Source organism: Muntiacus reevesi, chromosome 2, assembly GCF_963930625.1.
Source record: "Muntiacus reevesi chromosome 2, mMunRee1.1, whole genome shotgun sequence".
NCBI lineage: Eukaryota > Metazoa > Chordata > Mammalia > Artiodactyla > Cervidae > Muntiacus > Muntiacus reevesi.
This window is the reverse complement of record NC_089250.1, coordinates 238,233,705-238,296,835: the sequence shown is the minus strand read 5'-3', so window position 1 is coordinate 238,296,835 and position 63,131 is coordinate 238,233,705. Positions and strand designations below refer to the sequence as shown.

Here is a 63,131-nt window from a genome sequence, read left to right as displayed (position 1 = left end):
CAAGTGCTTAGCTTACATCTGAAAAGATATACAAATTAATTATCACGTGAGCTGCCCCTAAGGAAGGAACTGGGATAGTGGATGGGGGCAGCTGTTTAGAGGAGGAAAGCTTTGCTTTCCACCAAATACCCTTTTGAGTGATTTGAAGTGTTTTTCCATATGCATGATTGACCTACTCAGAAAGAAAAAATTTAAATTCATGCAGCAAAAAAAAAAAAAAAAAGGGTAGGCTGAAAAGCAATTTTCTCACCTCTGACTTCCCCTCCACATTTCATTTCCCTTTCTCAGAAGCAAACAAGCTTGATGGTTTCTTATTTGTCCTTCAAAAACAGTCTATGTAAGCACATATACAAAGGCATTTCTTTGAAAGAAATGGGAGAAAGGCCTAAATAAGGAAGGGAGGAAGGGTGGTAAGGAGGGCAGCATACATGTGCGTTAAGTCACTTCAGTCATGTCTGTCTCTTTGTGACCCTGTGGACTGTAGCCCTCCAGGCTCCTCTGTCCCTGGGATTCTCCAGGCAAGAATACTGGAGTGGGTTGCCATGCCCTCCTCCAGGGAATCTACCAGACCAAGGGATCGAACTTACGTATTTTACGTCTCCTGCATTGGCAGGCAGCTTATTTACCACTAATACTGTTTTGTTCCTTGCTTCTCTCACCTGAAATGCATCTTGGAAAAGTCCCTATCAGTAGTCTAGATCAGCCTAGTTCTTTCCAGTGGCCATCTGGTTTTTTGCTGTATGGATCTACCAAAATTAATATAGCTGGTCTGCTTATTGATGGACGTTTTGGGGTTTTCCAGTCTTTTGCATTTACATGCTGTTTGCTGTTCATGAAGGGGAACGCATCTGGTGGATAAATTCCTAGAAGTACTGTCTGGACTTTTGCTTCCACTGAGAGGCAAAGAGAAAGTCCCTGCCCTGAAGAGCTGCTGCCCCAGAGCTTCCTCTTTTCAGCAAAGCCAGAGGGGCCCTGGAGAGGGCTCCTTGTGGGGTTCTGAGGACCACTCCAGGCTTCTGATTTCTGAGTGACAGGGATCCCCACCCTGAAGTTTTCTGGGGGAACAGCCTGTCATCCCTTTACATGGCAGGGAGGATATAAGCACCCCCAGATTGTCCCACAAATAGAAGGAAGGATGTGCACGTTTATCTGAGGGCCTGGGGCAGCAGGTGGACAAGCCTGGGCCTTTGTGAGCAGAGAGGATTGGTCAAGAGCCTGGCCAAGAAGTGGCTGAGTCCAGAACTCCACCTCCGTCAGACAAGCGAACTGAGAAGCAAGAGGGAAATGGAAAAGGAGGGTTGAGGAAGAAGAAGTAAAAGATTTGGGGATTAATTGGCACAGTGGCAACCTACAGTAATAAGAGGAAGAAGGAGGAGGAGGAAGAAGAAGGAAAAGGAGAAAAAAAGATGAAGACAGCCCATTGGTACTCACTGAGGGCCAGATGCACTGTGCCTTGTGTTTTATACCAACTGTCTCATCATCCCCCCCTGAGAAGGGGCCGCCATCCTTATCCCCAGTTCTCAGACAAGGAACCTGAGACTCAGAGTCCACAGCCAGTGAGTGGTGAGGCCTGAATTTACACTCAGGTGTGATGCCAGAGTCTAGGTGCATTCTAATCACTCATCTCTGTAGCCAGACTAGGACCAAAGGCACAGTGAGTAACGAGCCCCATTAGAAGGGCTCAGATGGACTGAGAGTCCATCTCAGACCAGTGCAGCCAGGGTTACCGTAAGTACCCTAAGATGAGGAACCAGGCTTAAAGAGCGGAAGCCTGCTGCTGGGGCTACACGGAGTCTGGATTTGATCCTTTCTGTTTTCGTTGTTGTTCAGTCTCCAAGTTATGTCCGACTCATAGCGACCCCATGGACTGCAGCACACCAGGCTTCCCTGTCCCTCACCATCTCCCGGAGTTTGCCAAGTTTGTGTCCGTTGAAGCGGTGATGCCATCCAACCATCTTGTCCTCTGTCACCCTAGGTTTTTTATTTTGTCTTTTGAGATATAATTTATGTACTATGAAATTCACCCTTTTAAAGAGTATAAAGGGAATATATAATTCAGTGGCTTTTAAACATATTCACAAGGTATGTATCCATTTCCACGAATTCCAAAACATTTTCATCACCTCAAAAAGAAACATAGTACCCATTTGCAGTCACTCTCGATTTTGCCCTCTCCCCAGACCCTGACAACCTCTGGTCTACTTTCTGTCTCTCTGAGTTTGCCTTTTATGGACATTTCATATAATGAACTCATGCAATAGGTGGCATTTCGTGTGTTTCATTTTAAGTTTTCAAGTTGCATCCGTGTTGTGGCATTATCAGCACTTTATTCTTTTTATGACTGAATAATATTTCCTAATATATCATATTCTGTTTATCGATTTGAATCCTTTCTACTTTTTGGCTGTTATGAATAATGCTGCTATAAACATATGTGTATGTAAGTAGGAAAAGAATTTCTGGCTCACATGGTAATTTTATGTTTAACTTTTTGAGGACCTGCCAGAGGGGCCTGGTGGGCTACTGTCCATGAGGTCGAGAAAGAGTCAGACACGACTTAGTGACTACACAGCAGTGACAGCAGACTGTTTCCAAGGGGGATCTAACATTTTACACTCCTGCCAACAATGGGTGAGGGTTCCAATTTTTCAGTTTTCTTGGGAACTCTTGTTATCATCTTCCCATTTGGTTACAGCCATCCTGGTGGGTGTGAAGTGGTATAACATGCACATTTTTCCTAATGACTAATGATGCTGAGTATCTGATCATGTGAATATTGGCTATTTGTATATCTTCTTTGGAAAAATGTTTATTCATATCCTTTGCCCAGTTTTAAATTGGGTTGCTTATGTTTTTGTTGAGTTGTAACAGTTTTTATGTATCCTAATATTTGATCTTTATTTTCTTCCATTCTTTGGCTTGTCTTTTCACTTTATTGACAGTGTCCTTTGGAGTACAAAAATTTTAAATTTTGATGATACTAATTTATTTTTTATTTGGTTGCTTATAACAAAGAAAGAGTCATATCTAAGAAACCATTGCTTAATCCAAGGGCATGAAGACTTGGCCTTATGTTTTCTTCTTGGTACTTTTAGCTTTTACATTTCCATCTTTGTTTCATTTGGAGGTAATCTTTGTATGTGATGTGAGGTAGGGGTCCAACTACATTCATTGGCATGTGGCTATCCAGTCCCAGCATTCCTTGCTGAAAAGAATCTTCTTTCTCCATTGCCTTATCTTGGCACTCTTGTCAAAAATCAGTTGCCCCAAAATGTATGCTATCATTTCTGGACACTCAGTTCTAGTCCATTGATCTGTATGCCCATCCTTGTGCCAATACTACTCTGCTATGACTATCATATTTTCTAATAATATCCTCAGGTTTTTTTTTTTTTTTAATTTTCAGATGAAACATTTCAAACATAGATAAAATTAAAATAAATTTGGGAATCTACAACCTAGATTTAATAGCAGTTGATATTTTGCTGTGTTTTGGTCCACTTTTTTTTGTTTGTTTGTTTTTTCATTAAGAAGTAAAATAGTTTAGGGCTTCCCTGGTGGCTCAATGACAAGAATCACCTGCCAATGCAGGAGACATGGGTTCAATCCCTGGTCCAGGAAGATCCCACATGCCATGGAGCAACAAATCCTATGTGCCTTAACTATTGAGCCTGTGCTCTGGAGCCCAGAACTGCAACTACTGAGCCCTCAACCTACAACTGCTGAAGTCCACGCACTCTGCAATAAGCCACCCCTTCTAAGGGTAACCCCAGCTCACCACAACTAGAGAAAAGCAAGCACAGCAATGACGACCCAGCAGAGCCTATAAATAAATAAGTAAATAAAACTATTCTTTAAAAAAAGAAGTAAAATAAAGTTATCTTACTCCTACTCCCAGGCATTTCCCCTCCCTCTGTCTCCACAGGTAACCACAAACCACCACTCTGGAGTTGCTGGGGTTCCCTTCTGAGGATGCCATTATCTTTTTATAGCCTTTTATTATGGTATTATTTTGGGGTCTTAATATTTTACATAAGTAGCATCCTACCAAATGCAACCTTTTACAACTGGCTTATTTCACTCAAGTTTATGTTTGTAAGCTTTTTTTCCATGTTGATCCATGTGGATCTAGTACATTCATTTTCATTGTTGTATATAGCAAATTCAAAATAGAACTAATCTATTGTTTGTTTAATCCATTCCCTTGGCAGTGGACATTTAGGTTTTTTCCAGATGTTGATTATTACTGAGAGTTCTGTAATGAGTGGACATCCTTGCCGGTGTCTTCCTGTTCTCTTCATCTTTTGCTCACTTTTTGCTCTAAGCTGGGTTCTCCCCTGAGGACTCTGCTTCCCCTATAGCCTTCTTAGCAAGTCACGGTTCTCTCCGTGAGGACTGCATACCACATGACTGGCATGGGATAGGATCCTCTTCACTCTTCATAGCTACTTCCAAGCCAGCCATTTTCCCCACCTTCTCCATAAAACTGCCAGATTCTTTGACACGCATGTCAGCAGACTCTCCGTCCATTACCCACCCTTTGTTGCAGCCTTGTAAACCCCTAGTCACTCCCCCTCCCACAGATAATATCAGCTACCAGCTCATCGTCATTCCCTCTAGCATGATCCTCTCATAGTCATGATGATTTCAATAACCAGCCTCTCAGTTCCATGACCTTCTCTGCTCCAGTAAGCTTATCTTCCACCTACTTCAGCCCCTTACTCCTAAGATCACATGTTGACCATATCATTACCAGTAACTGCAGTTGCATAATTTCAGTTTCACATAGCCCACTCTCCAACTACCATCACCTCTCAGCCCAGCTCGTCAGCTTGAATATACAATTCCAACAATCCTTCCACCACACTCAAACCAATCCTATCCCTTTCCCCTGTCCCTTGCTCTCCGCTCAGTTCTTTGCTTCTTTCCTTATTCAACTCAACTTCCTTGGTCTTTCATTTACAAACATCATTGACCTCAACTCTCTTTCCCAAATAACTTCAACTCTCTGCTACCCATTCTTGCTACATCCTAGAAAATCCCTGACTGGATGGAAACACAACTCTTCACTCATTACACTTGCACCAGTGTAGCTGAACGAGGCTGGAGAGAAGCATCCAGTCATGCTAACCAAAAATTCAAGATCACTAATCTCCCACGGTCCTTCCATTCTGCCCCCAAGTCTTGCTGTATATTCCTGACTTGTTTGTTTTTTCCTCCTCCTAGACTATTTCATCCTTTCTTCCCTTCACTCAAACCTTTAATCCCTCCTCCCTGATCCTCACTCTCAACTAATGACCCTATTTCCTATTTTTCTGAGAAAAGAGAAGTTATCAGAAGAGCACACCCACTTGCAACTAGGCATCTACCCATGGATTTCTATCTTCCTTGCTTCTGACTAATCCCCTCTCCTACTTAAGGACATCAGCCCTCAGTTCTCCCACTCTTGCCTGCATCCTCAGTTTCCCCCTCTCTACTGTATCTTGCTCATCTGAATGCAACGTACTGTTACTACTGTCATCTTAAGAAAACATTGCCTTGACCCCACATCTACCTCAAAATACTGTACATTTATAGCAAAACTCAAAAGAAGAGTCAATCCTTGTAGTTTCCAAGTCCCCTTGCCCTTGCCTCTCTATTCCCATGCTGATTCCAAAGATTCCTTCAGCATTTCCTGTGATGGCAGATTCGTGAGAGATGATCCACTTCAGAGAGGGGAGGAAGAGAAGAACCTCTGGAGCACATTGTATTTCATTGGTATTGACAGAGGTAAAAGAAGATATTTTTGGTCTATGTAGGATGTAGAAATTGTTAAACACATGAAGGATATAAAATGTCTTTCGTGGTTTAAAAAAACTGTTGGAATTAGGTAAACTAACATATTAGATAATGGAATACTAAATGTGGTAACAAACAACCCCCAAATTATATAATGGCTCAGATATGATTAAAAGTTGACTTCCCACCACGTGAAGTCCAAAATAGGTGTTCCTGATTAATGGGCAGCTCTTCTCTAAGTGGGGGCAGCTGGCTTAGCGGCAAAGAATCTGCCTGCCAATGCAGGAGACACAGGTTCTATCCCTGGGTCAGGAAGATGTGCCAGAAAAGGAAATGGCAACCCACTTCAGTATTCTTGCCTGGAGAATCCCATGGACAGAGGAGCCTAGCAGGCTATAGTCCACATGGTCCCAAAGAGTCCGACGAGACTAAATAACAACTTCTCCAAGTGATGATTCAGGACTCAGGCTCCTTCCATCTGTGGTTCTACTGTCGTTAATGGAGTGCTCACCTGCAGGAAGCCAAAGAAGGGGGGAAAAAGCACAGGAGGCTTTTATGTCCAGACCTGGAAGTGGGGGGCATCTGCTCTGCTCACATTCCATTGACCAGAATTCAAACACATGGCCTTACTTAACCACAAGGAAGGCTGTGAAACTATCTAGCTGACTGCCCAAGAAGAGAAGAAAACAGGCTTGATGAACAGCCAGTCAGTCTTTGCAAATAATGGAAGTCCTCCAAGGACTTCCAATGAGCAGGCAAGAAGAAGATGATTCATCCTCTAGCATCTTATCCTGAATGAACAGCTTGCTCTGGCCTGGATTCAGAGAGCAAGTCCCATTGTAAAACCACATTTGTTTTTTTCTGGGAAGAAATCCCTTAGAAAAGCAAACAATTCTAACATTCCATTTACCTCTCCTGCCATTTGAAATGTTTTATGGGTTTCCAAATATGGTTTTTCAGTGTTGCATCAAAACAAGAGGTAAAGCCTGTAGGGTGTGACTAGTGTGGCTGTACCCTAAGACTAAGACTGTGGCATAGCTCCACTTCCAACTGTCAGCAAGAACTTGGCTAACAAGCTTCACACTCCTGGGACTCAGGCTCCAATTCTGTGAAATGTGTAACCCTTGCCACGGCCATGTTGTTGGGGAATCAAAGACTTGCTCGTTCTCTGCTCCCAGTGATCCTTACAAGAGCCCTTTGGAACTGAAAGAGCATGAATGGTTACTGCTTATTTCACAGTTGGGGGAAGTCTGAGCTGGAGAGGTGACATGCCTGGCTCAGGGAAATCCCACTTCACAGTCCGCAGGCAAGAGGTGGTGACTTAAGTTATGAGAGGAGGTGACATCAGAAGAGGGAAGCAGAAAAGCATGAGGAATGGTGTGGAAGGAGGAATGAGGAAAACCCATGAAAGTACATCGCCAAGCTCAGGGTTCTTTCCACACTGCCCCTTAACCCGCACTTTCTTGTGATTTGTTTTCTGTGATGCCTGGCGATCTATTCAAAGAGGCAGGACTATAGAGAAGTAGAGTGGGAACCCAGGGCATCTGGAATCCCCAGAAGCCTTCAGATAGGAAAGGATGTAGATCAATATTGCTCCCATGGTCAGAAGCTGCCTGTTTGAGGAAAGGATCCTAAAGGAGGAACCATGAAGTAAAGGAAACCTCCTTTTGCATCCTTTTATCCTGAGCTCCAGGGAGTTGCTACCCAGGGATGCTGTATCTTCTGCCTAAGCCTGTACCTCTTATCTGAAAAGGGAAGATGATTAAAAAATAATAATAATAAGTGACAAAACATTAACCATGAATCAAGGTGATGGGAACATAGGAATTCTTCATACTACTTTTGCAAGATTGCTATAAGTTTAAAATCACTTCTAAAACAAAATCAGAGGATTATAAGCACCTAGAAGCCCCCTTATGACCTCTTCCAATCAGTAGTCCCTCAAGGGATGCCCCCATTCTGACTCCTAATATCTAGACCAGTTTTTCTATTTGAATCATGTAGAAATCATAATTTTATGTCTGACTTCTTTCTTTCAAAACTGTGTTGATGGGGGACTTCCCAGGTGGTCCAGAGGTTGAGACTCCCCGGAGGGTGATGTGTACAGATTCGATCCCTGATCAGGGAAGCTCCCCATGCCACATGTAGAGGGGAAAAAAAAAAAAATGTGTGAATGAGATTCAGCTATGCTGTTTGCTTTCTTTCAATTCCCTCTTTCTCATTTCTCTCTAGCATTCCATTGTAAGAATTCATCATATAGGGGTGAGATTTCCAGAATGACTGAGAATCTCTGAAAACCCTCACTCCAAAATATCAATGGTAAAGCTATGCAAAATAGCCAAAAGCAATCATTTGAAAACTGGAAATTTATCAAAGTCATCCATGGTAGGCAGAATAATGACCTCACAAAGATGTTCATGTCCTAATCCCGGGAAACTCTGAATACACGGCAAAGGAGAATTAAGATTGCAAATAGAATTATGTTTGTTAATTAACTGACCATAAGATAAAGCCCTTCCTTCATTGGAAGGACTGATGCTGAAGCTGAAGCTCCAATACTTTGGCCACCTGATGGGCAGAACTGACTCATTAAAAAAGACCCTGATGCTGGGAAAGATTGAAGGCAGGAGGAGAAGGGGATGACAGAGGATGAGATGGTTGGATGGAATCACCGACTCAGTGGGCATAAGTTTGAGCAAGCTCCAGGAGTTGGTGATTGACAGGGAAGCCTGGCGTGCTGCAGTCCATGGGGTCACAAAGAGTCGGACACAACTGAGTGACTGAACTTAATTGAACTGACTGATAAGATAAATGCGGGCAGCCTCTAGGAGCTGGAAAAGGTAAAGAAATGCATTCTCCCCTAGGGTCTCCAGAAGAAGGTAGCCCTGTTGATACCTTGATTTTCTTTTTTTCCCAAAAATATTTATTTATTAATTTGGCTGCATTGGGTCTTAGTTGCAGCACTCAAGATCTTTGTTGCATCACGAGGAATGTTTTGTTGTGGAGCTCAAATTCTTTAGTTGTAGCTCAAGGGTTTAGTTACTTCGCAGCAATGGGGATCTTAGTTCCCCAGTCAGGGATTGAACCCATGTCCCCTGCATTGGAAGGCGGATTCTTAACCACTGAACCACCAGAGAAGTCCCCATTTTGATTTTAAAGAGACCTATTCTATATTTCTGACCCGTAGAACTATAAGGTAATATATTTTTATAATTTTAAGTCACAAAGTTTATGATAATTTGATATAGAAGCAACAGAAAACTAATACAGCATACAAGAAATTGAGAAACATTTACTCAAGAAAATCAACTAAACTTCAGTTAGGAGGGTATACATCTGTGGGGTTCAACCTGAGGCTATGTCCATACTTCTCCTCCCTCAGGTTCATGATATATTAATAGAAGGTCTGTCAAAGTGGTGGTAAAGAGGTGACTGTGTTGGAGCAGAGTGCAGAAAATTCCCTGCCCAGAGGCATTATCAAAAACAATAGTGACCTCAGTGTCATGCAATCAGAGAGGCAAATATCAAAGTTAGTCTAAAGTCTCTGTACTGGTTAGGAAAAGCAATAGACCAACAGATCAGCCAGAAGTTTTAACAGGGATATCTGGAGAACGAGACAGCCAAAGTTCTCAGTAAGATTTTACTGGCAGGCAATGTGCATGCGAAAGACTGCACAAATCTCAGGAGATATTGGAAAAGGTTAGAGTGAGCTACTCAGCATGAGCCTTGAAAACACAGGAATTAAAATCTGGAATAAACTTGTAAACTAGCTGTACCCTGACTATATACCTCAAAACACAAATAGATCATTCAGCAAATGGTAGAAGTCTTATTGGCTCATGAGATTTAAGCACAACTTATGGCCAATCATTGGCTAACCATCAAAGAATGCTGACCCAGAGGCAACCCCTAGTACTAGGTTTAAAAATAAAAACAAGAATAAAAAATAACTGATCAGAGACATCAGCAGCCACATGCTTGTAGGAAACAAAATCCATAAAAATTAGTCCAGAGGTCACCAAAAAAAAAAAAGAAAAGAAACTAACAAAAAAACAGACAACACTAAACAGCCCCAGTGATGGGGAAGAGGTAACAGAAACCAGAGTTGTTGTAATATATGACCTAAAACACCCAGCTGTCAACAAAAAGAATTACAAGAGGGGCAAAGGAAAAAATGTGACCCATACATAAAAAACAAAACAGTCAACAGAAACTGTCTTTGGGGGGATCCAAATGTTAGAAGACAAAGTCCTCCAAGGAGCTATTATAAGCATACTCAAAGAACTAAAAGATCATGCTTAAATAAAGGAAAGTATGCTGACAAAGATTTATGAAGTAGGAAATAGTAATGATGACAAAGAAATTATTTATTTATTTTATTTTTGGTTGTGCTGGGTCTTCGTTGCTGCTGTGAGCAGGGCCTACTCTTTGCTGCAGAAGGTAGGTTTCTCATTGCGGTGGTTTCTCCAATTAAAAGCAGAGTTTGAAGAGTGGATTTTTTTTCCATTTATTTTTATTAGTTGGAGGCTAATTACTTTACAATATTGTAGTGGTTTTTGCCATACATTGACATGAATCAGCCATGGATTTACATGCATTCCCCATCCCGATCCCCCCTCCCTCTCCACCCGATCCCTCTGGGTCTTCCCAGTGCACCAGCCCTGAGCACTTGTCTCATGCATCCAATCTGGGCTGGTGATCTGTTTCATCCTTGATAATATACATGTTTCGATGCTGTTCTCTCAAAACATCCCACCCTCGCCTTCTCCCACAGAGTCCAAAAGTCTGTACTGTACATCTGTGTCTCTTTTTCTGTTTTGCATATAGGGTTACCGTTACCATCTTTCTAAATTCCATTTATATGCGTTAGTATACTGTATTGGTCTTTATCTTTCTGGCTTACTTCACTCTGTATAATGGGCTCCAGTTTCATCCATCTCATTAGAACTGATTCAAATGAATTCTTTTTAATGGCTGAGTAATATTCCATCATGTATATGTACCACAGATTTTTAAAAGCATGATCCCACTATATTATGTCTATAAGAGATACACTTTCAAGTCAAAAATACAGATATTTTGAAAGTAAAAGGATGAAAAAGATATAAAATGCAAAAGATATAAATGTTAAAGAGAGCTAGGGTATCTATATAATATCAAGTAAAGTAGACTTTGAGGCAGAATTTGTTACTAAAGTCAAATAAGAGTATTTTATAGTGATAAAAGGGTCAATCAGGAGGACAATCATTATAAACATATTCACATAACAATACTTCAAAATACACAGATAAAAAATTGACAGAATCCAAGGGATAATTCAACAATAATAGAGACTTCAATGCCCCATTTTCAATAATTAATATAAACAGGTAGAAGATCAATAAGAATATAGAAGACCTGAACAACACTATAAAATAACTGAAACTTACAGACATCTATAGAACATTCTACCCAACAAGAGGAGAATAAACATTCTTCTCAAGTGTACATAGAACATTCTTCAGGATACCATATGTTAAGCCATAAAGACAAGCCTCAACAAATTTTAAAAGACTGAAATGATCCAAAGTATATTTTCCAACCACCATTAAGTATAATAACAGAAGGAATTTTTGGAAATTCAGAAACATAAAATTTAAACCACAAATTCCTAAATAACCAGTGAGTAAAAAAGAAATCACAAGAGGAAATTAGAAATACTTTGAGTTGAATGAAAACAAAAACACAAAACATCAAAACTTAGGAGAACTTCCCTGGCGGTCCAGTGATTAAGAATTCACCTGCCAGTGCAGGGGACAGGGGTTCGGTCTCTGGTCTGGGAAGATTTCACATTCCTCAGGGCAACTAAACCCATGTACCACAGCTCCCCAAGCCCCGGCTCCACAAGGCAACGAGAAGGTTATGCACCATAACTAGAGAGTAGCCCTCACTGGTCACAACTAGAGAAAGACTGAAGACCCACCACAGCCAAAAGGAAATAAATAAATCCTAAAATGTTTAAAAAGAAACAGAGAATACTGCTAAAACAGTGCATGGAGGGAAATTTAAAGCTGTAAATGCCTATTTTTAAAATGGAGAATGATCTCGTCAATAACCTAAACTTACATCATGAGAAACTAACTTAAAAAAAGAGAAAACTAAATCCAAAGCAAGCTACAGGGATGAAATAACATAGATTGAAGTGGAAATAAATAGAAAAACAACAGAGAAAATCAATGAAACCAAAGGTTGGTTCTTTGAAAATATTAACAAAAGTGACAAACCTTTAGCCAGACTGACCAAGGAGAAAAGAGAAGACATAAATTAACAAAATCAGGAATGAAACAGGAGATATTCCTACCTAGAAAATACAGTCAGCAATTGTCCGACAATAAATTAAATAACCTAGATGAAATGGACAAATTCCTAGAAAGACATAAACTACCAAAACTGACTAAGAAAGAAATAGAAAGTCTGAATAGATAAATAACAACAAGCCAAAAGACTGGATGAGTAATCAAAAAGTTTCCCACAAAGAAGAGGCCTGGCCCAGGTAGTTTCACTGGTGAATTCTGACAAATGCTTAAGGAAGATTGAACACCAATCGTCATGTTTTCCAAAAATAGAAGGGAATACTTCCCAACTTATTCTACTGAGATAGTCTGGGACTTGGGACCTGGCATCCGGGGCCCTCCCCTTGAGTGCCTGCACCCGGACAAACGGCTCCTGGAGCAACAGAATACCAGGAAGCAATAAGGGGCTGAAAGTAACTGCCTGCATGTGCAAGTGGGGCAAATTATGTATAAGATACAAGAAAGCCAAAAACCAACTGCCATTTCTGAGGTGCCAGGAGCACAAGCAGGGTACTGCACATGATCCCTGCGCACAGCACCCCCAGGAGAGTGGGCAGCACACCTAAGCCATGCCTCTGAGGACCACCAATCGCCCCACTACCCTCACCCCGTTTAAGGAATCAGCCCGCCCTCCTCAGACAGCAGGCAAGGACCCCTGTCTAGTTTTCACTCCACGTGCTGCAGCCCAAGCCCCATAAAACCTTGCCTGAATTTCTCGTCTGGCCTCTTACCAGTTTCCACTGATTGAAGAGTTCAAGTACCCAGGTTAGTAACACAGTGAAGCCAATATTGTGCTTGTGTGTGCTCAGCTGTGTCTGACTCATTGTGAGCCCATGAAATGTAGCCCGCCGGGCTGCTCTGTCCACGGGATTACGCAGGCAAGAATATTGGAGTGGGCTGCCATTTCCTCCTCCAGGGGATGCTCCCAACCCAGGGATTGGACTCACATCTCCTCAGTCTCCGACTTTCCGGGTGTATTCTTTACCACCAAGTTACCTGGGAAGCCAGAAGCCAATATTACTCTGATACTAAAACCAGAAAAACAGAGCACACACACAAAAATTAAGGAAAAAACAAAACTAAGAAAACCAACATCCCTTATGGTTCTAAATGCAAAAAAATCCTAAAATTAAAAAAAAATTAGCCAACCAAATGCAGCAAAATACAAAAAGAGTTAACTATGATCAAGTGGAATTTACGTCAGGGATATGTGGTTAGTTTAACATACAAACGCAATCAATGCAATATACCATATTGACAGAATAAAGAACAAAAACCACATGATCATCTCAATAGATCCAGAAAAGGAATGTGCCAACATTCCACACCCTTTAATAATAAAAAATTACTCAACAAACTAAAAACTGAAGGGAACTTCCTCAATCTGATAAAGGGCAACCATGGAAAACCCACAGCCAGCACACACTTAATGGTGAAAGATCAAATGCTTTCCCCCTGAGATTTGGAACAAGATAAGGATATTTCTTGTAAAGAAATTAAGCAACAAAGAGAAATAAGAGGCACTCATACTGGAAGGGAAGAAGTAAACATAATCATAAGTACACAAAATTCTAAGGGGATTACAAAAACACCAAAAACAAATAAAACTACAAAACTGTAGCAGAAACAGTAGTAATCCTGTTGACTGCAACATAGAAGATCAATATGCGAAAATCACCTGCATTTCCATATGCTTATGAACAACCCACCAATTAACAATTCCATTCACAACAGTATCAAAAGAATAAAATACATCAGAATAAATTTAACAAATACAGTGCAAGATTCCAAAAGTGAAAATTATATCTTTGCCAAGAGGGGTAGAAATCTAAATAGAGAGATATTTTATGTCTATGGATTGGAAGGCTCATTATTTATGGGAAATTCTCTTCTATTTGATCAATAGATCTAACTCAATCCCTATCAAAATTCAAACAAGTCTGTTTCCTTTCCACACAGAATGACTATAGCTGCTTCTAAAGTTTATATTAAAAGGCAAAGGGCCTAGAATAACAAAAACAATCTTGAAAAAGAAAAACAAAGTTAGAGGACATAACCTTCCAATTTCAAAACTTGCTACAGCAATAGAGTGTGGAACTGAATAAGGATAGACATACAGATCAATGACACACAAGTGAGAGCCCAGAAATAAACTCTTATATTTACAATCAGTTGGTTTACAACCAAGGAGCCAAGAGGCAACATAAAAAAGAATGAAGCTGGACCCCCTACATCACACCATTCACAAAATTTAACTCAAAATGAATGAGACCAAGACGTAGAATTAGAACTATAAAACCCTTAGGACAAAATCTTGGTGACCTTGGGTTAGGCAAACGTTTTTGTCACCAGCAAAATCCACTAGGGTCCCAGGGAAAAACAAGAGAATTTAGGTGATAAGGCCTCATTTCTTTTGGGCTTAATTTAGTTGCCACTTGCCTGTAAATGGTCTTGCAATTCACACAAGGGACTAGAGTTTCCACCACAGAATGGCTGTGCCCAACACTCCCAGCTTGGCAGGGCTGTATGAAAGCATGTGCAGGGCACTTCAATTCAAGATGGTAAGGGGGGGGGGGGGGCGTGTGCATAGACCCTGCACCTGGCACCGCAATCTGGGGCGTGAGCAACACGCCTGTGCCAGACCCATGAGAACCGCCCCTTCCCACCTGACAAGAACCCCGTGAAACAGCCCCTCCCACCGCCTTTCAGTGGGAGAGGGAGCTGTGTACTCTAGTCAGGGCTTACACCTGCCCCTTCTTTGATTTGATCAAAGAATAAAGCATCCCTTTGCTTCTACTGGCACAAGAAACATGGGGAAGGAGAATCCTTGTTGGGGCTCTCCTCGGAAGGGTTGGTAACAGTTTCTTAGATACAACAGCAAAAGCACACTCCACAAAATTAAAAATTAATTGAATTTCATCAGAATGTAAAACTGTATGAGTCACCATGAAGAAAATCTAATCACTGGAAGAAAAATATTGGCAAATTATGCCTCTGCTTGAAGATGTGTATCCAAAATATAAAGAACACTTTATAGAATACCACTCAAGAACACAATAAGTAATCCAATTTAAAGAATTGGCAAAGCAACCAAACAGATATTTCATTTAAAAAGCTATATGAGCATCCAGCAAGCATGTATTAAGATGTTCAATGGGACTTTCCCAGCGGCTCATTGGTAGAGAATCCGCCTGCTAAGGTAGGTGACTTGGGTTGGATTCCTGAGTCGGGAAGATCCCCTAGAGATGGAAATGGCAGCTCACTCCAGTATTCTTGCCTGGGAAATCCCATGGACAGAGGAGCATGGCAGGCTACAGTCCATGGAGTAGCCATGGGCTAAAAGAGTCAGACACAGTTTAGTGACTAAACAACAACAAGGTGTTCAATATCATCAGTCATTAGAGAAAAATAAGCCACAATGAGATACTACTTCATACTACAAGAATGATGAAAATTAAAAAAAAAAGACAGATAATAACAAGTGACAGCAAGGATGGAACTAGAGTCCTCAATAATTTGGAGGAAATGTAAAATGGTACATTCAGTTTAAAAAATAATTTGGCAGTTTCTTAAGAAGTTAAATATATGTATTTTTCTATATGACCCAACAATTCATTCCTCGGAACATTTACCCAAGAGAAAGGAAAATATATGTCCACACAAAACTTAAATATGAATATTCAGAGCAGAATTATTCATGATAGCCAGAAACTGAAAACAACCCAAATGTCCACTCATGGATGTATGAACAAAGTGTATTTTACAGACACAATAGTATACATTCAGCCATAAAAAGGAATGAAGTACTAATATTTGTTAAAAGCTGGATGAACCTCAGAAGCACTGTGTTAAGTGAAAGCAGCCAGACATGAAGGGCCTTTGGATGGTTCCCAGTATGTGGGATGTCCAGAAAAGACCTATGTATAAAGATAGCAATTAGATTTAGTAGTTGACTGGGGCTGGGGATGGGGAAAGGGGAGGGACTGCAAATACGCATGAGGGATCTTTCTGAAGTAATGGAATGTGCTAAAAGTTAATTCTGATGACAGTTGCACAACTTTGTGGTTTTACTAAAAATTATTGAATTCTATACTTATAAGTGAAATAGAAAGACCCTGCAGAAACAACAAAAAAGAATATGTAATTTCTTTATTCATTCTACTATTAATAAACATTTGGGTAGTTTCCAGTTTGGAGATATTATAAATACTGCAGGTATGGGCATCCTTGAACATCATTTGATGGATTTAAGTAAACATTTCTCTTTAGTGCATGTTTAAGAGTAGGATTTCTGGATCGTAGAGTATGCATATGTTGTGCTTTGGTAAATTCTACCACAGAATTTTCCCAGACCTTCTATAGATTTACATCTCCATCGGCAGTGATGAAATTTCTGGTTGCTTTACATCCTAGCTGACACTTGGCCCTGTCTGTCATTTTCTTTTTAGCCATTCTTATGAGTACATAGTAGCGACCATATCGGCTTCAGTTCGCATACCTCTGATGATTAATGAAGTTGAACCCCATTTCAAGTTTGTTTGTTTTGTCTCTTTGACCATTTGGAAATCCTCTTTGTGAAATGCTGATTCACATAATTTTGCCCCCCTTCCCCTCTAAGTAGTCTGTAATTTTCTTACTGATTTTTGTGGGAGTTCCTTACATTGAGTTGGCCCGAAAATTAGTTCGGGTTTTTCCATAAGATGTTAAGAAAACCCCAGATGAACCCTGGGGCCAACCCAATATATTCTGGATAAGAGTTTTTTTAATACTACTCTCTGACATGATTTTTCACTTCCTTAACAGTGTCTTTTGATGAACACAAATTTTTGCTTTAAGGTGGTCTAATTTAATAATTTTTTTCTTATGGTTAGTGGTGTTTGATATCCCCAATTAAGAGATATTCTCCTTACTCATAAAGCTATATTCCTGTTTTTTCTAAAGTAGTTACTGTTTTACCTCTCTAATTTAGATCAACAACCAATCTGAAATTGATTTTATATATATAATTTGAGATATGGGGTCAATATCCCTTTTTTTTTTCCATTTGGATAATTGACATATACAGCACGTTTGGGGGGTTGTTTGTTTTGTATTTTAAGCACAGTAGTTTTAGTTTTGAATCGGATGGGTGAGTCATTCAGTTTTGCTTTCTTTTTTCAAGGCTGCTTCTGCTATTGTCAAGTCTTCCGCCTCTCCAAAGAAGTTTTAGAATCTGCATGTAAAAAAAACTATCCTGGGAACAAACGATCCTAAAATTTGTATGGGATTACAAAAAACCTCAAACGGCCAAAGCAAACTTGAGAAAGAAAAGCAAAACTTGAGGCATTATGATCCTTGTTTTCAAATCACCTTATAGAGACTTCCCTGGAAGTCCAGTGGTTAACACTCTGAGCTTCCACTGCAGGGTCACGGGTTCAATCCCTGGCCCCCTGGTTGGGGAACTAAGACTCTGACATGCCGCGTGGCCAAAAACAAAAACAAAGAAGCAAAACATAAGAAGAATGGAATCTTGCCATTTGCAGAAACATGAATGCCCCTCCATCCCCACTGCCCAAGGAGGATTGAACCCATGTCTCCTGCGTTGGCAGGAGGATCCTTAACCACTGAGCCACCTAGGAAGCCCCCACATTAGATACATAGATGTTTGTTACACATTTTATTAAAGAAATTTTAGGCAGTGTGTTCTTTCAGTGAGAGGAAGATATACTCAGTGATGATACTACATTCTTAAATATTTCAAACGTATTTTTCCTTCGAGAATAAAGACATTCTATATATAGGCAAAAAAAAAAAATCTGGGATATTTGACTGGAATTGCCTTAAACCTAACAATCAGTTTGAAGAAATGAGAAACAGATTCTATAATCCTGAGTGAAATAAATGAAGTAAGTCGGACAGAGAAAAACAAATACTGTTTAATGTCACATGTTGAATTAAAAATAAAAAACAAGTTTATGAATACAAAGAACATGTTGGTGGTTGCCTGATTGCCAGACATGGGAAGTGGGGGTGGGCAAAATGGGAGTGTGTGTGCCCCCGACTCTCTGTGACCCTATAGAGCATAGCCCACCAAGCTCCTCTGTCCGTGGGATCCTCCAGGCAAGGATACTGGAGTGGGTCGCCTGTGCCCTCCTCTAGATCTTCCCAACCCAAGGATCAAACCCAGGTCGACCGCACTGCAGACGGCTTCTTTACTGCTGAGCCACAGGGGAAGCCTGGGCAAAATGGACAAAGGGAGTCAAACCAGTTATAAAATAAAGGAGTCACGGGGATGCAATGTACAGCACGATGACTATAGTTAATAACACTGTACTGTATATCTGAAAGTTGCTAAGAGAGTCACCTTAAGAGTTCTCTACACTCACCAAAAATTATAACTATAACATGGTGACAGATGTTAACTAGATTCATTATGGCGCTCATTTCACAAGTATATACAAATATCAAATCATTAAGTTCTCCACCTGAAATATAATGGTGTATGTCAGTTATACTTCAATATATTTTCAATTAAAAGAATTTATTATTAAATATTTAGAGAAGAAAATATTTCAAATGATTATGAAAAAACATTTTTATAGTAATATAAAAAAACAAAAAATAATACTTTGCAAGTGAATTGTAGACATCATGACATTCTGTTCTTTTTTATATATATATTCAGTAAATCATGTATGTAGTGACTTGTGTAACAAGCCTCTTCAGTTCAGTTCAGTTCAGTTCAGTCATTCAGTCATGTCCGGCTCTTTGCGACCCCATGGACTGCAGCAAGCCTGTAGCACTATTGTTTCCAAGGTTACCATGAAGCTGTGAAAAGCCTCACTTTCAAACGGGAAAAGGAGGTATTCCCTGTGTCCTTGTAAAGACTTTTCCCACATTAAATGTATAGAGAATGTTCCTCACAAACTTGCTGTTGTTCGGTGGCTCGGTCGTGTCTGACTGCGGCCCCTGGAACTGCAGCACGCCAGTCTTCCCTGTCCTTCACCATCTCCCGGAGTTTGCTTAGACTCATGTGCATTGAGTCGGTGACGCTACCCAACCATCTCATGCTCTGCTGCCCCCTTCTCCTCCTGCCTTCAATCTTTCCCCGCATCAGGGTCTTTCCTAAAGCATCAGCTGTTCGCATCAGGTGACCAAAGTATTGGAATTTCAGCTTCAGCTTCAGTCCTTCCAATGAATATTCAGCGCTGATTTCTTTTAGGATTGTTTGGTTTGATCTCCTTGTTATCCAAGGGGGGCTCTCAACAGTCTTCTCCAACACCACAATCCAAAAGCATCAACGTGGAGGAAATTTTAGGAACAGTGTTCTTTCAGTGAAAGGAAGTTATAGTCATTGAGTTAAGCATGCAGTGAATTGTGTAACAGACCTGTAGCACCAGTGTTTTTTTTAATTTATTTTTTAATTGGAGGAGATCATTTCTTTAAAATGTGCTGCTTTCTGCCATACAATGAGAATCAGCTATAATTATATATGTGTGTGTGTGTGTGTGTACCCCTCCCTCTTGAGAGCACTGGTGATCTAAAAGCTACCTTGAAGGTGGAAAAAGCCTGGCTTTCAAATAGGGACAGGATGTATCTATCCTCTTTTATGGCCACAGGCAATGACATGTTCCCACATTAGATTTATAGAGATGTTTCTTACAAACTACATGAAAGAAATTTTAGGAACAGGGTTCTTTCAGTGAAAGCAAGTTACACTCACTTAGTGACACGTGTAATGAACTGTGTAACAGACCTGTAGGACTGTGTTTCTAAGGCTGTATTAAAGCTGGGAAAACCTAACTTTCAAACAGAAAAAAAAAGTATCTTCCTTTCCATCTACATGTAAAGACTTCTTCCTGCATTAGATACATATGTGCATGCTCAGTTGCTCAGTTGTGTCCCACTCTTTGAGACCCCATGGACTGCAGCCTGCTAGGCTCCCCTGTCCCTGGGATTTCCCAGGAAAGAATACTGGAGTGGGTTGCCATTTCTTTGTTCAGGGGATCTTCCCAACCCAAGGATTGAACCCAACTCTTTTGTGTCTCTTGCCTTGGTAGGTGGATTCTTTACCACCGAGCCACCAGGGAAGTTGGCCTTAGTGATAGGTTACTAGTTTTTTGCATATCTTTCCAGAAAGATTCAAAGATTCTAAGCATATATATACTTGAAAGTCCCAGTTCCCTTTTTCCTACAAATTGTATACTGGACACATGATTTCGGTCACCACTTTAACATTGTACTAGTGTGGTAGCCAGTGCAATGAGTCAAGAAATAAAAGCCATAAGAATTAGGGGGGGGGGGAGAATTAGAAAGAAATAATAATTATTCATATGACACGATTGAGTATAGAGAACTTTCCGAAAGAATCTATAGACTAGCTATTGGATTGATAAGTGAATTTAGCATGGTCACTGCACCCAAGGTCAATATTCAAAAGTTAATTATATTTCTACAAACAAGCAACATACAAATAGATACTTGAAGATGAAACAATCATGAAAATTTAACATGTTATACAGTACTATAAATAATTTAAAACCTCGAAATAAATCTAATGAAAGTTGCACAAAGCTTCAGCATTGAAAACTGCAAAATCCCATGGACGGAGGAGCCTGGCTCAGCCTGAACGACTGAGCACATCACTAAGGTAGCAAATGTTGAAACTAGGGGTTACATTTAGAACCAGTGGTGACTTCCCCAGACCCACCCCAGGCACGCTCTGGAATGCAGGAATAGCCTGTCCCATTAGATTTTAAAACCCACAGGGTAGAATCACAGCCAAATTCTTACACCAAGAGAGAGGTCCAAATGGGAGGCAGAAAAGGGGGTGTTTACTATTGTCTAGAAGGGAACATGAAAGTGAAAGTCGATCAGTTGTGTCCTACTATTTGAGACCCCATGGACTATACAGTCCATGAAATTCTCCAGGGCAGAATACTGGAATGGGTAGCCTTTCCCTTCTCCAGGGGAATCTTCCCAGCCCAGGGATCAAACCCAGGTCTCCCGAATTATAGGCAGATTCTTCACCAGTTGAACTACAAGGGAAGCCCTTAGAAGGGAAAGTGGCCCAGAAAAAAAAGACTCTTCCCTCTAAAGTAGGTTTTCTGGGCTTTTCATGGTCCTTCTTTCCTACTGCTTTCTCTTGGCACTTTTCATCAGCGTCTCAGCAGCTCTCAAACCAAAGATCAACATGAAAGTTGTTGTTGAAGAAATGGGCAAGAGTTGTTACCTCTGGGAAAGGTAACCGGGGGCCAGGGGAGGGGAGGGAGGTTTGTTTTTACTGTTATACCACATGCCTGTGTTACAGACTGAATGTTGGTGTCCCCCCAAAATTCATAGGCTGAAATCTAATCCCCAGTGTGATGTCGGAGGTGGGGTCTTAGGGAGGAACTTGGGTACTGAGGGTGGAGCCCTCATGAATGGGATGAGTGTCCTTAATAAGAAGCCTGAAAGCTCAGTTCACTCCCTCTATCCACCATGTGAAGATACAATGAGAAATCAGTAGTCTACAGCCCAGAAGAGGCTCCTCAGCAGAACTTGACCATGCTGGCACCGTGATCTTGGACTTGCAGCCTCTAAAACTGTAAGAAATAAATTTCTGTTGTCGGTAAGCCACCCAGTTCACATTATTTTGTAATAGCAGCCAAGCTGACTAAGATAACATGTAATACTGATTCAAAAACAAATAGAGGATTTATTTATCTTATAACAGATAACTCGATTAGATGTTAAATCACCACTCAGTTGAAAAGACGATTGTTGGCAAACACCTCTCTCAGAGAGTGGCGAGTGTCAGCCCCTCTCCCCAAACACCACTGTGCTTCTGACGTGAAGAAGGGGACACGGAAGCCAAGACCTTCAATGGGAAAGCAGTGAGCAGGGGCCACGCTCAGTGAGGGATGTGAGGATGGGGTGCCATGGCTGCCCTGGGAAGACAGTAAGGTTCTCTCTCTAGTCGCTTCCGGTGTGTCTGACTCTTTGGGACCCCATTGACTGTAGCCCCCCCCCCAGTCCTCTGTCCATGGGATTTCCCAGGCACAAATACTGGAGGGGGTTGCCATTCCCTTCTCCAGGGGATCTTCCCGGCCTAGGGATCGAACCTGGGTCTCCTGCATTGCAGCAGATTCTTTACCAACTGAGCTAGCTGGGAAGCCTGGGGAGACTGAGCCACCACAGAAAAAGACTCAGAGACCCAGAGAGAAGCTAAATCACAAAGATGGCAGGGTGCCTGGCACAGGAAACAAAAAGTTCCAGTTCCTGAGGGGGGGAGGACTCTCTAGGATTTTAGGGAATCCCATCCCCTCAAGTTCTATTTCCTGTGTGTCTATATGACACACCCATACCCCAGAAGTCCTGAGCACGTTTTGTTTCTCAAAGACACTGGCTCAGGTGGGATTCTTCCATCGACCCTGGAGTCACCTTGGGAGGGCGACTCCCTCTTTGGGCTCTGTACGCACCCTCCTGGTCAAGGTTGGCTGCTGACTCTGGAGCCTCCTACCTGCCCCAGACCAGAGGAGGGGGCTGAACTGCTCAAGGAAGCCCCAGGACTGCTATGCCCTTCCCTCTCTTCCCCACCCCAGGGGCATTCCATGTCCCTGCATGGGAGGTCCAGGCAAATTCTTTCTGTGTTTACAAAAGTCCATAAATCGGTGACCTCCCTCTAAAGCTGACCAGTCCCATAAGAGTTTTCCAGAGCCCTTGCGCAAGAGGGCCCCTGCTCGTGGTGGGGGCATGTTTCTCTGCTCCATCTGGAGCAGTCCCCCTTCCTATACTCCCACCTTCCCAGAGAAGCCCCTCCTCCTTATGTCCTGATCCCTGGGGTTGGATCCCAGTCTATAGTTGGGACTTTCCAAAAGCTTCACTAGGCCTTTTTCTGGCATCTCCCCCTTTCCAGGCCACCCATCAGGGATCTTGAACACTGGGTGAAGTGAGGAGCAGGTTTCTCAGAGCTCCAGAGAGCAAGATAGTGGCAAATGCAGAGGAACGAGCACTGGATCACCATGCTAAAATTCTCCCTGAGCCCAGTTACAGCATTAATCATAAAAGTTAATCATAGTCGGCTCACTCGCTTTTATGTGAATGCATTTATTTAATCCTCACAAAAACCCTTTGAGGTGGGTACTATTGTTTTCCCCCAGTTTACACAGAGGCAGGCACAAAGAGGTTAGGATGGTTGCCAAGGTCCACAGCTAGAAAGTGACAGAGGCAGGCTGCAAACCTAAGTACATTGATTCCAAAATCTAGGCTTTTGACTCATTCATTCTACTGCTTCTCACAGTAGAAGATCTTTGGGGAAGATCTCACCTCTGAGCTTTGGGTCATGCTGTTCTCACCTTCTGGAATGTTTCCTCCCTTCTCCACCTGACAAAACGTACCCTTCTGTGCCCACCCAAGAGCTTTCCCTGATATGGTCCCTCTCCCCTATTAGACAGAATTGCATGGCATCCTCCTCTGGGCCTCCAGGCTGCCACTTCCTTCCACCAGGGGGTGGACATGTCACGAGGTCTTTGCCCAGTCGTAATGTCACTCCCCACTGAGCCATAAACATTCCCAGGAAGGTCCTGGGCTTTGTCCATCTTCATGTCACCAGCCTCACACACTGCAGACCTCTCCAAGGAGGTTCAACGATCCACATGGGGCGGGCCTCAGCCTCTGGCTTTCTGCAGAATTTTGGATATATCACTGCCCTTCTGTGGTCTCCAAAGTTTCCAGGAGTGAGATTTTTCTCTGATCCTCAGTTGCTGAAATCCCCATCTCTCCCTGCCAAAGAAATCACCTGGGGACTTTTTTTCTCCACACTCTGCTCTATGGGAGAAAGACTGAGAGCTGCCAGGTGGGCCAGCCCTGGGATCTCAAGTTGGACTTGTCCTGGAGGAAAGTCTGAGTCATCTTCCTGTATCAAGATGGAACTTGGCTGCTTTCTCTTGGGTGATAAAGGGCCAGGAAATGTACTGGCTCCTCCACCCAAACCCCACTCCTCCTGCCCCAGGCCTGAGGAGGAGGGTGCTCTAGTTACAACACCTCATTGATAATAATAACTGTTATTAAGGATCATACTACATATACCCGCCCCCCCATTCATTCACAGTATGTGAATTCCCAAGCGCAACAGCAGGTGTTCTATCCAACTCCCTACCCCCGGCACCCTGTGCATGATAAATGTACAAAAGTAAAGAAGTGTTAGTCCTTCAGTCATTCTGACTCTTTGCAACCCTATGGACTGTAACCCATCAGGCTCTTCTGTCCATGGGATTTTTCAGGTCAGAATACTGCAGTAGGTCACCGTTTCCTTCTCCAAGATGTACAGAAGACAGTAGGAAATGTTCCCTTTTCTGCTCGTCCCAGAGGCTGTGTGTCTTTGGGCAATCTGCTTTCCTTCTCTGGGCACAGGCTCTTTGTCTAGGAAATGTGAAGCTGTCTAAGCTTACACTTGAATATCAGCACCCAAGGGAATGGTAGGTCACATTAAGGACTCGGCGGTTGGCAGAGCTGGCCTGGTGTGATTTCTGTCTCCAGTGCTAACTAGCTTTGTAGCAGAGGGTAGTTCCTTGACCTCTCTAAACCTCAGTTTCCTTGTGTGTCCAGTTTCTCCCTTCCTCTCAGTGTTGTTTTGAAACTTCAGCACGTGAAGACTGCTTGGCAGAGATCTGGAACATCAGAAGTGCTCAACTAATTAAAGATTATTTAAGAGCGAAAGGAGGAAGTGGTGGGGACTAGGGAAGGATGGTTGTAAATCGTGTGTTGTGGGAACCCAGAGAAGCAGCAACTAATTCCAGCTGGTGAGGCACAGAGAGGAGCCTAGAGGCCCAGAGAAGGAAGGTGGCCTAGCCAATGACACACAGCTGTTGTGGCAGAACTGGAAAGAGGCTCCACAGATTTGGCCCCGTTTTGGGCGGAGAGGCAGCGGTCTGTGATGGGGCAGGCACTGACTTTCAGATGACCCACAGGGAAGGCGAATGCTCTTTTCTAGTGTGTGCTTGCGAAGTTCTGATTTCCTTTCTTCTGAGAACCAAGGGTTCCTAAAACAAACAAACAAATCTTGGTCTAAGCTCTGTTTCACTCAGTGAGTTTATTTAAAATAATATCTCTGAGCAGAGACAGCTTATCCCTGCCAACTTCACCCTCGAACTTGAGGAATGTACCCCAGACTGAGGCAAGATGGGGTTCCAGAGCTCTCTGAGCCGCAGTTTACGCTTCAATAAAATGACCAGATTCTTTTTTTTTTTTAGAGGATAGTTGCTTTACAAGGTTGTATTTGTTTTTGCCATACAACAACGTGAATCCGCTGTAAGTACACACATATCCCCTCCCTCTGGAACCTTCCACCCACCCACCCCATCCCACCCCAAGAGGTCAGCACAGAGCACATGCTCCCTGTGTGATTCGGCTGTTTCCCACTAGCTAGCTATTTTACACATGGTACTGTTGCAGGAAGGAGGACCTCTTCCAGGGCCAGAAAGCAGGCTCTTGTCTAACACTCAGAAATGAATTGTCCAAGGAGACACATGTGCTGACAAAGCAAGAGATTTTATTGGGAAGGGGTGCCCAGGCAGAGCAGGAGGGTAAGGGAACCCAGGAGAATAGCTCTGTCACCTGCTTCACAGTCTTGGGTTTTATGGTGATGGGCTTAGTTTCCAGGTTGTCTCTGACCAATCATTCTGACTCCTGGTGGCACACACATTGCTCAGACAATATGGATGCCAGCGAGAAGCATTCTGGGAGGTGGTCGGACACATAGCATCTCCTTTTGACCTTTCCCACACTCTTCCAGTTGGTTGTGGCTTATTAGTTCTGTGTTCCTTACCAGGACTTCCTGTCATAAAACAACTTATGCAAATGGTTACCAGGGTGCATGGCCAGGGCGGGAGGTTTCAGTCAGTGTGCTTCCCCAAACAACTCTCCATTGAGAGAATTCATATTCAACATACTTCTTGGGAATTGGGGCAGAGGTCTCTTTCTTCTGCAACTTCTTCCTACTGTGCATGGGCATAGTCCTACCTTCCAGAGTAGAAGTCTTTCTCTCTCTCTACCTGATCTTAGTTGAGGTATTCTGTATCTGAAACAGGCTTCCATCCTTGCAGTAACAGCAATTTAGCCTGAAACTGTTGGACCCTGTCAAGAGATGAAACAGACAGGGGCCAAACAGGAGACCTAACAGGATGGTCACCACTGGTCCTCAGAAAAGGAAGGTAAAATTTGAGTTGAGGGCTGCAATATGTGTAAATTTCTTCTGATTGGTTTGGTAGTGAAGCAACAGGGAGGTGCTCCAGGAATTTTGTGCTCACCCTAAAGTTACCATCCTCCACCTGGGTGGGGGCCCCAGTCCTGTAGAAGAACTCTTAAGATATTGTTATGCATATTCCTTGAGTAGGAACCAGGATCTTTTCCCAAGGCTGTACCACCATTTCCTCCTCTGTTTCTGTATCCCCTCCCTTCTCTGATCAGCAACTGTTTGGATCTGCCCTTTGAAACTCAGAGAAGGTTAAGGAGGCTGATTGAAGTCTATATCCTACAAATAAGAAATGGGAAACACAGAAAAGGATCTGTACTCCAGGGCCCCATGGAGTCCTGCTCAGTTTTAATTCAGGGAACTGGGCAACTATGACTCTGATATCCTCCTGTCAAAATGGGGTATAGCACTGCTTCAGTTTGGAGAATAGACACTGAATTGGAAGTATTTCTGAGTTCCAAGTTCTAGATATGAGTCTTGTATGATTAAAATCTCAGTCCCTTGGTCTACCATTTATGTAGCGGACCCAATTAGAAGTAGTTGGAGGAGTGACACCTGGAATTTTAATAGACAAAATAAATCTCCTTTCTTTTCAGAAGAATAGGCCTGAAACTCAGTCTAGACCTGACACTTTGGGGAGACTTGTAGGCAGTTGCCTAGTTTTATAAAAAGTAAGCTTGCAGTTACTAGCTGCCAGCAGACATTGTTTTGAGTGGCATCCAAGCCTGACACGACTCAGAAAACTCAAGTTTTTTAGCAAAACAAGGACTAATCTGAAATTACATCCATAGTGTCACCGAGTAATTTCCTTGGATGTCTGAACCACAGCTACTCTATTTTGACTTTCAATTGTAATATTCTCCTTAGTAGCCAAAGTAGACATCACCATTAATGATGACAGTGTTTCTCTAGGTATGACAAGATACAAGAATTGGGACTCATAAAATCTTCTCCTGAAAAGATCTAACTATCTAAAGGCCTGTTCTGCCAGTTTTTCCCAGAGCACAGAGTGCCTCATTCCTGATTTCCACCTTGAACTCTTTTCAGCAGTGTTGAAGGTCAGCAGCAGCCATGACCATGATTTAATCTTTGTAGAGGTAGACGGCAAGGGTTAGTTTCCAGTTGGCAGGGCCCTTTCTTGGTCATAAAATTGAACATGATTGGGGGGGGCAGTATTTCATGACCATTTCATCCCATGGTGCTGTCATTCTCAGGTCTGGCAAAGATTTTGTTGACAGGCGACTCAATGGGCTAGTTTCTCTGGACCACCTGTCTTACTAACCTCTTCATCCATGAAAACATTCCCTCTTGTTGCTTCTTCCCAAATCTAGAGTTACACTGTTACCATCATTGGTCTCATATGGAACTATGTATTATTTTATCAGAGGCTCAGTCACACATTTGGCAGTGTAAGAAACAGCAATTTTGCAAAATAGGGGAAATACAAATAACATAGCCAGCAGTATTAGTAAAGTCATAAGTAAGACTTAAGCTAAGAGCTTTCATTAAATGTAGCCCAGTATATTCCAGGTGGTCTGACTTAGTCTATTCTGTACAAATCCTTATCCTCCAGGGAATTTATATGTTGGCATTGTCTACAAGGCACATAGCCCAGTTTCCTAGTGTTATTAGACTGATTATCCTTAGTATGATTTAATTGTTTCCAACATAGAGGAGACTTTAAACCTAAATTACCATAGTCTGGTATTATCTATACAAATCCATCCCATAATTCTGGGAGATTTTTTCCTTTGCTGAAACTTTGCTTGTTGCTCTGATTGAACCTGAGTAATGCAAGAAAACTCAAATTTATGACCAGGGTCAGAGCAGGCATTATTAATTGGTCAGGTGAGGGAATCTCATCTAGTAATATCAACAGTGACCCGAATATGGCTATAATTTTTCTTTCAAAGTAAATTTTTTCAGGGCCAACCAATTAGAGCCTTGGGGTAGAGAAATTCACCAAGGTAACCCAGAACTAGACACAGGTAATTGGCCACAAACCCAACAATTGGATTGATTTCTAAAACTAGCATAGGATCATGCCTATAATAGAAAAACATTTGATTTATATGCAAAGGTCCAAGAAGTCAATAAAACACTACAAATGACCATACAAATCAGGTCCAGCATCTTGGGCAAGTCGTCTACTTCTGATGTTGTCTTCTTCTCATCCTGCTGCTGCTGCTGCCGCTGCTAACTTGTGTCAGTCGTGTCTGACTCTGTGCGACCCCATAGACGGCAGTCCACCAGGCTTCTCTGTCCCTGGGATTCTCCAGGCAAGAACACTGGAGTGGGTTGCCATTTCCTTCTCCAGTGTATGAATGTGAAAAGTGAAAGTGAAGTCGCTCAGTCATGTCTGACTCTTCTCAACCCCATGGACTGTAGCCTACCAGGCTCCTCCGTCCATGGGATTTTCCAGGCAAGAGTACTGGAGTGGGGTGCCATTGCCTTCTACGCTTCTCATCCTAGTATGGTGCAGTTTCCTCTGTTTGAGCATTGTTTTAAGGTAAGTTCAGGTCAGCAGTCCTCTCTATAGAGTAGTCCCGTGTAGAGGTTTTGGAAGTAGGAATTAATTTAAGAGTCAATTTCCCTTCAAGTTCACTGTGCATAAGCTAGTTAAAAGTACCTGATAAAAATGTCCTTCTAACCAGGTTAGAGACAGTCCCGTAAATTATGTCTTTTTTCAGTCCTGGTTGCAGGTTGTGAGGCATCTGATATTCATTCATAGATAGATTACTGAGATAAGCTTCAGAAACAAACTTAGGATATTCCTTCATAGTTCAATTAAATTTTACATTAATAATGCATAATAGCAAAGAACTATCCAAGAAATGAGTCTTAGTAGATACAAACCTTCATTAACAAACTGGGATTTAACATTTATTGAAATATCTTAATCTCCCTAAAATTACCCTCATTTTTACCAAATATAACCAAATTAAGGCTAGTGTGCCTGCAAAATAGGTCTGCTCTCAATAAATTTGGCCTGCTGATTTATACAACCATAATTGATCATAGACTTTTTGGTTTCCTGAAACTTTTATAGAATCTCAGACTAAACTTTTAAAATAAAAACCTTTCAGGGCTGGGAAAGTCATGCCAAAGGCTTAGCACAAATTTTGCCTAGCAAATCTAGGTGAATTCTTCCCTTTTCAAGGTCTCAAAAATTTCTTGTGATTTCTGTACCATTAGTGAGATAACCTTCCTCACTTATCTGATAAAGTTAATGGAAACCTAAGAGTTTCCAATCTCTGGAGGAGTCATATAGAGAGAAAGTATAATTGTTTCAATTTGTTTATAACATATAGTTTTACCAAATTACTATCATAATTAGTTTGAGGGGAAGGTTTTCCCTACTCCTGGAAAACACAGAACAAAACCTGTACGTTTTTTAGATAGAAACCATAAAAGTTATAAGCATATTCACTGGCTCATTCGGTTCTTTTGTTAACCTTTGTGATGTCATCAGGTTTCCCATTAGAATACCAGGACATATCAGAATGTTAGGAACTCCATATAATTTCTAGGATATCTAAATTACTAATATTTACCATCAATATAACTGGAGAGGATTTATTATTCATTTGATAATATTTCCTATGTAACTTATTCAACCAAACAAACACAATTAGTTTAATATCTCTCTTTGGGGTGCTTTGGGGGCCTTCTGAAGCATCCCAAAGTTAGCTAGAGGTCCAAAGAACTTCAAGAGAATTTGACTTAGGAAGTTTTGTCAAAAATAATCAGTCAAAAATGTTTAGAACATTCAGTCAGATTTAGCCAATGCTGGTGGGTGTAGCACTTAGCTTGCCGATATGTCAAAGTGCATATATACTGAGGTTCAAGGTCTAGTGAAAGTAAACTCTGCCATCTTGGGCCTAGTTGGCTCTAACCAGTTTTCCTTTGGCTGTGTCATTCCTAACAAAATCCATTTCTCCAACTAATTGTAATTCAATTTTAGAAAATTCTGATCGTACATAACTTTTTTCAGTATTTTTTTTCATACCTTTTACTGAAAACACATCTTCAATTCAGTCCAGTTCAGTCACTCAGTCATGTCTGACTCTTTGCAACCCAATGAATCGCAGCACGCCAGGCCTCCCTGTCCATCACCAACTCCTGGAGCTTACTCAAACTCATGTCCATTTTTTTCCCTAAAGTATTTTCCACAATGAGGTACATTTCTGGTTGACAAATTTGTAACAGAATACAGTCTTATTTGACCTCTAGTAAACCTAGTTACAATAGACATATTATACTTGTTGATGGTTCTGTTAGTTGGAATAGGAAAGAGGAATCCAAAATGGTGGTGGCTAAAAGACAAAGGGGAAAAGCCCGGCAAAAGGGAACAAAGGAAAATCCACGGTCCAGAGTAAGAACCTAAGGTGAAACAAACATGCCCGCTTCCTGGTTAGCCCTAATTTACATAGAGCAGACTCAGGGGGGAGGAGACAAAATGTATAAAAAGAAGGAGCCTAGATGGGGTTGGGGCCTCTCCTTTGGGGTTAGCCTGCCCTCACGCCTTGAGGGTATACAAACCTTTGTTTACCGAATAAAACCCTGAGCTGTAACAGAGCTGTAACACTGGTCCACCATTTCAAATCTCTGTTGTGGTGAGACAGAACTGAGGAAATAACACATTCTCCAGACAGTTCTAAAGATGTGTCTGTGTCACCAGGTATTAATTTCTGAACTGAATATGTCCCAGTTCACATGAACCTGAATTCATTTAGCTTCATTTAGAATTGTTTGATTTGAAAGTATTTTCTTTTCTTTAAACCAACTAAATAGAGCTAATTTACAAATTAATCTCAAAAATATTATCCAGAGACAAAGACATACTGAGACATACACATATTCAGACAGACACAGTGTGAGATCTAACTTCATTTTCTAAACTTAGTCATGAATTAGATATTACAATATATAAAATTTACTAGCTTATAAATAACAATTGGAATAAATAAAAATTTTAAGGGCTTCTTCCTGTTTTTCTTCAGTTCAGGAATTAGAGATAGTCTAGATAAGTGTTCTTGAGAGCCCTGGTCTCAAGGCACAGGAAAAGAAAATCAAGTTCTAAGAAAATGGCAGCAGGTCTAAATTAAATGGTGGCCACACAGAGCAAAATGGCCATCACAAATCCCAACACAGAATACAGAGTGTAAAGCACACACATAGACCTGGCAGTCCTAATCAGATACTCCCTTAAATACAAGATTACAGTCTCTCAGAAAACATCCTATAGAGACACAGAACTTCAGATCCAAATACTAACAGAGTAAATGAAAATATCTCAGGTCTTCAAAAATTTCAGAGAGGAAAGGAAGCCAGGTTGAAAGAAAAGAGGGTAGGAGGTGGTGGAGGCAGGCAAAAGGGGTGGACTTACAGATGTCTCCTGCCACTTGCAGATAACTGGGCATTACTGGACTTTACCCTGGGCCTCCAGAGAAGGGAGGACTGGAAATTGGCCCTACCAGAAAACAGATCAGACCAGACTGGAACCAGAATTTAAACCAGAAACCAGACTAGAACCAGAATTCAAGTTCTCTGCCAAGAGGAGGTGATCAGCCTCCAATCCTAAGCTCAGGCTGAGGCCCTTCAGCCAGATTTCTGCATCTAGGACCAGAGGACTAGAAAAAAAGAGGTAGGATAGAAGACATTAAGAAGAGGAAAGAAAGAGGGAAGGGGAGAGAGGTCAATAAAGTCTCTTGCTCCTTACCCAGTGGGGACACTCTAACCAGTTGTTTGCATCAGGGGGAGACCAGGGACAAAAGGGTCCCAGTTGCGGCTGAGGGGTCTGGTCCATCAGTGGGCAAGCTGGTCCCTGAGTACCCAAGTGGTCAGGATGTCAGTCACAATGAAGAAGAGTCCCAGCAGAGTCACCGTTTGTTGCAAGCAGGGAGACCTCCCCCTCTTCCTGCAACAGTACTGTATATATGAAAATGACCAGATTCTATATAGGCCAGTAGTCCCCAACGTTTTTGGCACGAGGAACCTGTTTTGTGGAATACACTTTTTCCATGGATGGGGGTAGGGGTGGGGGAGGAGGGGAAGAGATGGTTTAGGTGGTAATGCCAGTGATGGCAAGTGATGGGAAGCAGAAGATGAAGCTGTGTTTGTTCACCTGCCACTCACCTCCTGCTCTGCAGATTTGGGGAGGAACAGAGCAGAGTCTATAGGAAACTACAACATTAGGAGGAGAAGAAGGAGAAAGACTGGTAAGTATCTGCTTATACAAGCAGAGATGTCCTGGAGGGCTGCATGAGGAATTAGTAACAGGGGTGGCCTCTAGGGCAGGAAACTGGGGTAAGGGAATGAAAGAAAAGTGTTTCACTGTTTATTCTTTTGTACCTTTTGAAAGTCAAATTATGTCAATGTTGTTGTTGTTGTTCAGTTGCTAAGTCATGTCTGACTCCTTGCCAATGTAATGCCTGTTAAAAAAAATTTTTTTTTAATATATAATGCAAAAAAGATTAAGTTTTGGGAGGCAGCATTTTAGTACTTTTTAAAATTATATAACAATGACTGCAGTTTTTGTTTCTTTTTTCACACACTGAGGCTCAAATAAGAAAAGCCCCCAATGGGCAGACTCTTTGGCCAGAGCTTTCCTAAAACCAGCGGGGGAGGAGGCTGGAGCACAAAGAGGAAGAAAGGATACAGTTCAAAAATTTAAACTTGATTTTGAAAGGTACAAAGGAAAAGTGAAATACTTCTCTTTCCTTCCCCAGAGATAACCTCTGATTTAAAATAGCTTTTTGAGATTCCTTGCCAGGCTGAGGGGAACCTAAAACAATGAAAAGAAAGGAAAGCAAAACAGGCTCTGTGAAAGGCAAGTTTCCATTTAATAACTTGACTTTCCATTGTGAAAGGCAAGTTGCTTAAGCTTGGGAACCCGTAAGTCTGTTTCTGCACATGATTTTTGTCCTGTTTCTCTGGGCACCAGCTGAGCCTGATTCTTCTTGGCCAAGAATGCAAGCCAGGAGGCTTCCTGGAAGCAGCATTCCTGTCTTCTCCAAGTTAGGCAGTGACATCCCTAGCTGGTTCTTGGGGAGAAGGAGGCCACAGAGAGCTTGCCTAGCCTGAGGATGTGACCCTGGCAAAGAACCTCATACCTAGCCGTATCTACCATGGTCATCTGTAAGAGTTTCCCCAGCTGGACTGAGAAAGGTGGTAAAGGTTTCCTAACATCTCCACCACAAAAATTATACATGCTCATGGTAAGAAATTCCAAGAGCACAGAGAATGGGAACTCTTTTCTCATTTCCTCTCCCTAGAGGGAACTGAGCTACCAACAAGGTTTTTTGGGCATCCTCCCAAAGTGGTCTATAGGTCAGCCCTGGGAGGCAGTGAGGGTAGCAACGCCCATTCTATAGATGAGGAAACTGAAGCTTGGAAAGAAGGAGATTAGTGAGACACACAGCTGAAATGTGGCAAAGCTGGGATTTGAACTTGACTCTCCTGTTCACAAGTCTACTATTGTGTAAGCTATGAATGGCTCCATCCCAAGTTTATAGAACTTTGCCGCATCCCTTTTCCAAGGAATACACACACAACACAGACACACACAACACAACACACACACATGACTAACTCAGTCACACAAAAATGTACCAATACATACACACACATGGGCCCAGTGGGGTCCCCTTACCCCCATAGACACATCCATCTCTAAACCAAGATACACACTCTCACACAATCACACATGTGCAGTGTGTATAAATACACTTCAGACATACACACGTTACCACTCCCAGAGACAAACACTTCTACACACGCTGGGACAGCGTGGGACAGTGTGGGACAGACATTGGGACGTGCCCTGTCCCCTCTCAACTCTCCCTCATTCCTTCTGTCGGAGCCTACCCCTCAGAGGGGCCACATTCCCCCTCTTGGCCATGCTGTCCACAGAGATTCTGCCCTCTCTGCCCACTCCAGTACCAGCTGCTGTCTTCTAGACCAGTGATCATGCCAGCAGATGCCACCTGCCCCAGCCACAACTGGGCCCCCTATCTCCACGCCCTTCCCCTCCCAGCCAAGATTCTAAGGCAGCAGAAATCTAAGGCTCCTGTTCTCCCCCTAGCAGCCTTGGTGTGTGTGTGCATGCTCAGTTGCTCAGGCATATTCAACACTTTGTGATCCCATGGACTGTAGCCTACCAGGCTCTTCTGTCCACGGGATTTCCCAGGCAAGAATACTAGAGTGGGTTGCCATTTCCTACTCAAAGGGATCTTCCCAACCCAGGGATTGAACTCACATCTCCTCCATTGGCAGGTGGATTCTTTACCATCTGAGCCATCTGGGAAGATCCACAGCCCTGGTACCTCATGGAATTTTGGAGAAGAATCTTGAGGTTCATTACTCCCACCTTCTAAGGTTTATATGAATAGGTATCTTGGAGAGGACCTCGACTGGGAGATAAAAACCTGTTTTGCCAAAAGTTTTCACTTTCATCTCAGGTTCAAATGATTTGTTCACAAAATAAGCCACTCGTTATATACAAATAAATGATACAGATATTTATTAGAGAATTATCTAGCTTACTTTCAATATACTAACATTAAAAGAAAAGAGAAATAGAAAGAGCAGAGAATACATCACCAAATTGGGTTTTGACCAAAATCCAGATTTATACAGCACCTGAATCCCAATTGAGAAAAGGTCCCAGGCAGCATGGATGCTCTGTGGGTGAGACTTCAAAGATTGCATTTTGGGGTTCCTGCTTATATTCCCAGAGATGCAAACTGGTATCATCATCAGTTTGTGAGCAAATTGGAAGCCTGGTTCAAATTAATGATGTTTGCTTTTGTCTTGCAAAACTTGAGATGTTGTTAAGCCTGGGGCTTGGTTGGCCAGAGCCCCTCTAAGGGCTCAACAATCTCAAGATTCTTCCCCCATCTTATATACGATGCTGCAAGTCACAGAAGGCAGTCACTCACAGTCAGGGCAGGTTAGAAGTGTCCAGGCAGGTTAGAAGCAAGGTCAAAGGTCTGCTCTGCTTTGTCTCTGAAGCCTAAACAAGACTATTTAATTTCCCCTAACAAAACCCCAACCCTAGGTGGAAGCCCATCCCTAACCCTCCCTCTAATCCCGTGACTTTATCTTCTCCAGTTGCTCCAGTTTGTGAAATGTTTCTGAATCCCTTGCCTCAGTTTCCCCTAGTAGTCCTCATGTAATAGGGAAGAACCTCTGTATTCTAAGTTGGTCACTGGGGACTTCCCCAGCAGTCCAGTGGTTAAAACTCTGTGCTTCTACTGCAGGGGTCGAAGTTTCGATCCATGGTCACAGACCTAGGATCCCATATGCTGCCCCTCAGCCAAAAAAAAAGTTAATCTCTAAAGGCATGTTGCTTATAAACTTCAGTTATACATAATGGCACATCTCTGGGAACCCTGCCTCCCAGGTAATAATTTTATACGTTAAGCTAAAATACCTTTGTCTAGCTAGCAGGAAACATCCTGACCAGGCCCACCTGTGAATGACTACAGGGAAGGAGAAATTAAGACAGTCCCTCTGGAGTCTGGCTGGAACCAGGACTTTACCCTCTCCCCTTTGAGTATAAAAGAATCCTGGATTCCATTAATAACTGGAAGAAGACAGTTCTTTGGGACGCTAGTTCACCATCTCAGACTGCTGGCTTTCTGAATAAAGTTGCTATTCCTTGCCCCAACGGCTCATCTCCCCATTTACTGGCCTATTGTGTGGCAGGGGAATGATGATCTCAGACTGAGTAACAAATACATTTAGTCCGACTTGAGGTTCTCCTAAAAATGTGGTTCCTTGATGCCTGGAGACATAGCAGGAACCTCATGAAAATGCACTCCTGTCTTCACACCTATGTGGGGTTCCCAGGGTGGAGGCAGAGTGGGCACTCCACCAGGTGGTAAGAAGGTGGAGAGGAAGGTTCCTTTGTTCTGTAGCTGGACGCTAACTAGGAGAAACTAGCTTCCTCTGAAATGTAATCCTGAGGATGAGAGCATGAGGACTGAGGTCCTTAGTTGGGATGCTGTAAATATCTGGGGGGACAGACTCTGAATGTAGGATTTATTCATTTGCTCAGTTAATGACTATTCCTGAGTGCCTACCTACAAGATGCCAGGTGCTGGAGATCAGGGGTGAATGAAGGGTCCAGTCAGGCCCTGCTCACGTTAAGTGTGGGGTACATGTGGCCTGAGAATCTCTCTCTCTCTCACACACACACACACCACCCCATGCTGGGGACTCTGGTTCAGACAGGGGAGCTGATTTAGGCTGGAGGCCAGCTGGGGTGTCCAGTGGACAGCTGAGGGATATAAAAGCACTGAGGCCCTTCAGCAGTGCTGAGACTTTTTGAGACTGCCTGACCTAGAAAAACATTGCATCAGACTGTCTCATTTTTGCAGGGTGTTTGATCAACCAAGACACACGCTCTATAGATCTGTGGAAACCTTTGGATAACTGTCAGTAATGTTTTTTGTTTTTGCTTTTTTTTTAGAATGAAAAGTAATTTTCATGGCTTTTCTTCTTTTGCAGTGCAAAAGCAGTGAATTGTGGAGGATGGGGCTCCCCCAGAACATCTCTGGCTGGGGGGGGGGTGTGCAAACACTGTGATTTTTCACTACTTGGTGATGCCTTACTGGGTCTCAGTGAGTCCATCTGTCCAGGCCCCTGCTGGCATGTCCTCTATTGTGGTACAAGGTGACAGGTACATTTTCTATGACATACCTAGCAGCATCAGAAAGGGACTGCGGGAAACAGGCCAAGAGAAAACACAAAGCATTAGGCATATCAAAAGATCAGAGGGAAACTGGGAGCTATTTGAGGATGAGAGAATTTCCAAAGGAAATGATAAAACTGAGTGGCTCTGAGCTAGTAGGAAAGTCCTGCAGATGCTGGCTCCCGTCCCTCCCCAGAGGGACGTCCTTGGAAACCCCACTTTGATGCGCTCGGGCATGTAACATAGCCTGCTGGGTTCTGGCATCTCAGGGCAGGGGCAAGAGGCCGGGTGGGGGTGGTTGTGGAATCCGACTCTGGATACCTGGGGAAATGGCGGCACCTGCCCTGGGCCTCATAACACACACAGAAAATGTGTTGGCTGAAGGGAACATGGACCGTTTGTCCTTTTGAACTGGACCCTCCCTAAGGTCCTTGGCTTCTGTGAAGAAATCCATGGCCCGTCTTAACCCTCCAGCTCCCCCATTTCACCCTCGTTGCTCCTCAGACCCTGTCCTGCTAGTCCCAAGCTCAGGCCTTTGCTCTCGCTGTCTCCCCTATCCCTCCCCCGCCATCCCTACAAAGCCAGCCTGTCCTTTTGTGCCCACCTTCTCCAGCAAGCCTTCTCCTCCTTGGCATCTTTGGAGTTCTTTTCCAGTGGGGCTGTATCATTATTTGAGTAGGCTCTGATCTCTGGCTTCCTGATATTTTACAGGTGAGTGATGAAGGCTGGCAACTGGCCGGTAGAAACATAACACAAATCACACACAATGAAAATTTTCCGGTAGCAACTTTGAAAAAGTAAATAGAAATAGATGACATTCATTTTTAATAACCTGTTTAACATAATATAACCAAAGAATTATCACTTTAACATATCAACAGTAAAAATTAATAATAAAATAGGGTTGACTCTTGAACGACATAGAGGTTAGGAGTGCTGACCCTCTGCATGGTCAAAAACCTGTGTATAACTTACAGTCTGCCCTCTGGCACCTGAGGTTCCTATGCATCCCTGGTTTCTCCCTATCTGTAGCTCTGCATTCATAAATAGATTCAGCCAACTGCAGACTGTGTAGTATTGTAGTTTTTACTGTTGAAAAAACCCACAGAATTTAAAAAAGAGAAAACCCAAGGGTAAGTGGACCACACAGTTCGAACCCTTATTGTTTAAGGGTCAATTGTCACTTAGATGTTTATTTTCAAATTTTCTTTGAAATCTAGTTTGTATATTGCGTGTATGGTCTGCTCAATTCAGTGCAGCCACATTTCAATGCTCAATAGTCAGCTCGTGACTACCATGCTAGCCAGCACAGATGTAGGCCATATTAGTTTTTGTGTTACAGGTAACAGAAGTTCACATTAAGCTGACTTAACTGGAAAAGGACATTGGCTCATGAAACTGAAAAGACCAGGGGCAGATGGTAACAGGTACAACTAGATTCAGGTGTTCCAATAATATTACTGTCACCAGAGTTCTGACTTTCTGTCAGAAACTTTTCCAGCCCTTCCCAAGCAGGCTCTGGATGGCATAGCAATGACAGCCACCACCAGCCTCAGACTTTCCTCTACCAGCTCAGCCACCTGATGCCCACACCCAGTTTCTCTTCTCCAAGAGTTCCCCCTCACCAGACTCCCATTGGGCCAACTGGAACTGTGTGCTCATTTCAGAACCAATCCCTGTGTAGCTAGGTGAATGGAACTGGCTGATTGGTCAGACCAGAGTCACAAGCCCATTTACCCGTCACATAATAGGAGACTAGAGTCAGCTTATGTGATGTGCCATGACAGAGAGTGAGTGAGAGATTGTTTCCCATCGGAAAATCTGGGGACTGGTATCAGAAGACCCCTGGGTGGGGAGAGATAAATCGTGGAAGTGGGAGGTGGCCAGAGTAGGGGTGGGACTGAATCAATAAGGGCTTCCAAAGAGTAGCTGAGGATCAGGTCAAACAGGAAAGTCATAATGTAGTCCTGCAGAAATGTTTAAAACTATAATGACTTGTATAACATCTTCCAGCTTTGTCAGAAGTGGGATTCAAACCCACACCTCCAGGGGAGATTGCAACATGAATGCAGTGCCTTAGATCGCTCGGCCATCCTGACAACCACTAGAAAAAATTAGTGGAGGTGAGGGAATTTGAGTTGAGCCACTTCAAATCCTAAAAGATGATGCTGTAAAAGTGCTGCGCTCAATATGCCAGCAAATTTGGAAAACTCAGCAGTGGTCAGTTCAGTACAGTTCAGTCGTTCATTCGTGTCCGACTCTTTGCAACCCCATGGACTGCAGCATGCCAGGCCTTCCTGTCCATCACCAACTCCCTAAGCCTGCTCAAACTCATGTCCATTGAGTCTGTGATGCCATCCAACCATCTCATCCTCTGTCGTCCCCTTCTCCTCCCACCTTCAATCTTTCCCAACATCAGGGTCTTTTCCAATGAGTCAGTTTTTTGCATCAGGTGGCCAAAGTATTGGAGTTTCAGCTTCAGCATCAGTCCTTCCAATGAATATTCAGGACTGATTTCCTTTAGGATGGACTGATTGGATCTCCTTGCTGTCCAAGGGACTCTCAAGAGTCTTCTCCAACACCATAGTTCAAAAGCATCAATTCTTCGGCGCCCAGCTTTCTTTATTGTCCAGGTCTCACATCCATACATGACTACTGGAAAAACCATAGCTTTGACTAGACAGACCTTTGTTGACAAAGCAATGTCTCTGCTTTTTAATATGCTGTCTAGGTTAGTCATCACTTTTCTTTCAAGGAGCAAGTGTCTTTTAATTTCATGACTGCAGTCACCATCTGCAGCGATTTTGGAGCCCCCCAAAATAAAGTCAGCCACTGTTTCCCCATCTATTTGCCGTGAAGTGATGGGGCCAGATGCCATGATCTTAGTTTTCTGAATGTTGAGTTTTAAGTCAACTTTTTCACTCTCTGCTTTCACTTTCATCAAGAAGCTCTTTAGTTCTTCTTCACTTTCTGCCATAGGGGTGGTGTCATCTGCATATCTGAGGTTATTGATATTTCTCCCGGCAATCTTGATTCCAGCTTGTGCTTCCTCCAGCCCAGCGGTTCTCATGATGTACTCTGCAGATAAGTTAAATAAGCAGGGTGACAATATACAGCCTTGATGTACTCCTTTCCTAATTTGGAACCAGTCTGTTGTTCCATATCCAGTTCTAACTGTTGCTTCCTGACCTGCATATAGATTTCTCAGGAGACAGGTCAGGTAGTCTGGTATTCCCATCTCTTTAAGAATTTTCCAGAGTTTGTTGTGGTCCACACAGTCAAAGGCTTTGGCATAGTCAATGAAGCAGAAATAGGTGTTTTTCTGGAACTCTCTTGCTTTTTCGATGATCCAACGGATGTTGGCAATTTGATCTCTGGTTCCCTCTCTCAGGAACCAGAAAACCAGAGATCAAACCAGCAGTGGCCACAGGACTGGAAAAGGTCAGTTTTCATTCCAATCCCTAAGAAAGGCAATGCCAAAGAATGCTCAAACTACCACACAATTGTACTCATCTCACACACTAGCAAATTAATGCTCAAAATTCTCCAAGTCAGGCCTCAACAGTACGTGAACTGTGAACTTCCAGATGTTCAAGTTGGATTTAGAAAAGGCAGAGGAACCAGAGATCAAATTGTCAACATCCATTGGATCATCAAAAAAGCAAGTGAGTTCTAATAGTCGCATTGGTGACCTGGACAAAAACACCACAGACCTCATGACACAGGCTGGAAGAGCTGCATGGTGAAAACAAGATCCCTACCCCACAGAGGAGCTAAAGTTTGCTCATCTGAACTGGGCTTTGCAGCATCCTTTTCACAAGCCAAGAGAAGATGGAAGATGGGTGGCTTTTTGCGACTAACTTCTATGAGTAGACAGGATTTTTATTATCAAGTGTGCCCTCCTCTTACCACATACTACAGTTAGTTTATAGAGTGATTTCCCTCCCCTACCGTCCAAATTTCCTGAACATGGTAACTTCATATCTTGGACCTCGGTCAGTTGTACTATTAAACACTAAAACTTTGGCAGTTTTGGAGCAGGGCAGAAGAAGTGGTACATTGGTTTATTTTTCTGGGCTCACACTGAAAGCATTTATTCTATTCCATGAACTCTAAATGTCCAGCACGTATTAATCCTTCAGTCTATGCAACTCTTTGAGGCAGACACTATTCCTAAATCTATTTTGCAGATTGGAAAACTGAGGGACAGAGAGGCTAAATAACTCTCCCAGATCATAGAACTAGCAGAAGCAGGATTTGAACTCAGGCGGTTCCAGAATTCACATGCTGACACTTTCAGTCATGCTCCTTTGATTTAAAACTGGCTCCACAAGCACATACACGCTGCAACCCTTGCTTATTAGAGTGCTATGCCATGGAGTCTCCCCATTCCTAGGGTTCTCTTTCTAGGGAGACTGAAGGTTTTGGGGACCTGATAAGCAGTCTACAGAACTTGGAAGTGAGCTCCTGGTCTTTGGTGCGTTCTGGTCACCACTTCCATATGATTCATTCAAATTCGGGGAACTGGGTTGCCCAACTCTCCATACCAAGGGGGAACCTGGGGTCTTTGGCTCTGGCTCCGGAGAGACTGAACAGTTCCTATCCCACCCCATCAGAGATCCACACCTGCTTCATCTACTGCACCCCTGAGCTCCCGGCTAAGTGGGCCAAGATGCCCAAACCAGGCTTGGCAGGGATTCACTACTGGTGCCAAATCTTGGCTGAAGAAACCAGAGCCTGAAACAAAAAACTTGGCCTTGCCACTTGGACTGGCTTGCTGGGAAAAGCTTACCCTTTCTTTTAAATCTCCTCCTATAATGAAAACAAGACTAAAAATAATGTCTCCAAGTTGAGCCTGCCACCTTAGTTGGCAAGCCCCCATGGCTTTATTTCTGGTTTCCTTTCTAAAAAGAAACAATGTAAATAAAGCACTTATCACAGATATGACCTAAATCAAATCCCTTACAATTATACAGTGGAAGTAACAAATAGATTCCAGGGATTAGATCTGATAGACAGAGTGCCTGAAGAACTATCGACAGAGGTTCACAACATTGCACAGAAGGTGGTGATCAAAACCATCCTCCAAAAAAAAGAGGTGCAAAAAGGTAGAATGGTTGTCTGAGGAGGCCTTACAAATAGCTGAGAAGAGAAGCAAAAGGCAAAGGAGAAAAAGAAAGATATATCCATCTGAATCCAGAGTTCCAAAAAAATAGCAAGGAGAGATTAAGCCTTCCTAAGTGATCAATGCAAAGAGACAGAGGAAAACAATAGAATGGGAAAGACTAGAGATCTCTTCAAGAAAATTAGAGATACCAAGGGAACATTTAATGCAAAGATGGGCACAATAAAAGACAAAAACATTATGAACCTAACAGGAGCAGAAGATATTAATGAAGAGGTGTCAAGAATACACAGAAGAACTATACAAAAAAGATCTTCATGACCCAGATGACCACGATGGTGTGATCACTCACCTAGAGCCAGACATCCTGGAGTCCAGTCAAGTGAGCCTTAGGAAGCATCACTATGAACAAAGCTAGTGGTGGTAATAAAATTCCAGCTGAGCTATTTCAAATCCTAAAAGATGATGCTGTGAAAGTGCTGCACTCGATATGCCAGCAAATTTGGAAAACTCAGCAGTGGCCATAGGACTGGAAAACTTCAGTTTGGATTCCAATCCCAAAGAAATGCAATACCAAAGAATGTTCAAACTACCACACAACTGCACTCATCTCACAAGCTAGCAAAGTAAAGCTCAAAATTCTCCAAGTGAGGCTTCAACAGTACATGAACCATGAACTTCCAGATGTTCAAGCTGGATTTAGAGAAGACAGAGGAACCAGAGATCAAATTGCCAACAACCGCTGGATCATAGAAAAAGCAAGAGAATACCAGAGAAACATCTGCTGTTGCTGCTGCTGCTAAGTCACTTCAGTCGTGTCTGACTCAGTGTGACCCCATAGACGGCAGCCCACTAGGCTCCTCTGTCCCTGGGATTCTCCAGGCAAGAATACTGGAGTGGCTTGCCATTTCCTTCTCCAAGAGAAACATCTACTTCTGCTTTATTGAATATGCCAAAGCCTTTGACTGTGTGAATCACAACAAATTGTGGAAAATCCTTAAAGAGATGGGAATACCAGACCACCTGACCTGCCTCCTGAGAAATCTGTATGCAGGTCAAGAAACAACAGTTAAAACTGGACATGAAACAACGGACTGGTTCCAAATTGGAAAAAGAGCACGTCAAGGCTGTATATTGTCACCCTGCTTATTTAACTTCTAGGCAGAGTTCATCATGCAAAATGCCGGCTGAATGAAGCACAGTTGGAATCAAGTTTGCCGGAAGAAATATCAATAACCTCAGATATGCAGATGACACCACCCTTATGGCAGAAAGTGAAGAGGAACTAAAGAGCCTTTTGATGAAAGTGAAAGATGAGAGTGAAAAAGCTAACTTAAAACTCAACATTCAAAAAACGAAGATCATAGCATCCAGGCCCATCACTTCATGGCAAATACGTGGGGTAACAATGGAAACAGTGAGAGACTTTATTTTGGGGGGCTCCAAAATCACTGCAGATGGTGACTGCAGCCATGAATTTGAAAGACACTTGCTCCTTGAAAGAAAAGTGATGACCAACCTAGACAGCATATTAAAAAGCAGGCATTACTTTGCCAACAAAGGTCTAGTCAAAGCTATGGTTTTTCCAGTAGTCATGTATGGATGTGAGAGTTGGACTGTAAAGAAAACTGAGCACTGAAGAACTGATGTTTTCAAACTGTGGTGTTGGAGAAGACTTTTGAGAATCTCTTGGACTGCAAAGAGATCCAACCAGTCAATCCTAAAGGAAATCAATCAGGAATATTCATTGGAAGGACTGATGCTGAAGCTGAAGCTCCAATACTTTGGCCACCTGATGCGAAGGGCCTACTCATTAGAAAAGACCCTGACGCTGGGAAAGATTGAAGGCAGGAGGAGAAGGGGATGACAGAGGATGAGATGGTTGGATGCCATCACTCATCAATGGACATGAGTTTGAGCAGGCTCAGGGAGTTGGTGATGGACAGGGAGGCCTGGCATGCTGCAGTCCATGGGGTTGCAAAGAGTCAGGCAAGACTGAGCAACTGAACAACAACAAATCACAGTTAGAGGCTCAGAATAGTTCTCAAGGAGGAGTATTAAGCCAGAAAAATCAAGCTCCGTCTATCTGTGTGACTCTGGGTAAATTACTTTGCGTCTCTGAGCCTGATTTACCTCATCTGTAAATGGAGGTAATGCTACTCTGTACTGTGGTAATGCTCTGAATGTTCAGCAAAATAATGGATGTAAAGGAGACATTCACTAAAATTCAGTTTCCTGCCATTCTTCTCCCAGGCAGAGGTGGGTATAGATGCCAAGGTTCCAGGGATACTAAAATCCCTGGAATTTTCAGACCCCTCGGTTGGCTGAGTACCAGGTTCCCACTCGGGGACTGAGTCCTTCTGTCCCTAGTAGAGGTGAGCATAGTCATCTGGGACTTCCCCAGCTGCTAGTAGACTTTCCAGGGTGAGCTCAGGGGACTTTCCTCTCCCCAGCTGGACAACTTCCGAGAGTAGAAAATGAGTGAGGCTGGTCCCTCAAGGATTGATCGTTGGTGTCTGGGCTGCTGATAAGGGGACAATGGAATAAACAGGAATAATGACCCTTTGCCATTTTTGGAGATCTGGGACTGGAGTGGGGTTTTAAAATGGCTTCTTCCACGCTACAAATCTAGTAACTGAAAGGTGTCAGGGAGGACAGCTGACCACCCACCCAAACGCAGGAGGTAGGTCTGAGTGGAGCTGCAGCACTGACCCTCATCAAATCAGCACTTTCTCCCAGCCAGGCCAGGAGGGGAGCAGGAAGAGTGGGACTGACTTGGGCTGTGGCTCTGGGTTTGCCATTGTTTTCTTATCTCCAAAATGATACACATTTAGAAAGGTTGGTGGTAGAAGGCATGAGGGGAGGGTTCCAGAGGTCATGAGCACAAGGCTTCTGCCCCAAAGAGGACCTTGGTGAATGACCCAGCCTGTGTGAGCCTGAGCTCTCTGGTGTGCAAAATGGGGCAGGAGGACAGAACTAATGGTTCCTGCCCGAGCACTGGCCTCAGAGGGAAGTTGTGAGTGTCTGATAACCCCTCTGATCTTGGTGACTTTCTGTTGCATCCCCCTCTCTCCACCGTCTCGTGTATAGGCACTCACTCACTCACACACACACACACACACACACACACACACACACACACACCAGCCAGCCAGCCGGGCCAACTAGTTATACCTCCAAAACATACCTTGAATCTTGAACTTGACCACTCTTCGCAATCTCTACTTCCCTGGCTCAGTCACCATCATCTCTCATCCTCCTTTCCATGACCATCTCCCTGGGCTTTTGATTCTCCTCTTGCCTCTCACATCCATTCTCTGTAGATCAGCCAAAAGGATCATTTTGAAAGGTCAACCGAATCTTGTCACTCCCCTGCTTTAAACACTCCAGTGACTCCAACACACACAGAAGAAAATCCAAATTCCTCTTCCTGGCACCCCAACCCTGTGTGATATGGACTTCAGCCTCCTCCCACACTTAACCTTGTCCCATTGGCCTTGCTGCCTCTCCAACAGACCACAACCCCTCTCTGACCCAGGACCTTTGCATAGGCTATGCCCCCCCCTCCACCTGCCCCAGGGAACACGGCAGTTCCTGGCTTTGACTGTGCTTGTCTCTCCCTTCGGAACTCACTGTCTTCTGAGAGGGGCCCTCCCTGACCACCCTTCCTATGAGAGCCTCTAGTCACTCTTGATCATTGGTAAAACAGGCTTTTTTAAAGGTAAAATTATGATTCTCATGTAAATATAAAAAGAACACAAGTCAAAGATTTCATTTAACTCAGCAATTTGTTAAAAAAAACAACAGCAAGATGCTACAACTGATTCAAAAGACACACATATACACTGACAATCAGAAATGATAGAATGGATTTATAATACAGTTGTAAAAATGGCCAGTATCCACAGGGCAATAGTTAATTGCATTCCACTCCAACAAAATCCACTTGCATTTCCATGACTAAGACTCATTTGTATGTTGTAGTAATGAAAGGTGCAGGCCCTAGAATCAAATAGGACTAGTGTCCTAGACAGGACACACAGTTATTTGTGTTGGCCTATTTCAAGGTCTCTTGCAAGTTTCCTGACATCCTCTTTCTTGCACTTAGCAGCATCTTAACTTTTTTTTTGTTGCCATTTTGCCTTTCACCTATTTCTTAGCTCTCTCCCTTTACCCCAGGTTTGAATATGTCTTGATGGCAGAAATTCTGTTTAGTATACAGGCCTCCAGGAAATCCCGTGGAGAAAGGCCACTCTCGCGACCTGGGATCTTCTGGTCCCTGGACAGAGCGAGTGCGTGGGTAAGTCTGGTTGGGTTAGGGAAGGAGGGGGTGGAAGGTGCTGCGGGGGCCTAGGGAAGAAGCCGAATGCGGAAAGGAGGCGGCGCGGGAGGGATTAATCCACGGACATTCCCTGCCCGCCTACTGTGTGTCAAGCAAGGTTGGGGCGCTAGGAACACGGTCAGGAAAATGATGGATCTGATGGCTTTGCGCGCTGCGGGACTCGGTGTAACCTGGAGTCTGAGTGAATGAGTTAAACACACATATAGAGGTGAAGTTGGCGTTTTGACGAATGTTAGGAAGGAGAACGCGCGGTACGCTTGCCCGGAGGCCTTGCGCTACCCCTGATTTCATTTAACTTGCGATACCCCTGATTCAGAGACCTATAAGCCAAAGCGAGTGTGCGGATTTGTCTGCTTTGTGCCGTAAAGGCATGAGGGCATGTATACAGAAATGTAAATGTATACAGACATGCAAATCAAAGCTGATGTGAACAGTAAATTCATGAGTGCAGAATGAAAGCCTGTCGGCAGCACGAATGCACGCAGGTGGGAGTCCTCTGTTTCTTCGCCTTTCAGACTCTCCAGCACACCGCGCGCGCCCTCTGCTGCTGCCCAGACGGGTTTCTGTACCTTCGCGTCGCATTTCGCTCCTCCAGTTGCAGCAAAAACTTGTATCTAGCTCCTCCTAACGCTGGGCGGAGAACAAAACCGCAGCGCCTGACGTTCGCCACGCATGCGCACACTGGAACTATTTCGAAGGGGATCGCTTGCAAGGTACCCACAGCGGTAGTCAGGATGGCCGAGCGGTCTAAGGCGCTGCGTTCAGGTCGCAGTCTCCCCTGGAGGCGTGGGTTCGAATCCCACTTCTGACAAGCTTAGATGTTTTTCGTTTTTCACGAATGGCGATGTTTGAAATATAGATACTATGCCCTGTGGATATTAATCTTTTTACAAAACAAGTATTTTCTACTTATGACATGTTATTTCCTGTTGACTTATTTTGAAATGTAAGAGTCCTCTGAAACCGCAAGGCCATTCTTCAGTCATTTGAAGTGAGAAGAAGGTAAAAACCTAGGATACTGTCAGAAGTGGGATTCGAACCCACGCCTCCAGGGGAGACTGCGACCTGAACGCAGCGCCTTAGACCGCTCGGCCATCCTGACTTCCCGCGAAGAGGTGTTCGTGGAATTCTATTTAAGTTACTATTGGTGGGACGTGGCTTGGGAATTACTCAGATAATTCTGAGGTCTTTCACAGCTCGAGATCCAGCCACACAGGACCTCGTCATCCACAATCAATAACCACCACACTGCCAAGACTTATCGTTACCCTTAAATTAGTTCAGTCTTTTTGCTACTTACATGTTTTATTTTTTTATTTTTATTTTTTTTTCATTTATTTTTATTAGTTGTAGGCTAATTACAATATTGTAGTGGTTTTTGCCATACATTGATATGAATCAGCCATGGATTTACATGTGTTCCCCATCGTGATGCCCCCTCCCACCTCCCTCCCCATCCCATCCCTTTGGGTCTTCCCAGTGCACCAGCCCTGAGCACTTGGACATGCATCTAGCCTGGGCTGGCAATCTGTTTCACACTTGATAATATACATGTTTCAGTGCTATTCTCTCAGATCATCCCACCCTCGCCTTCTCCCACGAGTCCAAAAGTCTGTTCTATACATCTGTGTCTCTTTTTCTGTCCTGTATATAAGGTTATTGTTACCATCTTTTAAAATTCCATACGTTTGTGTTAGTATACTGTATTGGTGTTTACTTTTCTGGCTTACTTCACTCTGTATAATGGGCTCCAGTTTCCTCCATCTCATTAGAACTGATTCAAATGTATTCTTTTAAATGACTGAGTAATATTCCATGGTGTATATGTACCATAGTTTCCTTATCCCTTCATCTGCTGATGGGCATCTAGGTTGCTTCCGTGTCCTGGCTATTATAAACAGTGCTGCGAAGAACATTGGGGTACACGTGTCTCTTTCAGATCTGGTTTCCTCAGTGTGTATGCCCAGGAGTGGGATTGCTGGGTCATATGGCAGTTCTATTTCCAGTTTTTTAAGGAATCTTCACACTGTTTTCCATAGTGGTTGTACTAGTTTGCATTCCCACCAACAGTGTAAGAGGGTTCCCTTTTCTCCACACCCTCTCCAGCATTTACTGCTTGTAAACTTTTGGATAGCAGCCATTCTGACTGGCGTGTAGCGGTACCTCATTGTGGTTTTGATTTGTGTTTCTCTGATAATGAGTGATATTGAGCATCTTTTCCTGTGCTTGTTAGCCATCTGTATGCCTTCTTTGGAGAAATGTCTGTTTAGTTCTTTGGCCCATTTTTTTATTGAGTCATTTATTTTTCTGGAATTGAGCTGCAGGAGTTGCTTGTATATTTTTGAGCTTAATCCTTTGTCTGTTTCTTCATTTGCTATTATTTTCTCTCATTCTGAAGGCTGTCTTTTCACCTTGCTTATAGTTTCCTTTGTTGTGCAAAAGCTTTTAAGTTTCACTAGGTCCCATTTGTTTATTTTTGCTTTTATTTCCAATATTCTGGGAGGTGGGTCATAGAGGATCTTGCTGTGATTTATGTCGGAGAGTGTTTTGCCTATGTTCTCCTCTAGGAGTTTTATAGTTTCTGGTTTTACATTCAGATCTTTAATCCATTTTGAGTTTATTTTTGTGTATGGTGTTAGAAAGTGTTCCAGTTTCATTCTTTTACAAGTGGTTGACCAGTTTTCCCAGCACCACTTGTTAAAGAGGTTGTCTTTTTTCCATTGTGTATTCTTGCCTCCTTTGTCGAAGATAAGGTGTCCATAGGTACATGGATTACTCTCTGGGCTTTCTATTTTGTTCCATTGATCTATATTTCTGTCTTTGTGCCAGTACCATCCTATCTTGATGACTGTGGCTTTGTAGTAGAGCCTGAAGTCAGGCAGGTTGATTCCTCCAGTTCCATTCTTCTTTCTCAAGATTGTTTTGGCTATTCGAAGTTTTTTGTATTTCCATACAAATTGTGAAATTATTTGTTTTAGTTCTGTGAAAAATACCATTGGTAGCTTGATAGGGATTGCATTGAATCTATAGATTGCTTTGGGTAGTATACTCATTTTCACAATATTGATTCTTCCAATCCATGAACACGGTATATTTCTCCATCTATTTGTGTCCTCTTTGATTTCTTTTTTTTTCTTTTTGATTTCTTTCATCAGTGTTTTATAGTTTTCTATGTATAGGTCTTTTGTTTCTCTAGGTATAGATATACCTAGATATATTCTCTAGATATACTCCTAAGTATTTTATTCTTTTTGTTGCAATGGTGAATGGTATTGTTTCCTTATTTCTCTTTCTGTTTTCTCATTGTTAGTGTATAGGAATGCAAGGGATTTCTGTGTGTTAATTCTATATCCTGCAACTTTACTATATTCATTGATTAGCTCTAGTAATTTTCTGGTAGAGTCTTTAGGGTTTTCTATGCAGAGGATCATGTAATCTGCAAACAGTGAGAGTTTTACTTCTTTTCCTGTCTGTATTCCTTTTATTTCTTTTTCTGCTCTAATTGCTGTGTCCAACACTTCCAAAACTATGTTGAATAGTAGTGGTGAGACTGGGCACCCTTGTCTTGTTCCTGACTTTAGGGGAAATGCTTTCAATTTTTCACCATTGAGGATAATGTTTGCTGTGGGTTTGTCATGTATAACTTTTATTATGTTGAGGTATGTTCCTTCTATTCCTGCTTTCTGGAGAGTTTTTATTACTTATATGTTTTAAAGGAAACTTTGTAGCCTACACAGAAATGGAAAATTAGTTTATCTTGCCATCAACAGGAAATAACTTTAAAAATAAATAACAATGAAAATGAAACTATATTATTGGATTCTAGTCACTTGCCAACGCTGTGACTAAGTTTTGACATTATTTTTAATGACTAAAATTACCTGAATGGGTCTAGACTATTGTTGGGCCCCTGGGGGGAAGTGAGAGGAAGTTTGGAGGATTCTTTTTGGAACAGAGTATTATGGAATTTGCATGGACTCCTCCATGGTTTGAAGCCATGGGCAATGGGATTCCATTCCTCACGGGATTAGGTGAAGCCTCATCAAGAAAGAGAAAGTTGGCTTTTAAATAAACTGAATGAAGGAAAAGCTAGAGAATGTTAAACTTGGAGAAGAGCCCATTTATCTGCTTACAAAAGCCTGATGTGTTTAAGGGGTTTGAATTGTGCCTGTTGATCCTTGCTCCAAGAACTGAGGCTTGATATGGACGTGAAACGGGTGGGTAGTTACCACAGAGGAAGTTTTCCACAGAAGAAATAGCTTGCTGAAAAGAAAATAAGCCACCTGTGTAGACAGTGACATCCCCATCACAGGAGGCATTCAAGACAAGGCTGGACAGTCACTGGTGGGAAAGCTGGTGAGGGCATTCGACAGTCCCCATATTAGTTTCTTATTGCTGCTGTAACAAACTGCCACTAATTTAGTGGCTTAAAACCACATCATTTATTATCTCATGGTTCTAGAGGTCAAAACTGTGCCTCTTCTAGAGCAGTGGTCCCCAACCTTTTTGGCACCAGGGACCAGTTTCATGGAAGAAAAACTTTCTACCGACCAGGGGTGGGGGATGGTTTTGTAATGATTCAAGCATATTACATTTACTGTGCACTTTATTTCTATTATTATTACATCAGCTCGACCTCAGATTGTCAGGTATTAGCTCCCACAGGTTGGAGACCCCTGCTCTAGAAAATATCCATTTCCTTTCCTTTTCCACCCACATTCTTTGGCTTATGCCCTCATATCACTCCACTGTCTGCTTCTGTCTTCAGGATGCCTTCTGTGCCCCTGACCCTCCTGTCTAACCTCTTTTTTGTTAGAAAACGCCGCGGGAAAAAAGAATCACCTCTAAGGACCGGTGGTGAAGGCCTTTATTGGGCGGGCGCTCTCGGGCAGATCTCCCGGGGAGGGGCGGGTGAGCGAGGAGACAAAGGGAGTCTGCGAGGTATGAGAGGTGGGGAGAGGCTTTATAGCCAAGGCCGGCCGTCCAGGCCAGGTCCTTCCATATAAGGAAGAAAGCGCGGGCTACAGCGGCGGTGGGTGTCCACGGGCTCTGTGTCGGTTTCTGATCGGACCAGGCTGCAGGGGGTGGGGGGGTCGGTCCCCGGAAGTTTAGCCAGCCTCCGGAACTTGTCTGCGGCACTTTTTTCCGGGGCATGCCTCAACATACCCGACCTTTCATTTTTGTCACCTAAAGCAAGTGTGGATGCCCAGAGCACAGTGAGGCCAAACACACCTGAAGGTCAGTTTGGAGCAGGGAAAGATTAATGGCAAGGGCCAAGCAAGGAGAAGAGGCGGGTCATGCTCAGAAGGTCCGAACTCCTGAAAGGGATCCAGGGAAGAAGTTTATACAGACACATGAAGGGTGGGGAGGGCTGCAGGGTGTGTAACCTTCCTCTGATTGGTTGGTGGTGAGGAGACAGGTGGTGTTCTAAGAACCTCAGTCATTAGCATTCTGGTTCCAGCCAGCGAGCGGGTGCTCAGCTTGAAATTACCATCCTCCACCTGGGTTGGGCTCTTAGTTCCCATAGAACTCAGAGATGTGTGTCAGGTTGTTACATCCCCACCAGGAGGAGCCAACAGCACACCCCGAGGCTGTGCTATGGTTTCTTTCTGCATTCCCTCACTCTAATTACTGTTTGAATCAGAGAAGGTCTTGGAGGCTGAAACCTTTTTCCTACAAACAAGAAACAAGCGGGAGAAAAGAGAGAAATTTTGGGGGCAAAGAAAGGCCCTTGCATCTGGGGAGGGGCCCATAGGATTCTACAGTTTCAATTCCTCCTTTTCTTTGATACGCCTCTATCTTGATGGTCACAGGTGTTAAATAGAGTGATCATCATCAATTTGGCTGAGGAACTTGATTTCAGGGGAACTCAGTTTTATTACAAAGATTATTTATTTAAAATATATGTGCATAATAAAATGTTTCTATTAAAGTCTCAGAGGCCATAGAAACATCAGGACCTGTAATTATCCCTGGGTGGTAGCATTTATTGTGATATTTTTTCTCATTGGTTACCTGCATGTGATATTTATATTTTGAACATGGATTATTTGGGTAATTCTTTTTTAATTAAAAAAAAACTGTCAGGAGGACTTTCCTGGTGGCTCAGTGGAAAAGAATCCTCCTGCCAATGCAGGAGACACTCATTCGATCCCTGATCCAAGAAGATCCCACAGACCTTGGAGCAGCAAAGCCCAGGCACCGCAGTTATTGAGCCTGTGCTCTAGAGTCAGGGAATTGCAACCATGGAGCCCTCCTGCCTAAACTACCAAAGCCCAAACACCTAGAGCTTGTGCTCTGCTGTAAGAGAAGCCACTACAATGAGAAGTCCACTCACCGAAACTAGAGAGTAGCCCCCAGCCTCTGCAACTAGAGAAAGCCCATCCAGCAACGAAGACCCAGCAGTCAAAACATAAAAAATAATTAATTAAAAGAAAAAAAGTTTTAACTGTTAGGAAAATTGGAGAAGAATTTGAAAAAGACAAAAAGATTCCTGGATGTTCTGTCAGAGGAATATTAGGTGGTGTCTACAGCTGTTCTATCTATTACAGAAGCCACTAATCACTTGTAGCTACAGAGCACTTGGGATGTGTTATCATCTTAAAGCAAAAAAAGGAATGCAAAATATCTCAATAAAAATGTTTATATTGATTACATGGCTTTTGAGGTGTTTTCTTTCTCTTTTTTTTGCTGAGTCTGACAACTTGTAGGATCTCTGACCACAGATTAGAACCTGGGCCCCAAGAGAGCATAGCCATTGGCCCACCAGAGAAATCTTTTGGCTACATGTTCAAATAATAATGTTTTTAATATATTGGGTTAAATAAGGTATATTTTGGGGGGAGTCACATGTATTCAGGTTTTTTGAGTGTGCTCCTCTGTGACTTCTTATTTTTTAATTTTTTTTTTAGGTAAGAAGTGGATTTATTCAGATACAGAGAGAGGCACACTCCACAGACAGTTGGGGCCATTGCAGAGAGCGAGTGTGGCTTGTTTTTTAATTTTTAAAATTGATTTATTTTAATTGGAGGATCATTGCTTTATAATATCGTGTTGGTTTCTGCCATACATCAACATGAATCAGTCATAGGTATACATATGTTCCCTTTCTCTTGAATCTCCCTCCCAATTCCCACCCCATACCACCCTTCTCTGTTGTCATAGAGCACTAGGTTTGTAACTTACCACCAGCAATAAGTTTTACATATGATAATGTACATGTTTCCATGCTACTCTCTCAATTCATCCCACCTTCTCCTTCTTCCACTGTGTCCACAAGTCTGTTCTCTATGTCTGTGTCTCCATTGCTGCCCTGCAAATAGGTTCATCAGTGCCACCTTTCTAGATTCCTTATATATGTGGGTTTTTTTCTTTCTGACTCCACTTTGTATAATAGGCTCTCATTTCATCTACCTCATTAGAACTGACTCAAATGTGTTCTTTTTATGGCCGTGTTCTTTTTATTCCTTTGTACATATGTACCAAAACTTCTTTATCCATTCATCATACTGTTTTAATTGTTTAAAATTTAATTGATAAATTTGCAAACAAATCTTATCTATAAAATGAAATTGATTCCACCCTTGGTAGAAGCCAGTTCTGCATCTATGAGCAAATTCACTTTAGCATTGCTGATTGTGACAGATATGTACATGTATGTGTGTATGTGTACATACTTACACTAGACAAACTTCACCACCATCCATCTTCAGTACTCTTTCATCTTGCAAAGCTGAGACTCTATACCCATCAAACAATAACTTTCCATTCCCTCCTCTCCCAACCACCATTCTATTTTCTGTCTTTATTAATTTGACTATTCTAGATAGCTCATATAAGTAGAATCATGTAATATTTCTCCTTTTGTGACTGACCCGTTTCATTTATGATAATGTCTTCAAGGTTTGGTTCTTTCTAGGTGACTCAGTGGTGAAGAATCTGTCTACGCTGCAGGGAACATGGGTTCAATCCCTGGGTCAGGAAGAGCCCCTGGAGAAGGAAATGGCGACCCACCCCAGTACTCTTGACTGGGAAATCCCACGGACAGAAGAGCCTGGCGGGCTACAGTCCATGGGGTTGCAAAGAGTCAGCGGACAAGAATAAGTGACTAAACAACAACAAACTTCAAAGTGTTATTCATAGCATGTGTCAGAATTTCCTTCCTTTTAAAGGCTGAATAATATTCCATTGTACATCTATACTACATTTTGCTTTTTACATGTATACTACATTTATCCATTCATCTGTCCATAAACACTTGGGTTGCTTCCATGATTTTAAAAATAATTTTATTTATTGATGCATAGTTGGTTCACAGTGGTGTGCCAATCTCTGTTGTATAGCAATGTGACTCAGTTATACACATAAATACAGATACATATTTATATATTCTTTTCCATTATGGTTTCTCACAGGATAGTGAATATAGTTCCCTGTGCTATGCAGCAAGACCTTATTGTTTATCCATTCTAAACGTAATAGCTCAGCAGGTAAGGAATCTGCCTTACTCAAGAGACCCAAGAGACTCGGGCTTGATCTCTGGGTTGGGAAGATCTGTTGGAGAAGGAAATGGCAAACCACTCCAGTATGCTTGCCTGGAAAATTCCATGAACAGAGGAGCCTGGTGGGCTACAGTCCCTGGGGTTGTAAAGAGTTGGACATGACTGAGCACAGCACAAATACATAATCCTGAATACTCTCATTTTAAAGTCCTTCATCACACCTGCAGAATCCCTATTGCTAGAAGAGGTAACATTCACAGGTTCCAGGGATTAAGAGGGAACATCTTGGTAGAGTGGGCATTGTTCAGCTTGCCACAACTATGTCATATAAGACTCCATTTATATGACTTTCTGGGAAAAGCAAGGCAACAGTGACAGAAAATAGATCAGTGGTTGCCTGGAGCCAGAGTGGAGGTCATGAAGGACCTTCTTGGAGTAATCAAAATGTTCTAGATTTTAATTTTGGTGGTGAGGACTTTCTTGGTGTACCAGTGGTGAAGACTCCACCCTTCCATCCACCTGCCAATGCAGGAGCTTCAGGAGAATGGGTTCAATCCCTGGGTCAGGAAGATACCCTGGAGAAGGAAATGGCAACTCACTCCAATATTCCGGCTGGGATAATCCCAGGAAAGAGGAGACTGGAGGGCTACAGTCCATGGGGGTTGTAGAGTTGTACATGACTTAGGGACTAAACAGCAGCAGCAACAGAGTCTATATTTGGTATAACTTAGTGTCCTCCCCTGTTTGGGGTACACATATCTTAGCCAAGACGGAATCCAGCACAGGAGCCTATTATAGGTCGACACCACCTATTATGGGGTGGCATCACCAAGGAGCCTTTCTGCAAGTGTGTAGTTGGGAAGGTCTTCTTGACCTCATGAATGAGAAATATGTGGTCTCTATCTTTCATTCAAGCAGGATTCAGCTCTTCCTTGTTCCTACCATTATATTTATGTTGGAGTATATTTCCACAGGGGACAGACTCAGCTGCTCAGCCTGGGGCCTCAATAGCAACATAGAAAAGTGACTGTGGGGAGGGGGGATCCAAAATATAAAAGGAGCTCCTAAAAAAAAAAATTCACAAACTGGGCTGCAATGTTGGAGGGAGCACAGAACTCCCCAAGACTGTTGTCACTTCTGCAAGGTTCAGGGGGTACTCCAAACCACCCTCAGGTGATTCAATAGTTCATTAGCTACAAGGTGTCACAGAATGTACTGCAAGCTCTTATACTCATTGTTACAGTTTGTTACAGCTAAAGTACACAGATTACAATCAGAGGTGAGGTGATGGAGATGTTCTGGAATTAGTGGTGATGATAGTTCATGACAGTGAATACACTAAAATCACTGAATGATGTACATTTTAAAAGGGTGACTTTTGGCTTCCGAAAGTGGAACATCCATTGTCCTCTCCCCAGGGAGTCATGCACTTCAGGCATTCCTTACCCAGCACTGATGTGTGACAGTCCATATGGAGTACTGCCAACCAGGTAAACTCACCTACCACCTGGGGAGCCACAGCCTTTATGGGGATTTCATCACCCAGCTACAGGTTGATGGCTCACATCATCGAGCTCAGTTTCCAGCTCCTCCAGGTGGAGCTGCTTGAACTGACAGCCTGTGCCTCCACCCCAAACCACACTGTTAGACTATCTGGTGTGAGCAGACCCTACCCTACAGAGGTATGACATTTCAAGGGAGATTACTTCTCAGAAACTGAGGGAAAATGGCCAGACCCCTCTTTGGCCTAATTTTCAATTCTTTACTACACAGAAGGCAAATGATTCAAACCTTAAGTTCACAGAAAAGGAAATATGAATGGCCAATACTTGTCACCACCAGCTAAATATTAGGAAATACACATGGAAACAAAGAGATTTCTTCTTAAAAAAAAAAAAAAAAAAAAAAGCTCACCACACATAACCATGTGGGCTTCCCAGGTAGCTCAGCAGTAAAGAATCCACATGCAATGCAGGAGACACAGGTTTAATCCCTGGGTCAGGAAGATCTCCTGGAAAAGGAAAGGCAACCCACTCTAGTATTCTTGCTTGGGAAATTCCACTGACTGAGGAGCCAGGCAGGCTACAGTCCATGGGGTCCCAAAAGAGTCAGACATGACTTAGCAATCAAACAACAATTAGCCATGGGACTCAGGTGGTAAATAATCCGCCTGCAATGAGGGAGACCTGGGTTTGACTGCTGGGTTGGGTAGATCCTCTGGAGAATGGGATGGCTACCTACTCCAGTATTTTGGCCTGGAGAATTCAGTCCATGGGGTGGGGTTGCAAAGAGTTGGACATGACTGAGCAACTTTCACTTTTCAGCCACCTGCCTGCTCAGTCACATCCGACTCTTTGCAACCCCATGGACTATAGGCTCCTCTGGCCATGGGATTTCCCAAGCAAGAACACTGGTATGGGTTGCCATTTCCTTCTCCAGGGGATCTTCCCAACCCAGGGATCAAACCTGGGTCTCTTGCATCTCCTGCATTGGCAGGCAGATTCTTTACCATTGAACCATCAGGGAAGCCCCTTTTCAGGCATGGAATGGGCAAATAGTTAAGTTCACCTACTCTTAATGTGGGTGTTAACTAATAGGGACTTTTGGAGCAATTTGGCAGTATCTAGTTTAAAAAACCACAACTACCCTCAATCCAGTTGCTCTGTTTTGAAGACTGGATTCATTTGTGTGCAAAAAATGTAAATAAGAGGCTTAAATAATATTGAAACTACATAACTCAGATGGAATTCAAACCCAGCCAGATCAGGGACTTTCCTGGTGGCCCAGTGGTTGAGAATTCACCTGCCAATGCAGGGGACAAGGATTTGGTCCCTGGCCTAGGAAGATGCCACATGTTGAAGGCCAACTAAGCCCATGCACCACAACTGCTGAAGCCTGAATGTCTAGAGCCTCTGTTCTGCAACAAGAAAGGCCACTGCGGTTGAGAAGCCCACCTGCCACAACTAGAGAGTAGCCTCCACTCTCTGCAACTAAAGTCCACACAGCAACAAAGACCCAGAGCAGCCAAAACTAAATGAAAACACTTTTAAAAGAAAGAAAACTCCTCAGATTGGAACTTGAACACACAGGCCAGGACTCAGAACTGTTATCTTTTAATTGGGATCATAAACCTGGTTTCAGGACTTAATGAAGCTCAGGTTCTTTATGTCATAGCACAGAAGGAATTCAGCAAGAAGCAGTGATAGGTAAGAAGCAGATTTATTTACAGACATACATATTTCATAAAGAGAATGTGGTGTCTTGAAAGGGGATAGCAGCCCCAAAATATGAGGTGGTTAGTTTTATGGGCTGGGTAATTTCATACACCAATAAGTGGGAGGATTATTCAAACTATTTTGGAGAAGGGGGCAGGGATTTCCAGGATTTGAGTTACTGCCCACTTTTTGTCCTTTTATGCTTAGCCTCGGGCTTCCCTCTTCCAACAACACAAGAGAACACTCTACATATGGACATCACCAGATGGTCAACACCAAAATCAAATTGATTATATTCTTTGCAGCCAAAGATGGAGAAGCTCTATACAGTCAGCAAAAATAAGACTGTGAGCTGACTGTGGCTCAGATCATGAACTCGTTATTGCCAAATTCAGACTTAAATTGAAGAAAGTAGGGAAAACCCCTAGACCATTCAGGTATGACCTAAATCAAATCTCTTACGATTATTCAGTGGAAGTAAGAAATAGATTTAAGGGACTGGGTCTGATAGAGTGACTGATGAACTATGGATGGAAGTTCGTGACATTGTTTAGGCAACAGGGATCAAGACCATCTCCAAGAAAAAGAAATGCAAAAAGGCAAAATGGCTGTCTGAGGAGGCATTACAAATAGCTGGAAAAGAAGAGAAGCAAAAAGCAAAGGAGAAAAGGAAAGATATAACCATTTGAATGCAGAGTTCCAAAGAATAGCAAGGAGAGATAAGAAAGCCTTCCTCAGTGATCAGTGCAAAGAAATAGAGAAAAACAATAGAATGGGAAAGACTAGAGATCTCTTCAAGAAAATTAGAGATACCAAGGGAATTTTTCAAGCAAAGATGGGCTCAATAAAGGACAGAAATGGTATGGACATAACAGCAGAAGATATTAAGAAGAGGTGACAAGAATACACAGAAGAACTGTACAAAAAAGATCTTTATGACTCAGATAATCACGATGGTGTGATCACTCACCTAGAGCCAGACAGCCTGGAATGTGAAGTCAAGTGGGCCTTAGGAAGCATCACTACAAACAAAGCTAGTGGAGGTGATAGAATTCCAGTTGAGCCATTTCAAATCCTAAAAGTTGATATTGTGAAAGTGCTGCACTCAACATGCCAGCAAATTTGGAAAACTCAGCAGTGGCCACAGGACTGGAAAAGGTCAGTTTTCATTCCAATCCCTAAGAAAGACAATGCCAAAGAATGCTCAAACTACCGCACAATTGCACTCATTTCACACGCTAGTAAAGTAATGCTCAAAATTCTCCAAGCCAGGCTTCAACAATATGTGAACCAAGAACTTCCAGATGTTCAAGCTGGTTTTAGAAAAGGCAGAGGAACCAGAGATTAAATTGCCAACATCTGCTGGATCATCGAAAAAGCAAAAGAATTCCAGAAAAAAAACATCTATTTCTGCTTTATTGACTACACCAAAGCCTTTGACTGTGTGGATCACAATAAACTGTGAAAAATTCTTCAAGAGATGGGACTACCAGACCACCTTACCTGCCTCCTGAGAAATCTGTATGCAGGTCAAGAAACAACAGTTAGAACTGGACATGGGACAGAGGATTGGTTCCAAATTAGGAAAGGAGTACGTCAAGGCTGTATATTGTCACCCTGTTTATTTAACTTCTATGCAGAGTACATCATGCTAAATGCCAGCTGGATGAAACACAAGCTGGAATCAAGCTTGCTGGGAGAAATATCAATAACCTCAGATATGCAGATGATACCACCCTTATGGCAGAAAGTGAAGAACTAAAGCGCCTCTTGATGAAAGTGAGAGAGCAGAGTGAAAAAGATGACTTAAAGCTCAACATTCAGAAAACGAAGATCATGGCATCCAGGCCCATCACTTCATGGCAAATAGATGGAGAAGCAATGGAAACAGTGGCAGACTTTATTTTTGGGGGCTCCAAAATCACTGCAGATGGTGACTGCAGCCATGAAATTAAAAGACACTTACTCCTTGGAAGGAAAGTTATGACCAATCTAGACAGCATATTAAAAAGGAGAGACATTACTTGCCAACAAAGGTCCATCTAGTCAAGGCTATGGTTTTTCCAGTGGTCATGTATGGATGTGAGAGTTGGACTGTGAAGAAAGCTGAGTGCCGAAGAATTGATGCTTTTCAACTGTGGTGTTGGAGAAGACTCTTGAGAGTCCCTTGGACTGCAAGGAGGTCCAATCAGTCCATCCTAAAGGAAATCATTCCTGAATATTCACTGGAAGGACTGATGTTGAAGCTGAAACTCCAATACTTTGGCCACCTGATGTGAAGAGCTGACTTATTGGAAAAGACCCTGATGCTGGGAAAGATTGAAAACGGGAGGAGAAGAGGACGACAGAGGATGAGATGGTTGAATGGCAACACCAACTCAATGGACATGAGTTTGAGTAAACTCCAGGAGCTGGTGACGAACAGGGAGGCCTGGCATGCTGCAGTCCATGGGGTCGCAAAGAGCCAGACACACATATGCACATGCTTAACCTCAGAACTGTCCTGGAGCCTGTGGGTATGTCATTTAGCATATGCTATTGCATTAGAACAAGTGTATAATGCTGGGAAAGATTGAAGGCAAAAGGAGAAGGGGGCAGCTGAGGATAAGATGGTTAGATAGCATCACTGACTCAACACACACGAATCTGAGCAAAGTCCAGGAGATAGTGGAGGACAGGGAGGACTGTGCAATCCTTGGGGTTGAAGAGTCAGATATGACTCAGCAACTGAGCAACAAAAACAAAGTGTATAGTGAGGGTCAGGGTCTACTGAAAGTTGAATCTTCCACCATCTGGGGCATAATATCCTCAATGGCTATGTCATTCTTTAAAGGTTATGCTCTGCCCCCTTCCCTCCTGTTTCAATATAACTTGTAATGAGGAACTATTAGTAACTACTTAACTGTCTACCAATAAGGGAAAGGATACTGTAACAGCCATCCTATCAAATATTACTGTTGTGTTAATCGCTCAGTTGTATCCGACTCTTTTCAACCCCATGGCCTGTAGCCTGCCAGGCTCCCCTGTCCATCGAATTTTCCAGGCAAGAATACTAGAGTGGATAGCCATTACTTTCTTCAGGGGATCTTCCCAAACCAGGGATCAAATCTGGTTTTCCCGAATTGCAGGCAGATTCTTCATCAAATATTATATGACATGTAAAAAAAAATTAGGTCAATCTTTGTGTGTTGTTGTGGAGAAATTTCCAAGACATGTTAAGTGAAAAAAAATATCAAGTTTCAATGTATACAGTCTATTCCCATTGCTTGGTAAAAAAATTTTTAAAGCTATACACAAAGCAAGCCTGTATGTTTCCACATATTATATGGTAGTGAAAAAAAATAAGAAAAAGAAAGATCTGATGGGATACTCCAAATTCTTCTCAGTGATTAACTAAAGGTGAGGGTCCAGATTTGGAGATGTGTGTATGATGTGCAGTGAAACAAACTAAGGAAATAATTGTGCAATGAAAAATAAACCGAAACTAACCATCCCCACAGCCCCAAGCACAGGGTCAGCTGGAAAAGTGTTCGGTCAATATTGGCTGATTTTAATCAGCAACCTCCCAAAGTTGGCTTCTGGATTTTGTTGGATGACCGCCACCACCACCACCCCCCCACAGAGGAATCTTTCTGTGAATTTTTGAAAAAAAATTGGAAATCAGATGGTGTAACTACCCTCTAATGGTCTGTTTTTTAATAATAAAATCCAGGAATAATCTAGTGGTACAGTGGTTAAGACTCTGTGCACCCACTTCATGGGGCACGGGTTCAATCCCTGCTCTGGGAACTAAGATCCCGAATGCCACAGGGCACAGCCCAAACACTCTCTTAGCAAGGATTTAGGACCCAGGTGACCTGGCTCCAGGCTTCCCAGGTGGTAAATAATCCACCTGCCAAGCAGAAGTCGCAAGAGACACAGATTTGATCTCTGGATTGGAAGATACCCTGGAGAAGGAAATGGCAACCCACTCAAGTATTCTTACCTGGGAAATCCCATGGACAGAGGAGCCTGGTGGAGTCAGGGGGTCGCAAAGAGGTGAACACAATTGAGCACCACCACTGACCTGGCTTTTGACTGCCTCTTGAACTTTACCTCTCCCTTGCAGTCCAAGGGACCCTCAAGAGTGTTCTCCAACACAATTCAGAAGCATCAATTCTTGGGCACTCAGCCTTTTTTATGGTCCAACTCACATCCATACATGACTACTGGAAAAACCATGCTGTTGACTAGATGGACCTCTGTTGGCAAAGTAATGTCTCTGCCTAGTGCACACCAAACATCTGCTCAGTGCTGGAGTCCCCACAGCCTCTCCAATTATGCTCCATCCCCACCCCATGGACAACTGGCCCTGCACATAGTAGGGGCTTGATCAGAGTAGAGAGACTTTGTAGAATTAAGGAGAACTTCCCTGGTGGCTCAGTGGTAAAGAATCTGTCTGCCAGTGTAAAAGACGCAGGAGATGTGAGTGCTATCCCTGGGTTAAGGAGATCCCCTGGAGCAGGAAATGGCAACCCACTCCAATATTCTTGCCTGGGAAATTCCATGGACAGAGGAGTCTGGGGGGTTACAGTCCATGGGGCTGCAAAGAGTTGGACACAACTAAGCATGCAAAAGATGAAACAGGTGCTCCAGATGATGTGTGGAGGCGGCCTGTTTGGACAGGAGGGGAACTCACCCTGGGAACAGAGAGACCCTTTCCTCTACAACTTCAGCTGGCTCTCTGTCCCCCTGTCCCAAGAACCCAGGGCTTTCTTGGCAAAAGTGGGGGCTCTGGGTGGGCGTCACGTTCCAGCCTGGGGACAGGTTCCTTCCCACTTTTTCTGACCGGAGGCAAGTGAAATTTGTTTGGAAGAAAAGGTCGAAGGAAAAAAAAAACAGTACAGTGATTGAGTCTTGCTTGTTGCCATTTGAAAGGAATGAAAGT

The 63,131-nt window shown here is 42.9% G+C and overlaps 3 non-coding genes across 3 annotated transcripts; 1 reads left to right on the top strand and 2 right to left on the bottom strand.

Annotated features, from left to right (window-relative positions):
• Nucleotides 1-39,037: 39,037 nt before the first annotated feature.
• Nucleotides 39,038-39,120, bottom strand: TRNAM-CAU (transfer RNA methionine (anticodon CAU)). Its single transcript has one exon. It is a non-coding gene; the product is annotated as a tRNA-Met (tRNA).
• Nucleotides 39,121-47,216: 8,096 nt separating this feature from the next.
• On the top strand, nt 47,217-47,299 carry TRNAL-CAG (transfer RNA leucine (anticodon CAG)). Its single transcript has one exon. It is a non-coding gene; the product is annotated as a tRNA-Leu (tRNA).
• Nucleotides 47,300-47,507: 208 nt separating this feature from the next.
• TRNAL-CAG (transfer RNA leucine (anticodon CAG)) lies at nt 47,508-47,590 on the bottom strand. Its single transcript has one exon. It is a non-coding gene; the product is annotated as a tRNA-Leu (tRNA).
• Between the last annotated feature and the right edge of the window lie 15,541 nt (nt 47,591-63,131).